Source organism: Dendrobates tinctorius, unplaced genomic scaffold, assembly GCF_039654945.1.
Source record: "Dendrobates tinctorius isolate UK_male_01 unplaced genomic scaffold, ASM3965494v1 ptg000022l, whole genome shotgun sequence".
In the NCBI taxonomy this organism is placed as follows: domain Eukaryota; kingdom Metazoa; phylum Chordata; class Amphibia; order Anura; family Dendrobatidae; genus Dendrobates; species Dendrobates tinctorius.
In genome coordinates this window covers 103,050,931-103,123,019 of record NW_027361690.1, presented here as the reverse complement: position 1 = coordinate 103,123,019, position 72,089 = coordinate 103,050,931, and the positions used below count along the sequence as shown (strand labels likewise).

Sequence of the window (72,089 nt, the reverse complement as noted above, 5' to 3'; positions counted from 1 at the left end):
CTGCACACAGCCCCACACCCCATAACAGTGCCGTATCCCACTGCACACAGCCCCACACCCCATAACAGTGCCGTATCCCACTGCACACAGCCCCATACCCTATACAGTACATGTTTCCCTACTTGGTTTTTAAATGCTGGACGTTTTCCTCTGCGGTGCGGCTGTGGGTGCGGAAGGCCTGTGCTGCAGGGAACGCTGTGCCAATCAGCAGGGAAACAGCGGTGACGTGGGGCTGGGGCGGCCAATTACAGCCCGAGCTGCTGGACCCATCAGTGCTCGAGCCGGGGGCCGGCGGTGACGTGGGGAACAGGGGCGGCCAATGAGCTGTTGAGCTGGGCGGATTGCGGGGTTAACACGGCGAGTTAACCCCATGAGCGCTGGACCCGCCCAGCTGCACCTGAGGACACCTCTGGAGCCTGGGGACCCAATGGGGGACAGCGGCGGCCCAAAGGTAAGGGCCTTACATTTCACAGCGGCCCCCAACCCTGCCTTACATTCAGGGGAGGCCTTACATTGAAGGACCCCCCCGTAACCCCCACCCTGTCTTACTTTCGGGGGGTCCTACGTTCGGGGAAACACGGTAACAGTTGCCTTGTCCATTCCATACTTAGTCATTTTTTCAATAAGCATTGTATGAGAGACTTTGTCAAATGCTTTGCTGAAGTCAAGATATACTATATCTACAGCATTTCCTTGATCCACCCAATCAGTGATACCGTCATAGAAGGAAATTAAGTTAGTCTGACATGACTTATTAGTTACAAACCCATGCTGACTCTGTTTAATCACTTCATTCTTATCCAGGTATTGACATACATGTTGTTTAATAATTTGTTCAAAGATCTTTCCTGGTATAGAAGTCAGACTCACCGGCCTATAGTTGCCTGGGTCCACCTTCTTCCCCTTTTTGAAGATAGGAACAACATTTGCTCTTCTCCAGTCTTCTGGCACTTCTCCTGTTCTCCAAGAATTTTCAAAGATTATGGAGAGGGGTTCAAAAATTTCTTCTGCTATCTCCTTCAGTACTCTGGGGTGTAATTCATCTGGACCTGGAGACTTGAATTCATTTAGGTTAGCTAAGTGTTTCCTCACTATCTTTCTGTTTATAGATATCCTGGATTCTTCTATTCCCTTAATAGGACAGTGAATAACAGTTGATGTTACATTTCCTTTCTGAGAGAAAACAAATGCAAAATAGGAATTTAAAAGTTCAGCCTTCTCAACATCCTGTCTTACCATTTCATCATTTTCATCCTGTAAAAATCCTATAGCATCTTTGACTTTTCTTTTACTTTTGACATATCCCCAAAATCCTTTATTATTGCTTTTGACATCTCTTGCAAGCCTCAATTCATTTTCAGCTTTAGATAATCTGATTTGTGCCCTGCAGGTTCTGAAGACAGCATTATATTCTTCTTTAGATATTCCTCCCTCTTTCCATTTTATAAACCTTTTTTTCTTCCTTTTTAGCATGTGCTTAAGTTCTGTGTTCATCCATCCTGGTTTCCTTAAATGCTTCCTATTCTTCCCTCTTTTCGGAATTGTTAACAACTGTGCTTTGAGAATTTCATTTTTCAAGATTTCCCATCCTTCCTGGATATTTCTGTCTTTAAGGATATCCAGCCATTGGATCCCTCCAATTCTCTTTCTGAATCCCTTAAAATCTGCCTTTCTGAAATCTAACCTTGACGTCTGAGTCTTCACAGGTCTTCCGCCTCTAGTTATCCAAAATTCTAAAATAGCATGGTCGCTACCTCCTAGGGACCCAGCCACTTTTACCTCCTCAACCATTTCCTCCCTGTTTATAAGGATTAGATCCAAGGTAGCAGTTCCCCTTGTTTTCTCCCTTACCTTTTGGAAGATAAAGTTGTCAGCAAGAGAGGATAAGAATTTCCTTCACCTGTTAGTTTTGCCTGAGAGAGATTCCCAACAAATGTCTGGATAGGTGAAATCTCCCATGACAACTATGTCAACTCTAGCAACTATTATTAGGAAGTAAATTAAGGTTGACAAGCTTCAGTTATAAGAATTGATGTTTTTGGCATTGAAATGGGCACTGTAGGTGTGTTAACTGTCTTCCACTGCCTGCTGACTTTGCATCCCCATTGACTTGCATTGGGTTTTGTGTTTCAGTCGGCCTCTGACTTTTCCCTATAGTCAGCCGATTTCGTTCGACCCGACTCGATCCGAAAAAAGGCAAAGTCGCTCATCTCTTCTAGTGACTAGATTAAGTCTTTGATGTCCCTCGATGTTTGAGTTTGAGAGTCCCTTTCCGGTTAGCATGCTGAAAGAATTGGTACGCCTTTGAGATGATCTTTCTTGGATAGCTGTTGGACACAAAACTTTCAGTCAAATTACGAGCCTGTAGTTTGAAATCATGTGAAGTGCTGCAATTTCTTTAAATACGTAAAAATTTCCCCTTTGGGACATCACTTAGTATATGCACTGGGTGGAAGCTAGAGTAGTGCAATAAACTATTTGTGGCTGTTGGCTTCCGGAACAAGGTCGTTGTTATTGATGATCATTCCAACGATATCTGGAGGTCCAAAAAATCTATGGGTGAATATGAAACTTTGGAGGTCTAAGTGATATTCTCTGGATTATATTTAAGGGTGGCAATGAATTGCTTGCAATTTTCAAGTGTGCCTGTCCAAAGCATCAGGATGTTGTCTTTGTACCGAAACCATTTAACAACATATTTTTGAAAAGCCTGCTGTACTCGGACTTCTGTCTCCTCCTATCACCCCAAAAAAAGATTAGCATACGATGGGGCGCACCTTCCGCCCAACCACAGTGCCCGAAATGTGTCTATAGACAGTATGATCAAAAACAAAAAAATATTATAAGGTAATCTATACATATGTATGACTAAACGGGCCATTCAGCTACACCATTATCCCTGATGAAGCCACATTCCTGAGTGGCGATACGCATGAGGTCTCCATATCCTTGTCTGTATATCTCCACAGGTTACCATTTAGCCTTAACATTTTTTTTGTTTGTGCAGATGTGTTTTTTTTGTCTTGTACAGACTTTACATACACATTTTTTATTGCTTTTTGCTCTTGTGCTAGCAGTGTGTGCTTTTGTATGTCATCATTAAATGGGGCTTAATAGCTGTTATCTATAGTGGTGTTTGGTGCTTATGATGCTGTGTATATTAATTGTATTGTACATGCACTTTACCTGATTTCTACTCTGTTTTATAAGATATACATTTATATCCTCTGGGCTTCCTATTTATATGCATGTATTAATTTTTTGGATATCCCATCTAGGCTATTTCAGCGACAGCACTTCGTTGCTCTTTTTTCCTTATTCTGGCACTTAGTACTGCAACTATAGTCTATCCCTCTTAGCAGCTCATTATTATTTGCACTATGATACATGTATACTCTTTCTTTGCATTTATTTGGTTACCTATTTAAACATCTTATAGACTCAAGGATTAGATCCAGCACTATAGTGTTGTAGTTCTATATATTATCTGTGCTTTATAATTGTTTTTAAGTGTTTTGTTTGGCTGGTTTGTTAAATTATTTTTATTATTCTTTGGTGATCCTTGCCTTTACATACTTCTTTCTCTTACTCACAAATTGCAAGGGAAATATCCTAAAAATTTTACGCGCTGGCAAACTCTTGAGTTTAGTGATACCAGGAGGTCCATTTGCTGCTCGTGCTATGAGTAGCTCATCTATTGAAAAAAATGTAAAAAACTGAGGCGTGAAATTTTCAATTCATATCCAGCAAGTTCTTACACTTTGTCATTATAGTGCAGACTATTGGCATAAGCCAACTATCATTTACCCGAGTCTTTTTGTAAATGAGAATCATTTGCATTGCATTTGCTATTTATCCTCTTATGGCAACTCTTAATTGGGAACTGATTGTTTATTACCATTCACAATGATTGTTTACTGGAAGCGAATAAATGCCTAATATATGACGCTAATGGAATATTGTATCTATTTATGTCTTATTTGTCGGGAACGATCTGACCTCACCGCATGCTCATTATCTCTAAAGGCCACGCGTCACAGAGCTATTCTCTGGGATGGATGAGCACAAAGACTTGCAGACAAATGTTATATTCAATACTGAAGGCATTATCGGTTATACTTCTTGTAGTAACTCTAAATTAAGATCAGCGGCTTTCACACTGTCCTCCCATGCCTTTTTCATTGCATTTCAGTATCTGTATTCACAATGATGGTAAAGTCGATCTCACAGGATCCGGATGTGTAGTGAGCAATGAATACTTACTAGAGAACCGATGTAGGAGCAGAAAACTGAAAGATCATGTTACAGCCACATTGCTGACAATGGCCAACAGACTGAGAGCAGGGATAGATTTAGTGCCCAATGTGGCCAGCAGGGGGCAAGGAGTGCCTAGGCAAACCCAAAGCCTATAAAGACAACATTTCTCAGCCTGATGACATCAACAAGACTTTAAAAGCGCAGGCTTTTAGAGGGGGGATGGTTACTTACTTTGCCAATGGTGCAGATTCTTTCTTGGATCCTACTTTTGCCTTCTGTTATCACCCTAATTTACTATAATCTGATTATTGATTTCTAGATTCTTGCCTGACCACATTCCTGTCAGCTACCGCTTTTCAAAGCCGGTCTTGAGATTTGTCATCTGGGATTTCACCTGCAGCTGTGTCCAACCCTTTTTGTAGAGTGGGTCTCTCTAGATGCTGCACCCTGAGCCAACCTGAATCAGCACATAGTAGCCTCTGGGTTGCCAACTGTCTTGAAATTCCAGGATTGTCTAAAAATAAGACACTTTTTTGTTCTGTCCATTAAAAAAAGTAACGCATACGTGATTTCTTATGAAGCTGAAGCCATTTTTACAGATTATTTTGACTGTAATTATCATCATTTTACAGTTTCAAGTGAATGTAGCTGATGTGTGATTACACTGGTCTACAAAAAGAATAAACATTTTCTGGCATGGAATTTAGGAACAGTTTTATACTAATTTGATCTTAGAATTTCTCTATCACATCACGTTTTTGTGCTATAGGTATGTTAGGGACGGCGGAATGCACTAAATAAATAAATAATAATAAGTGCGTTCGCCGCCCGGGGTCCACCGTGCAGTAGGTGTTACACCGCTGCTAGCTAATGGAAGACGCGCTATATGGCGGTATAACGCACGTGGGTTGAACGTCACCCGTTGTGCGCGGAGCGTACTCTGTTGAATCACAGAGACGCTTTAAACATAGACATGAATACCGAGCCTGTTGACCTCACAGGACTTGGCGGTGTGCACACACGGTAATCGGTCACAGGACTAGGCCCTAGACTCTGGGTCAAAGTCCGTCTAGACCTACCATGCGTGCGGCGTCGCTACCGCGAACGCCCCATCTGCTGCTGACTGCAGCGCGGCGACTAAACTAGCCGCAATACGACAATGCCTGGACAGGCGCACCATCGGACGCTAGCACTGTGAAGATGGAGACCACTGACTGGCGCTGACTCTAACACTAGTTCCCTGACCACATACATAATGTCAGAGGGAGGGGAATCATAATGAGTCTTTTGCAAGTCCATACATCCATCATCATACACACAGTTAGCATCTAGTGTCTATACTAGCGCATGGCCGAGTGGCCATGCGGGCCTTTTATAGCCGTAACATAGTAGCATAGTTAGTAAGGCCAAAAAAAGACATTAGTCATCAGATCAGCCTATAAAATTCGGTCAGAATAAATCCCCAGATCTAAGTCCTTCTAAAGAACCTAACAATAACTGTATGATACAATATTGTTACGCTCCAGGAAGACATCCAGGCCTCTCTTGAACCCTTTGACTAAGTTCGCCATCACCACCTCCTCAGGCAGGGAATTCCAGATTCTCACTGCCCTAACAGTAAAGAATCCTCTTCTATGTTGGTGGAAAAACCTTTTCTCCTCCAGACGCAGAGACTGCCCCCTTGTGACCATCACCTTCCTTGGTATAAATAGATCCTCGGAGAGTTATTTGTTTTGTCCCATTATATACTTATACATGGTTATTAGATAGCCCCTCAGTCATCTTTTTTCAAGACTAAATAATCCTAGTTTTGCTAATCTCTCTGGATATTGTAGTTCCCCTTCCCCTTTATTAATTTTGTTGCCCTCCTTTGTACCCGTTCTAGTTCCATTATATCCTTCCTGAGCACCGGTGCCCAAAACTGTACACAGAACTCCATGTGCGGTCTAACCAGAGATTTGTACAGAGGCAGTATAATGCTCTCATCATGTGTATCCAGACCTCTTTTAATGCACCCCATGATCCTGTTTGCCTTGGCAGCCGCTGCCTGGTACTGGCAGCTCCAGGTAAGTTTATCATTAACTAGGATCCCCAAGTCCTTCTCCATGTCAGATTTACCCAGTGGTTTCCCGTTCAGTGTGTAATGGTGATATTGATTCCTTCTTCTCATGTGTATAACCTTACATTTATCATTGTTAAACTGCATCTGCCACCTTTCGGTCCAAGTTCCCAACTTATCCAGATCCGTCTGTAGCAGAATACTATCTTCTCTTGTATTGACTGCTTTACATAGTTTTGTATCATCTGCAAATATCGATATTTTACTGTGCAAACCTTCTACCAGATCGTTAATAAATATGTTGAAGAGAATAGGTCCCAACACCGACCACTGTGGTACCCCACTGGTCACAGTGACCCAGTTAGAGAATATACCATTTATAACAACCCTCTGCTTTTTATCACTAAGCCAGTTACTTACCCATTTACACACATTTTCCCCCAGATCCAGCATTCTCATTTTGTGTACCAACTTCTTGTGTGGCACGGTATCAAACGCTTTGGAAAAATCAAGATATACCACATCTAATGACTCACCTTGGTCCAGTGTATAGCTTACCTCTTCATAAAAGCTGATTAGATTGGTTTGACAGGAGCGATTCCTCATAAACCCATGCTAATATGGCGTTAAACAGTTATTCTCATTGATATAATCTAGAATAACATCCCTCAGAAACCCTTCAAATATTTTACCAACAATAGAGGTTAGACTTACTGGCCTTTAATTTCCAGGTTCACTTTTAGAGCCCTTTTTGAATATTGGTACCACATTTGCTATGCGCCAGTCCTGTGGAACAGACCCTGTCACTATAGAGTCTCTAAATATAAGAAACTAGCTGAAGAGCCCAGCGCTGCCCGGGCAAAGTAACTAACTGTGGTTAGTTATAACAAATTATAATTATCCTCCATCCCATAGTCCCGTGCCCATATACCCATCATACATATCCACCATCCCATAGGCCCGTGCCCATATACCCATCATACATATCCTCCATCCCATAGTCGAGTGCCCATATACCCATCACACATCCTCCATCCCATAGTCCCATGCCCATATACCCATCATACATATATCCCATAGTCCCATGCCCATATACCCATCATACATATTCACCATCCCATAGTCGAGTGCCCATATACCCATCCCACATCCTTCATCTCATAGTCCCATGCCCATATACCCTTCATAGATATCCTCCATCCCATAGTCCAAATATTTTTTGTTACATCTGTGGAAACTTTACAGTGAAGACTCAGAGGCGCATCATTACTGACTCTGTTAAGAGGGTGTATTTTGCGTACTTCAAAGTAAAACTTGGGGACCAAGACAAGCATTGGGCTCCTAACAAAGTGTGCAAAACCTGTATTGAGAGCTTGAGATCATGGTCTCAAGGAAAGAATGCTAAACTTCAGTTTGGAGTTCCTATGGTTTGGAGAGAACCAAGTAATCATTTAGAAGACTGCTATTTCTGCCTTGTCGATGTAAAAGGTTTCAATAGGAAAAACAAGCAAAATTTGCAATACCCGAGTATCCCTTCAGCTATTCGACCAGTTGCCCATAGTGAAGACATACCTGATCCAAAATTTACTGAGCTTCCAGAAAACATTGACACAGATCAATCCTCCCATTGTTATATGATGAAGATTGTGACAAACCAATTCTGTTTACTCAGTCTGCTTTGAATGATCTGGTTAGAGATCTTTATCTACCAAAAGAGTCTGCTGAACTATTGGCTTCAAGACTACAAGAGAATCGAATGTTGAAAACCGGTACAAGTGTCTCATTTTATCGTAACAGGGAAGTAGAACTGCGTAAGTACTTCCATTCAGATGGCCAGCTTGTCTATTGTACTGATGTTGAAGAGCTACTTCTCTTTATGGGACTTCCAGCATATGATTCAAGGGATTGGAGGCTTTTTATTGATAGTTCCAAAAGAAGTTTAAAATGTGTTCTGTTACACAATGGAAATAAGTATGGCTCTGTACCAATAGGTCATTCTGTAAAACTTAAAGAATATAAAAACATCAAGATGGTTCTAGAGAGGATACAATATAATATTCATGGGTGGTTAATTTGTGTTGATTTGAAAATGGCTAACTTTCTTTTGGGTCTGCAAGGAGGGTACACAAAACACCCTTGTTTTCTGTGCTACTGGGACAGTAGAGCTACAGCAGAGCATTGGGTGAAAACTGAATGACCTCAGCGACAGAGTTTGGCATCTGACGATAAGAATGTCATCCATGATCCTCTAGTGGATATGAAGAACATTGTCTTTCCTTCCTTGCACATAAAACTTGGATTGATGAAGCAGTTCGTCAAAGCTCTCAATCACAGTGGAGAATGCTTTAACTGTATATGTTCAACTTTTCCTGGTCTTAATGAAGAGAAGAAAAAGGCTGAAATATTTGATGGACCTCAAATAAGAACACTTATGAGAGACCCAAATTTTATCACATCAATGAATGAGACAGAAGAAAGAGCTTGGAATGCATTTTGTAATGTGGTGCAGAATTTTCTAGGGAATAAGAAACAATGGTGGTTTCCGAAAGGAGCCACTCCGTGGCTGGGTCCTTCCCTGGAGGATGATCTAGCTAGTTCCGTGTTTGAGACTCTTAAATGAGGCTCCACGGACTTTATTTGTATATTCGTATTACCCAGGGAGCAATGCACCTAGGATTTCACTGATTGAGTGCCTTTGCCGGCTGCCGCAGTGTTTTCTTTGACTGGTCTCCCTGAGGTCAGTGATTGCTACATGATGTTGATCTACTAGGCATTGCTCCCACCTAGCCAGAATCCTACTCCACACTGATGAGAGGCAATACCCCGAAACAGCTGTCTGTGGATGGATACCTGGCCTTGGTATTTCCCTTGTCATATCTGTAAACTCGTAAAGAGCTGGATATTGACTTAAAGGGCCACTTAATATGGTGGTAATGGTGGTTTTCCGAAAGGAGCCACTCCTTGGCTGGGTCCTTCCCTGGAGGAAGATCTGTCTAGTTTCGTGTTTGAGACTCTTAAATGAGGCTCCACAGACTTTATTTGCTAGGGAATAAGAAAGCAGAAAACTATGAAGAGATTGTGGAAGAGCTATTAATGAGTCTGCGAAATCTTGGATGTAGAATGAGTATCAAGATTCACTATTTACACAGCCATTTGGACTTTTTTCCTGAGAACCTTGGGGATGTGAGCGAGGAACAAGGGAAGCGTTTTCATCAGGACATTAAAACAATGGAAGAACGGTATCAATGCCGGTGGGACTCACATATGATGGCTGACTATTGCTGGAGCTTGATGAGAACCAACCCAGAAGCTGTACATCACAGATCAGCCAAGAAAAGAAAGTTCAAATAACTGCCATTTGCCATTCATCTGTGTGCCATATATATTTGTGTTTGTATACTTTGTAGTTTAATTCTGTAAGTATATTTGATTTGCTGTACATAGACTTTGTAATCTTTGTTATTCCTTGATTAAAAATATACAAAATGTAGTACCGAAAATCATGTGCTTTTATCATAAAACATTCGATAGGAGTAATTTTCATCAAAAATTGAAAATATCTCGAAATCCTGATGTGATAGCCAAAATCGGAGTTCATATTCGTAATCAGCAGCCAAAATTGACTTAAAATATGTTTTAAAACCTTTTGCCAGAAAAATTGCGTTGACCAGTGTTATCTGTCCATGATTTACGTGATAAGCCGTCCAAAAAAAAAGTCAAGTTGGCTGACTAACCTACACAAAGACCTTTGACTTGTGTAGCGGTGCCTGAATGACACTGCCGGACAGGACTTAAATAGGGTACAGTAGACAAGGAGGCAGAAACAAAACATCAGCTTTATTGAAAGACAGGGGATTATATGCTGGAATATAAGGCTAACAGTTGTTGTAATGATAACAGCAATAAAACATGCATAGAGCGATAGCTGGGGCATGTCACACAAGCTATAGCAATGCAAAGTTCAATACAAGTACAAACAATTTTTACAAACTACTCTCTTCTAACATCCTACCTGGCTTTAAATAATCGGGTCATTGTTATGAATGAGTCACCGTAGGAGGCAAAAACAGAAATACTAGCTAAGTCCAGAAAACCAGAGAAGTTGGCAGCTATCGGATTGCAGACCCCTGAACCTATCAACAACAACTAGCAGTAGCCGTAGGGGGTTCCTACGGTGCCCTAGACCCCTCGATCACAGCCGGAGAACTAAATAGCCTAAAGACAGAAAGAGAAATCTAAACTGCCCCAGAGCAGACCCCAAAGCAACAGGCAGCCCCCAACATATAATGACGGTGAAGCAAGATGAAAAAACACTCACACAGACAGAAAGATAGGCTGAGCAAATGATGGGGCCCAAGCTAACTAAATAGGAAAGGATAGAAAAGCTGCTGTCTGCAATCTGCCAAAACCCCATCAAAACAAGAGCCAACAGACTGATAGGAAAAAAAAGCCCTGAAGACGCTAGGCTTCAAAAAGACTATATCAGTACTCAGGTATTTTCTGAAGACAGAGCAAAAATGAATTCAGCTCACCCCAGCAGGGAATGGCAGAAATCCAGAAAAACAAGGCAAAACAAAACCAAAACACAAATGCAAAAAGCAGAGCAGAAAACTTAGCTTTTGAGGAGCAGGAATCAGACTGGTCTCCTAGAATCCCTCAGAGAGATCACCAGCAAGGCAGAAGGGCGTCGGCTGCCTTGGGCGTCAGCAATTCCAGTCACCAGTCATCATCATCCTGCTCAGGTGCTTGGTAATCAGCCTCACTACCTTCCTTCACCAGAAGAGGGAGTTCATCAGACCTCAATGGTGAAGGGGAAAATGAACTCACAACAGGTCATGCTGCTACAGCGTCCTAGCTAAAGAAACCTGCTCTACACCCTAATACAGTTGAACACCAGTGTCACACTCACAGTTCTGTACAGCTTAGAACAGGGGTGAGGAATCTTTTTTCTGCCATGGTCCATTTGGATATTTATGCCATCCTTCGGGTGCCATACAAATTATGTGCTAACTCCACCCACAAAGTACATCCTGATGCTGGCACAGGTGTCACGACATAATCTCTCATTGCATGCGCCTCAGTGTTCTATAGAGAGCACTGTGTACACGTGCTCACAGAACAAGAAGAAATTAATGAACTGGCGGCCATCAAACAACAGAATTGTAGGCCCAATGAAACTGCCAGGTGGCTGGATGAAAGGTCTTCAAGGACCTAAACAGCCCACGGGCCTCAGGTTCCCCACCCCAGGCTTAGAAGAAAGTGCAGTAGATGCTGCTTGATCCTCATGTTGGGAGAACTACTCTGGCTGTGCGATGCAACTCTTTCCTTCTGATACGGTCCTGGTGATAGATCTTGCTGCAACTCTTCTCCCTTGAAGCCGTTAGTTCATTTACCGCCTTTCATTGTTAGGACACACTTATTGTCCTGCCTGTCTCTCACAGGCATGTGTCTCCCTCATCACTTCCTGAATTAACACTTTCTGCTTCTTGTTCAAAACCAACACACAGCAAGCTACAGGGAAAAAAGGATTAATGCAAGTGTACGCAAATCAAAGGGAACATTGTCTCATAAAGTCACAGTATAATTTAGTTCTTAGCGGGAGCTGACTTCTACATGCCTCCTCACTTAAAGGCAGCTATCCTCAGCTTGAAGGAGCTGTTTTTGTGGGGGTTTTCACTCCATAGTGACCTACTGGCATAGGTGATAATGCTTTCGTGCCTATCCTGTATCTGCAAAAGGACTGCCCCGAGTCTATAGAGACTGCCATCAGTGTATAAGATGAATGACCTATCGAAATCGGCATAAGTCAGTGTGAGGACTGATATCAGGGCTTTGTTCAGGGTCTAGAAGGCCTCCTATTGGTTCTGTCCTCAGGGTATGTTTTGCTTATTGGGTACCCCAGCTGTCTCTCTTGTCAGCTCAGAGGGCCTGCTATTTGTGCATACTCTTTGATGAACCGCTGATAGTACCTGGCCAATCCGAGGAAGGCTTTTAAATCCCGCAGGGTTCTGGGTGCTAGCCATTGCTATATCACATCTACTTTGTTTTGGGAAGGGAGGACTCTGTCCTGGGACCCAGGGACTTGGTCTCTTTCTTGAAAAGATAACACATCTTTGGCTTTATATTCAGGCCATGGGTCTGTAATCGCCCGAGTACCTGCCTGAGTCTGTTCAGGTGTTCCTGAATGATAGCGGAGTACACAATATTGTCCAGGTATATCATAGTAGCTTCAAAGTTCAAGTCGCCAAAGCATTTTTCCATCAGCCGCTAGAACATACCTGATGAATTGGATAGTCTGAATGGCATTCTGTTAGATTCAAACAGTCCTATGGGGAGTATGAAAGCTGTCTTTTCCTTGTCTTTTTCTGCCACCGATACTTGCCAGTGGCTGCTAGCTAGATCCAGAGAGGAGAAGTATTTAGCCTTCCCCAGGATCATCAAGGACTCTTTAATTTGGGGCAGGGGTATGAGGCTCGCACTGTGTACGTATTCAACCACCGATAGTCCGCACAAAAATCAATGGTTTCATCCTTTTTCTTAACAAGCACCACTGGGGCTGCCCATGGACTACTACTTTGCACCACTTCTGAATCCAATGTCTGTTTCAACAAGGTCTTCACCTCCTGGTACAGCTTAGGAGATATCTGTCGATATCTTTCTCGAATCAGAGAAGTGTCCCCCGTCGGTATCTCATGGGTGATGGCGTCTGTGCAGCTGAAGACGTTGGCGTGGCGGATAAATGCAGTCTAATTCTACCATAGCATTGCTTCAACTTCTTGTTTATGATCCAGATCGAGAGCCTTCACATACACCCCCATTTGGACCCATTCCATTACGGGGTCGGGGCCTCTTCCATTTCAGCTGTGACTGCCAGGGCCCTTACTGCAGAAGGGTCACTTCTTTCCGACTCAGCACTCCACTTTGATGTAGGTATGCACAAACCAGCTCCACTCCTGGGGTAAAGCAGACTTCTCCCTTTCCCACATTCACAGCTCTGATGGGTACTTGTCCATTATGGACCACTGCTAATGTATTAGCTACCAGGGCATTCTGGCAAACCTGTTCTGGTTTGATGACCACCTCCATACCTTCAAGGTTGCTGATAACTCCCACAGACTGGTGTACATCTTCTTTGAATGGCTTGGGATCCAGCAGGATGCCTTTTCTTTCCACATCTTGTCCACATAGCCGCACATTCATCCACCTGACCCCGTGATGCGGATCGGTTGCTGATTAGACGTTGTTACCCGAATCAATGTCTCCCACTCCGGCTTGGCCATTGCTTGAAAGTAACAGTTGAGGTATGACTTGGGCATGGTATGCGACCGGGTGTCACGAAAAGACCCAACAATCGGTCCGTCACTAAACAGTAAAACAAACATGGGAACACCGGGGACACAATTACAACAGTGGGCCCTGTGATAGGGAACGGGGAAAGGGACACCTCCTGCACTCTCCTGAGGATGTGCCCTGCTCTTACTAGCATCCCTATAGAGGTTCTTTCAACCTGTCGCCGAGCAGGATACCTTAGCCCTCGCTTGCCCTGTACCTATCCCTAAGTAAGGAATTGGCAAGTGAAGACACTGGTCCCATCACTGCACTATTGCAAGGTAAGGATAGACAGACAGCAAAAGGAACAGGGTAGCAAAAATACAACACTTAGCTTTCTCTGCTGCAATGCACCGCACAGCAGAGTAAGGCACCAGATGACAGCATTCAGCTGAAGCACCACTGCACCTGCAACCTCCTGTCTTCAACACGGTTGGTATCCAAAAGGACCTGTATAACCAACCGTCAGCTGATGCATCAGGTGACCTATTAAAAGAAGGAGGGAGTGGTCACCACTTGTATCAGCAAAATAACCAGCAATGTAATTACACCAGCAGCCACCGGGGGGGAAACTGATATTAACCCCCAATGACCTGAAACGAAAAAAGTTTTAATGTGAGAATCTAGATCTGCCACAGATCCAAAAATGGATTGTGACACTGGGAGTGTGATGGTCAACGTGTGGCTGGACACACCGCCTCCAGCAGGGCGAATTTAAATAATATAACGTGCAGCCGGATACCCTGCCTCCAGCAGGCGAATTTCAGAATTACACGTGAAACTGGATACACCGCCTCCAGCAGGGCAAATTTAAATAATAAGGGGAAACACCGGGGAAACCGATACAATGGAGGGCCCTGCGATAGGGAACAGGGATGTGGAGACCTCCTGTACTCCCCTGAGCCAGTCTCTACACTCCTAACAGTCCCTATACAGGCTCCGCACCTGTCGCCAAGCTGGAACCTATGAACCCTAGCTCGCCCTGCACCTAGCTCTTTCTAATGAAATGGACGGTGCAGAAACTAATCCCACCACTGCACTGAAACACACATAAGGGAAGTCACAAACAGGGATAACACCACTTAGCTTTGCTCTGTTGCTCTTGCTCCCAGCAACAGAGTCCACCACCAGAATGCAGCTTTCCTCCAGAATCGCTGCTACTTCACCAAGCTTTGTCAGAGCTGCAAGGAACTCTCTCTAGCTCCTTCCACACCAGACTTTACACCAGAGCTCTCCTGAGCTGCAAGGAACTCCTCTCTGTAGTTCCTTCCTCCACCAGACTTGGTTGGAAATGAGCAATATCACCAACCGTGATTGCAACACCTGACACTCTTTTATACCAGAGCCAGAGCAATCACACCTGCTTCATAATCACGTGCACTAAACTAAAGTAACCAGAGTGCAATGACCCTAACGGCCACTGGGGCAAAACTAGAACTGAAACCACCACAGTGCAATGACCCTAATGGCCACCAGGGGCAAAACTATCTTTAAGCACACAGCTTAAACAAAAAAAAAGGTTACTAGTGCAAAATCTGTCATAATCCAGCCTGGATCATGACAGGGAGTATGTATAGCACATACTTGTAGTGCCTGCTTCCAGCAATGGTGAACTCTCACAGCATGAAGTAGTTGCGATCTGAGAATTCAATAGTTTGCAGTAGCAATATAATAAAACCTAAGCTGCAAGTATAACAAGTAGAGTCTCACTCAGACAAGGGAACAGCCATTTTTCCGCCCTGTCTCTGTCATCTCAGAGCACCGCCTTTTGCCTAATTACAGAGGAGGCCATGAGTTCAAGTGAGCTCCTTCATGTAACAGGTCCGGGGTGGAAGCTCTCACTGTCCCCCCAGTAGCTATGCTATGCTACTGCCCCTAGCTGTAATCATGGCTTGTACAGGAAACATATGGTGTTTTGTGGATTCAAACACTCTACTAATTATTAAAATTACATTTGGAATCTTGGTTTTTATTACTTTTTCTTTGTGCTGATACTTGTTGTTAATCCCTGAGGCTGCTAATATGCTGTAATAAAATAGAAAACACTTTTTTGGTGGTGATAGTTTGAAAAGGAATAAAACACAAGTATTGTTATTTTTTTTCTTTTTAAGCTCGGTTCTCAAAACTTTTACTAAGAATCTGCCTTTCACATATATGCATTGTAAATTCTGAGGTTTCTAGAAGTGAAATAGACAATGGAAAAACCTTTTTGCAAAAGTGTCCTTTCAATGGCCAATATATAAGTTGACTGGTGGTCATTTACTAGCCCGTTCAAATGGGCCAACAACAAATGTATGGGTACGAAGAACATTCATTAATACAGCAATTGTTGGCAGCACTTCCCTCTTGCACTGTGTGACAACCACTGGCTGTTCCGTCACATGGCCATTTTCTCTCCATCCGAGAAAATCGGTCCATTGATACCTAATCGGACTATGATCAGAGTGCAATCTGATTTTTTCAAAGTTGGAAATATGTGAGTCCGTGAATATGTCATCCGAGTGCGATCTGATTTTTTCACTGACCCATAGACTTGATTGAGTGAGTGTCATCCGATTGACACCGATACGAGAAGTGTGCACAGCCCCATAGAATTGCATGGGGATAAGTGCAATCCATCAAAACCACGGCCACCACTCGTTCGATTAAAGCAGTCATCTCCACAAGCCCTTATAACAAAGGAAAACAAGAAAAGATGATCAAGATTTATTATTTTATCGGTAATATAGATTTAAATAAAAAATGTGACAACAGCTAATAGATTTTCTATAATGGGCTTTGTTGCATTGTCTGTATTTTTAATCACATGAATAGGATAGTATGAAGCACTAATCTGGTGAAAAAAAAATTCCAAAACATAATGGATCCCATTTAAAGCAATGAGGTTTGTGAAGTATATAGTATTTATTTGAAAATATATCCGGCATAGCTGTTATGTCTTTAATATATGGTGTTGTGACTTATAAATGTAAGCCATGACGCCAGTAGTAACAGAGGGCCATAAAAAAAACAACGCTTTTAATTGCTACTGCCGTAACTATGTGGAAGGACGACAGTTCTAGTACATTGTTATTTAGGAGGCTTTTTTATCATTTTGGTCTAGTCATCCTGCGGTACCATTAACTGGGACAGCAACATGTCTGACTCCTGTAAAACACTTGCTTTTCTCTGCAGTCAGACAGACTAGGTATAATGCACAGGAGAGGTGCTGTCCTTCTGGGCAATTCAGCCACATCTGACAGCTGCCTTACTGATTAATTGACAGTTTAAAAAGATTGATTCCACATGTCAGGGCTGTAACCCAGCCAGGACAATGCTGCTGTCAACTGAGCTGTAAAACAGACGCTTCCATTAGCAGCTCTGACAGTGGAACCACGAGAACTCAGGCACCTGCTATTATGGTGAGATCCTGAGTTCTGGATGTACTCTGATTAATCATCCTGAAAGCAAATACTTAAAACATCAAAGCTTTTCATGGTCAGAGTGGGTGCTTGGCAGGCCTCGCTTTCGGAGGAGTGCACCCACTGGGCATGATTAAAGTATCAGTGATGTATCTGCGAGAGGCACAGTAATCTCTTTTACAGAGACGTACATAAAAATCTAAACATTCAGTTAAGTCATACAATACAGAAGAATCTTTGGAAAATGGTGAGATAGATAGATAATAGATAGATATGAGAGATAGATAGATAATAGATAGATAGATAGATGATGGATGGATGGATGGATGGATGGATAGATAGATAACATACAGTATATACTCAAGTATAGGCCAAGATTTGCAGCACATTTTTCGTGCTGAAAATGCCCCCTCAGCTTATACACGAGCCATTGTCCAGAAAGGGGAGCAGCGGAGCAGCGGCAGGAGCCAGCGGCTGTGGCACAGCCCATAGGCATGGAGCTCATATTCATTACCTTAATGAGCCGTACCACATGACCGCTCAGCACAGGAGAGCTGCCACGTTGAGACAACGGAGATGCAGCAACGGCGCGAGGAGGGTGAGCAGGACGGGAGGAGGGTGAGCCATGCATACAACGATGGGACCAGGGAAGCCATGCATACAACAGGGGGAGCCACACATAGCAGGACAGGACGGGAGGAGCCACACATAGCAGGATAGGATAGTGGAGCCACACATAGCAGGACAAGACGGGGGAGCCACAAATTGCAGGACAGGACAGGGGAGCCACACAGAGCAGGACAGGACAGGGGGAGCCACACATAGCAGGACAGGACGGGAGAGCCACACAGAGCAGGACAGGACAGGGGGAGCCACAAATAGCAGGACAGGACAGGGGAGCCACACAGAGCAGGACAGGACAGAGGGAGCCACACAGAGCAGGACAGGACAGGGGAGCCACACAGAGCAGGACAGGACAGGGGGAGCCACACATAGCAGGACAGGACAGGGGGAGCCACACAGAGCAGGACAGGATAGGGGGAGCCACACAGAGCAGGACAGGATGGGGGAGCCACACAGAGCAGGACAGGACAGGGGGAGCCACACATAGCAGGACAGAACAGGGGGAGCCACACATAGCAGAACAGGATGGGGGGAGCCACACATAGCAAAACAGGACGGGGGGAGCAGCACGCTATATAAGCCAAGATATATGCAAAACAGGACGGGGGAGACACACATACCAGGACAGGACAGGGGGAGCCACACAGAGCAGGACAGGATAGGGGGAGCCACACAGAGCAGGACAGGACAGGGGAAGTCACACATACCAAGACAGGACGGGAGAGCCACACAGAGCAGGACAGGATAGGGGGAGCCACACAGAGCAGGACAGGACAGGGGAAGTCACACATAGCAGGACAGGATGGGAGGAGCCACACATAGCAGGATAGGATAGTGGAGCCACACATAGCAGGACAAGACGGGGGAGCCACAAATTGCAGGACAGGACAGGGGAGCCACACAGAGCAGGACAGGACAGGGGGAGCCACACATAGCAGGACAGGACGGGAGAGCCACACAGAGCAGGACAGGACAGGGGGAGCCACAAATAGCAGGACAGGACAGGGGAGCCACACAGAGCAGGACAGGACAGAGGGAGCCACACAGAGCAGGACAGGACAGGGGAGCCACACAGAGCAGGACAGGACAGGGGGAGCCACACATAGCAGGACAGGACAGGGGGAGCCACACAGAGCAGGACAGGATAGGGGGAGCCACACAGAGCAGGACAGGACAGGGGGAGCCACACATAGCAGGACAGGAAGGGGGAGCCACACAGAGCAGGACAGAACAGGGGGAGCCACACATAGCAGAACTGGACGGGGAGACACACATACCAGGACAGGACAGGGGGAGCCACACATAGCAAAACAGGACGGGGGAGACACACATACCAGGACAGGACAGGGGAGCCACAAAGAGCAGGACAGGACAGGGGAAGCCACACATACCAGGACAGGACGGGGGAGACACACATACCAGGACAGGATGGGGGAGCCACACATACCAGGACAGGACAGGGGGGAGACACACATAGCTGGACAGGACAGGGGGAGCAACATGCCAGGATGAGGGGACAATGCATACCTGGCTTATACTCGAGTCAATAAGCTTACCCAGTTTTCCGTGGCAAAATTAGGTGCCTTGGCTTATACTAGGGTCGGCATATACTCGAGTATATATGATAGATAAATAGATAAGATAGATAGATAGATAGACAGATAATAGAAGAAAACACAGCAGCACGCTATATAAGCCAAGATATATGCAAACACAGAAAAGAATGAATTAAACTGTGTTATTACTCGGTAAGATGAACTTACAAAAATGAAGGTTCTTAGTGCATAAATTGGCCAATTCATGTATGCCCATCAACCACGGCAAGGTGACATCATTTTTGTAAGTTCATCTTACTGAGTAATAACACAGTTTAGATTCAATGTTTTCAGTGTTTTCATATATCTTGGCTTATATAGAGTGCTGCTGTGTTTTCTTTTTCTATATAATGCAGATATCCCAGCTTGCACCTGTTCAGAACTTAAGAGGTGCTGGTCAGGTTTTTTCTCTATATTTTACTATTGGAGGTGTGACTGCCTCCAGCCTGACTCTGCACTCCTCCCATTGACCAGCAGGTGATTTTCATCAGTTCTACTTACCCATTTGAATTGTAGGCTCATAGCCTGGGAGAGACATGTTTGTCCATTTAACTGTAAGCTGATAGCTCAAGAGAGGTATATACAGTAGAGCAGGGACCCATCAGAGGGAGGTCACCTTCCCACGGTTGATGGGCATACATGAATTGGCCAATTTAGGCGCTAAGAGCCTTAATTTTTGTAAGTTCATCTTTCTGAGTAATAACACAGATTAGATTCAGTGTTTTCAGTGTTGGCTTATATAGAGTGCTGTTGTGTTTTCTTTTTCTATATAATTCAGCTATCGCAGCTTGCACCTGTTCAAACTTAGGAGGTGCTGGTCAGGTTTTTCTCTATAGATAGATAGATGTGTAAGCAGGTGACCGGATGCAATGCAAAGAGGAGCACAAGCCAAAACAGACAACAAAAGTATTGCTTCCAGTATGGTGGGAATTTGTAGAACTGGGAAAGCAGTTTAACAATAGAAACCAGCACAAGCACAAGAGGATTATACAATGCAAAACATATAATAAGCCTTACAGTTTAATCAGAGTAATTGGAGAAGTCTCTTAAACAATTATACTGGTGTCTCTTCATCAAGGGCGGTACACCCGTTTCTAGGAGAGATGCTACACTAGCTCCTCTTGACACAATGGCCCTAACAAAATCTATCAAGGAACACTGAGCCTCCTTCGCCCTCAGTCGACCCCCTCCACACCTGTTGTCCTTGCCCAGGCCGACCGCTGTGCCGTACGTTGCTGCCGGAAGTGACAGCTGATTTCACTGGTGTCTCCCTCCTGTCATTGCAGCCGTCCACCCCCGGTCAAAGTCTCCTATTGGATCTTCGGTGCTTGACTGCCAGCAGGTGTCTCCTGTGCCTAGGAGAAAGAGGGCTGGGCTCTGGCTTCAGACTGTCGTTGCCTGGCCTCTAGACCTTCACCGGCACAGATCAGGGATTCGGACCTTGACCAGCGCAGTCTGGACTCGGGATTTTGACTGGCATATAACTGGGTCTGAAGTCTTTACTGGCGTGGTCGGGTCTTTGGATCTCACTGGGCGTTGTCCAGCCTCCATCTGACAGTGGTCCATGCTCTCTCCTGAGGCCTGTCACTCTGGCTTCAGCGTCGTCTCTGGCCCATGTCTGTACCTCTGCTTTCCTTGGCACCAAATCCCTCTGCGGTTTGGCATCCAGGACCTTTATATACGAGAACTTCGTCATCCAAGGCACCTGACCGGGTGCGCATTTGAACTTGTTTCCCCTGCAAATCTTCTGGTGCCGCTTGATTCTGCATGGTCCCGTCCAACCAGTAGGTGGTAGCCTTTCTGCAATAATGATACATGACCCAGGGCATCTTCAGGGGTACCATCGCCTCATCTTAGAGATCTTATTACAGATAATATGATAAAGTCTAGTGTTCACATTGTCGAGAGGCGAGGTGCTGGTGGAACGGGCTGAAAAGCCCCTGGTACTGGGGAGTCAAGATTCACCGCACACTCATAAGTTCATAGTGCAAAATCAGTTTTTTATTGTATCCATTAACAAAATCAATATTAAAGGGACCAGAAACAATGGTAATACGAAATTGCACCACAGCAAGGCACGGGAGTGACGCTACTCACAGCCACCATACCAGCAGGTTATCAGCATTCCTGCAATCACCAGCAAGCATCCTCTCTGTGGATCTTGCTAGGAATACCTTCCTTCTCCTTATTATACCTATCTTTGTGATACAGCGACTTAATGATTAAGACTCAGGATGGGTCGAAACGTCTTAGCTTTAGTGACTTTTTTTCGTATTACCATTGTTTTTGCTTCCTTGAATATAGACTTTGTTAATGGACACAGTTTAAAAAAACTGATTTTGCACTATGAACTTATGAGTGTGCGGTGATTTTTGACTCTCCTCTTACATATAGATAGATAGATAGATAGATAGATAGATAGATAGATAGATAGATAGATTTAGACATAGCTAATTTATAGCTGAGTTGGTACATTCATGCATCTTATGCTTTGTACCATTCTGAGCTACCTTGTAATCTCCATTATACTGAAGTAGATAAATACTGTCATGTCAGTTCTACAATAATTTTCTAAATAAATCTAAACATTTACATGTACCATGCATTCCTATGGAATTTTAGTTGGAAAGGACTAAATGTGCAAATAAGAAATATATTTTAAAAGAACGCTAGCCTGACACTTGCCATTAATGTTGAAAAGACTGTGCAAGGCCTCATTCAGACCTCATTACGTTGCACGTACCTGTTTCATCCAATTCATTTCACGTATATAAAACATACCCATTATAATCTATGGTGCTAATCACATGTCCGTGTGTTTTCATAGACCATATCTATGTTCAAAACTCACAGAGACATGTCCATTTTTCTCCAGCATCACTGGTGAAAATGGCCAATTCAAGTCTATGGTCTGTGAAATACTTGCATAGCACACAGACTAATCCAAAACACTAATGCCATCAATACCATTTTTGTCACATACATGTTTAAACACGGATGTGTGAATGAAGCCTAAAAGAGATTGTGCAACTGCCAAACTCAATGCCTCAAATTGATATGTAACCAACAATACTTTTTACTATATATTGCTGTGGAACCATAAAGCTTATTCCCTTATTTAGAGACTTTTAAGATTACCCTCGTTAGAGTAAACATGTTGCAAAAAAGGCCATTTTCTTTTAAAGGACATCTGTCAGTAAGGTCAACCCCATTAACCTGTCTATAAGGATATTACAGTTGTGCTCAAAAGTTTACATACTCCAGCAGAATTGTTGCCTTCTTGGCCTTTTTCAGAGAATACAAATGATAACATCAAAACTTTTTCTCCACTCATGGTTAGTGGTTGGGTGAAACCATTTATTGTCAAACTATTGTGCTTTCTCTCTTTAAATCATAATGACAGCCCAAAACATACAAAAGACACTGACACCCCATTTCTTAATACTGTGTATTGCTCCCTCTAACATCAGTGACAGCTTGAAGTCTTTCATGGTAGTTGTGGATGAGGTTCTTTATTGTCTCAGATGGTAAAGCTGCTCACTCTTCTTTGCAAAAAGCCTTCAGTTCTTGTAAATTCCTGGGCTGTCTAGCATGAACTGCACATGTAACACCTGCACAGAGAACTGTCAGAGCATCTACCGGCATACTGGAGCTTACAGACACTAAGAAGAGTTTTGCAGCGGCTGTTAAACAGGGACCTACAGACATTAATCGTTTTTCCTCTGAGTGGCAGTGGACTACAATTCCCAGGGACCCTTGTTTCAGTCAGATGATAGAAGGAGAGAGAGAGGATTGGAGGAGGAGGGACTTGGGGGAGGGAGCTGTGCAGAAAGTGAAAGTAAATGTGGAGAGAAGGAGAAGTGTGGCAGCTTGCTGTGAGAAACAGAGCAGTGGGGATCTGCATTCCTCTACGGTGCAGAGTGTGGCGGCCCCTGCTGAGAGACCCGCGCTGCTGGAGAGAGCAAAGATCCGGAGAGTTCTGCCGGCACTCCCACTGCATAAAGGCCTAAATCCTGCTGCCCCCAGCTGGTGTCCAGAGAATCCTCCGACCGTTTGAGACACACAGTGAGTGCCCTTCTGAGACTTGTGGTTCTACCAGCGCTATTTACAGTGAGTACACTACAACACAGACTATTGACAGTAATATTCCACTAAGTGCACCCACGGTTCTACTTTGTGCGCCAACATCTGCGGCAACTGGGCCCCAACGTTTGGACTGAGTTAATACAAAAGAGGGGGAACCTGCTACGTTATATTTGCAGGGTCGGAGTAGAAGTAGACTGTGATGTGTATATGACTTTTATAGAGCAACGTTAATTGTATTGTATGTTATTCCTTTAAACCCTCCTCAATTCTGCTGCATAGCAATAAATCTGTTAAACGGTTTTACTCCTGTTCCCTGGGTGTGTGTACTGAGCTGTGGCAGGGGTTTCCCGAATCAGCCCCTGGCAGAAGATAACTGTCCTTCGCAGGCCCAGAGAGATAGCTCCAATCCAGATTTGGGTGGAAGCACAGTGCCATAGAGAGGTGAGACCCCCCATAACACCCAGTGTACCGTGGTAGCCCTAAAGGGGTGTTACATGCGCTTGAGATCTACCTAGATTGACTCAGTGATATTGAGGTCAGGAGATTGAGCTGGCCACTCCAGAACCTTCACTTCGTTCTGCTGTATCCCATGACAGGCCAATTTGGCCTTGTGTTTTGGATTGTTGTCATATTGGAACATCCAAGCATGTCCCATGCGCAGCTTCATGGCTGATGAGTGCAAATTTGCCTCCAGTATTTACTGATAACGGGCTGCAATCATCTTTCCTTCAACCTTTGACCAAGTTTCCTGTGCCTTTGTAGCTCACACATCCCCAAAACATCAGTGATCCACCTTCGTGCTTTACAGTAGGAATGGCGTTCTTTTCATCATAGGCCTTGTTGACCTCTTTCCAAATGTAACGTTTAGGGTTGTGGACAAAAAGTTCAATTTTAGTCTCATCACTCCAAATTACCTTGTTCCAGAAGTTTTGAGGCTTGTCTCAGGGCTGCTTTGTGTATTGTAGGCAAGATACTTTGTGGCATTTGTGCAGTAATGGCTTTCTTCTGGCGACTTGACCATACAGCCCATTTTTCTTCAAGTGCCTCCATATTGTGCATCGTGAAACAGCCACACCACTAGTTTTCAAAGAGTCCAGTATTTCAGCTGATGTTATTTGTGGGTTTTTCTTTGCATCCCGAACAATTTTCCTGGAAGTTGTGGACAAAATTTTTGCTGGTCTACCTGACCATGGTGTTGTTTTTTGTTTTTAAAAAGCTCCTGATTTTCCATTTGTTAATCACAGTTTGAATGCTGCTGACTGGCATTATCAATTCCTTAGATATCTTTTTGTATCCCTTTCCTGTTTTATACAGTTCAACTACCTTAACCCGTAGATCCATTGACAATTCTTTTGCTTTCCCCATGACTCACAATCCAGAAACGTCAGTGGCTGGATGAGAGATGCAAGAGTCTGTCTGGATCCTAGAAACTTACTCAATTTTTTAGCACACACGCTGATTACAAGCAAACAGGTCACAGGTGAGGATGTTACCTTTAGTATTCATTCAAACCCATTTCTGTCAACTTCTGTGCATGTTATCAGGACAAAATCACCAGGGTATGTAAACATTTGATCAGGGTCATTTGGATGCTTTGGGTTGTCATTATGATTTAAAAAGAGAAAACACAGTAGTTTGGCAATAAATGGCTTCACCCAATCACTAACCATGAGTGGAGAAAAAGTTTTGGTGTTATCATTCATATTCTCTGAAAAAAGGCCAAGAAAGCAAAAATTCTCCCGGGGTATGTAAACTTTTGAGCACAACTGTATAGGCATGAAGGTCATAGAAAGTTGATTTAAATGACACATTGATAGTTACAATCTGATGAAGATTTATCGAATAATCTACATTTTTTTTATATGCAAAGGAGCTGAAAATGAGCTTGTTTGTGTGTACTATTTTTGATTAATAGAGATAGTTTGTACTTTTTGACATAGCAGGTATTTAATATTCAGATATATCTTTAAGGCTTATCCATACTACTATTAGGATGTCTAAACTCTCTATGGTTCTCATGCATTCTCTATATTTTATATTATTTGTTGCCTTGTATGTATAATTATGAATAAAAGTCATTTATACCTTATTTTGGACTACATACTCCAATTCTTTTGTATGCAGCATTTCTACGGATGTCTGTATTGAGCCTGTACTCACACCAAGAACTTCATCAGATATTTTTAACTCGACTGCAGAGGCATGTATGAAGACTCCAGAAGTTTATTCTGTCTGAATTCTTGTATTATGCACAATAGAAACAGCAGCAAGTACAACAACTTCAACAGCAGCAACAACAGCAGTAGATTATAAGACAATTCTGAAACAGAGCTGTACAGAAATGAGCCTAGAAAGATGGCTGACAAACACTAACTAGGGAAGAAGTGAGGGGGTTACACACATCAGAGCTGGACCACTGGTGGAGAGAATGGACAGACTTGTACAATGGGCAAACCTGATTGTATCCCAGTGTGATAACAACACACTGATAATACATTAATGTATGATTTCCACTTGTGGGACATGGCAGGGGTGGATCCTACTGAGGTACCCATTAATGTCATGCACCAACCTGTATTAGGTGTAACATAGTGGGTCAAAATTACTAAGCCAAATATACCAATTTTTGATGTCTGCTGCACCTAAAAAGTCCCAAATCCTGACATGCAGAAAATTTGTACAAAAAATGTAAATCTTCTTGGCTTTCACCAAATGTAGCTGAACTTATTAGAAAAAAGCAGAAAATAGCATAAATTTATGCATGCCCTTAACCAACATAGACTTGAATTTATGACTTTTAATAAAAGGGACATAAATAACTCAATCTCCTCTATTAGGCCTGCATAAAGTACATGTGGGTCATTTTACTAGTTTTACCTAAATTGTTAATTTAATCCATCATATATTTTGTATAAAACCATTAGACCATTGTAAGTGGATGTTGGTGTAGTAGAATTTTTCCCTGCTTCCAGATGTGAAGATTTTTCTTTTCTAATGAGAATGCGACAATATATTTGGACAGGATACATGGTATTTTTTAACATATTATTTATACTGCCTTTACGAGCTGAGAGTCTCATTTAAATTCAATTAAATGTTATTTTCAGAAACATGGCTTTGATTTACATATGGTTGTGTAGTCCTCTTCAAGGAAACAGTCAAATACTAAATGTTCCAGAGAAAAAGTATCCAAGAGCAGAGGGTTTGTAAGATGAAAGGACAGCCTATCATATGATGTACGAGTATGGCCACATATTCTCATCACTAACTTTTGTCACCTATTCTGTAGGTATAATAGCTGAGACCCCACCCATTAGACCCCCATCGATCAATAGAATAATATTCCATCTGTAAGAAGTGAAGAGTTAAGAGGGAGAGGCACCAACAATGCGGTCACTGAACCAGGCTAACAGAATGACTACTGTAAATTTCTTCATCTCCATAGTTCACGATTATTAAACCAACTTCTATTAGTAATAATCAGTATTAAGAGGGATGTGAAATCGGAAAATCATCCATGGTTTAAATCAGATTTTAATGTTACAGGGATTTTTTTTTTTTACTTTTGCAATGCTTTGTTTTTTTCTCATATCACATCATATGTCTTAAAAAAAATACTAATCTTGCAATTTTCACACTGACTACTGGGCCGACTCTAGGCTAAAAGTTCTTGTTCTTTCAGGAAGTGTTTTCAGCAGGTTCATTATCATCACAGACAGAATTACAATGACGGGCACCACTTCTATACAAAGCTGATAACTGTCATGGGTTTCCCGCAACAGAAAGGTGTCAGAAGACAGCAGCATCTCATTTCTCCTACTTCTGCACTGTTTAGAAGCAGTGCACCATCATATTAAACGGTGTAGGTTTCTTTTAGCAGTGCAGGGGTTAATCTGCTCTGTTGAAAGCTCTTGGAAGCTTTCCTGCATTAAGGCTCTCAGTTGTTCACTGTTACCCACTCCCCTCTCCTTTATATTCTGGGCCCTGGCAAGCACTCAATGCCAGAGTAGCTTGTGATGTATGGTTAGGTGATGGTAGTTGGTGGTGGTTGTTTGAGAAGGCATTTAGTGGATTTATCCGAAACTGTTGCTAGGTTTTGAGTGGGTGCTAATTCCACTCTTTCACCTCCTTTGGTTTACCCCATCCTGCACTCCCCAGTGTTTACCTCTGTTGTTTGTGTGAGTATATTTGTATGACTGGTATTTTCCTTTATCCCTGTTTGTATTACCTTGTTAGTCTGGTTGGTGCATTACGGTACACTACTACTCCCCTTTTTCCTGGGTGGGGGGATGGGTACAGACTGAGGGTGGATTCAGGAGCTAAAACAAGGTACGTGGCCACGTAGTTTTCACCATCAGAAATAATCTGGGGAACAGGACAAGCTAGGGCACCCCTAGTGTTAGGGACAGGGAAGGAGCCCCTGGTCCCAGGACACCTGACTACAGAGTCGTGACAATAACACAGGATACACAAATCACAATAGGGTATGTCACAACTGACCCTGCTCCCCCTTCCTTCACAATGTACTGTGCACAGGCTCATTAGATGCTTTAGTACAAATGACCGTGTCTGAGCCAGTCTATGGCTGCTAATGTTCATGTGACTTTCCTGAAGCAACAAATAGTATGAGTCCAGTCTGGAATACCCTGAGAAGCTAGTGTAAAAGTTGCAACATTTTCATTTTTTTTCTTTTACAAAAATTGTGATAGACGAAAAATTTACAAAACAAAAAAAATTAACACAAGAACGTAATTTAAACAGTAGGTTATTTTATGATGACATATACCCTTTAATCCTTATAGCATGACTGCTCATTTACACTAAGTCTGTAGAAATTCATCTTCCACTACTCATTCCGAACAAGTTAAAATTTTTTGTCTTGTTTCATTTTCCAGGCTATTATATTCAGGAATTCTTCTGATGCCATTTAAGTTGCCATCCACTCTATTTTAATAAATGCTTTATCTCCATCAGCATTCTGCCAGTACTATAAGAGCTGGAACTTTCCTTTTCTTCCTTGTTAGTGTAATAAGGTGCAGGAGAGATAAATGTCACCATGGAACAGGCAGACCAACAGTAAAAGGGGAGGCTTATTTACAAGGGATAATACTGGTAAAACATACAGTATAACAGAGAATGAGATATAACAGATTATAACAACAGCGGAGAGACATATATGGGGTTCAATCAGTAGAAAAGGTATTCTCCCATGAGACAAACTTATCAGTCCCGGGGGTCTTGATTGGAGGGGATCACTCTTGTCCAACGATGGCACCAAGGCACAAGCGGTGCTTGATGTCCTCTGTCTCTGGGGTCCTTAATGAAGTCCAGCTGGAGTATGAGGGGTTAACGCTGGAGCCAAAAGGGTCTGAGGCTGACGATATGCCCCTTTTTCTCCAAGTCCTTCTCCCTGCTTTGGCAGAGGTGTTCTCTCACCAGCATCAGGGGCTCTACATTAACACATGAATCACAGCCCCTTGTCCGTGGCTCAGTCTCTCTATACAGGTCTCAGTTCAGCAACTGAATGCAGCCTGTCTGCAAGGAAGCATCTTGCCACTTATCACAATCTCTCTAAGGAGGTTCACAGGGAAGTCTCTAATCACAGCATACAGCCCTTGCTCTAGACACAGACTTCACATGGGGATCATGACACAATTTATCTGTCACTGCAGACTCCAACTGTTCGTAGTCACGGGCTGCGGTCTCTGCTTCTCTGCAGGTCTCAGTCTGTCCACGGGGTCAGAGCGCAGCTCCACTTTCTCCACAGTACACAGTCTCATGTACTAATGTTCTGCTGTCCCTATGCACGATACCCCAGACTTTCTCTGTGACCGGGAGCTCTGTCTCTTCTGCAGTCTCTATCAGTGTCCTTCCCCTTCAGCTCCCCAGGATGCACTGAGATAAAGCCCGGGCAGATTACCCGCTCTCTGCTCTCCTCTCCTGGCCCCCTGTGCTCAGCCCCTCCCCTATCCAATGGTTCTGTGCATGGAGCAGAGGAGGCAGGCCTCCCCCAGCTGCTCTTGTACTTCACCTCCTTACATTCCCCCACTATTTTAGCTTGCCATTCCATGGGCGAGGGGTCTTCGTGCTTCTCATTGCTCTGTTGAGGGTAGACAGATACCTGTAAACCTCACATCTGCTCCAGTCTTTCTTCTGCCAAATACTCCTGAACTAACTGATTTAGGAGTAGCTCATCGGTTAGGTTTGGATGTTCTTCCTCTACTTCATCGTCAGCCATAGAAGACAATTCCTCAGATGCCTTTTGTGTTATCGCATTAACTCTTCCGACAGCTTCTACTGTCTTTTTTTGCTTCTTCTTGGCTTTGCTGCTAACAGACGTTTCGCCTTTTACTTCACCATCAGCGGGAAATGTAGGGACTTCTTGCCTGGGCTTCTCAGTTTGGGGACTTAGTTCTGGCAATTCTTCTCCACAGCTCCCACCCTCTTTGACAGGAGTAATTTCGTCAAAACTAGAACCAGAGGGATCAGGGTCATTCAAGCATGAATCTTCAACATCCACGTCGGGCGCCACTTTTCAGGACTTTTCAGCCACACTCCCTGTTTCACACCGCTGTTCCATCTTGTTTGCCCAGTTGGAATCTTGTGAGCCGGCAGATGGCACAGGCCCCACCTCAGGGGACGACACCAGTGGCTCTTTCTCCTCATTGACAGAAACCGCAGGAATGGGTATTTCAGAAGCTCTTTTCTCCTTTTCTCCTTGGCCGGTAGTTTGTGGCGGGTCCGATAGTAACTCATCTCGATGGACCAGTCATGCAATAGTCTCTTCCTCCTCTATGGGTCGAACTTTACCGTCGTGGCCTCCAGACCCAGGTTGGGGTTCTTCCAACCCCGCCTCCACGTGCCGGGACAGTACAGACATATGTTCGTGGACAGTCGACATCCTCTCCACCTCTTCTTGGCGTCTGACACCAGAACACTGTCTTGCTCTGCGTGGGGCTCTCCTTTTCCCGCCATACCTTTCCTTACAGGGGCAACGCTTCCTCCAATTAACAGGACCCCCAGAGGGGTGAGCGGATCTCTGCCACCGCCGTTCTAGAGTAGGGCAATTTCTTGACAGGTGTCACACTTTTCCGTATGCCCAGCACTCACGGCTGCATCTATCTGGTGGGCGCTTTGGTCTGTATCGCCGACCTCGGTGGGAAGCGTCGCTCATCGGTAGTTGCTCCTCACTCCTGGACACATGATCACGCTCTTGAGCCATTGCTGAAGTCTTCTTCATGCTCCGCACTTCTCTACCTTTCTCTGTGTGCTTCCACATGTTACCTCGGCACATGCCGCTGGTCCCCAAGATAGCAGTAAGAGCTTCTCCCAGACTCTCAATCTCCTTCCAGATTCTTCTTATCTTCAGCTGGGAATCCTGGGTCCATGCCGTCTCTTCTTCATTCAAGCTAAGTACTCCACAGTTGCAGCATGTAGACGGTCTTCTTCGCTGAGCGGCACTAGTCTCACATTGGGGGGAAGTTTCTGTAGCAGGGGCCCTCTTATATTCGGCCATTTCCTCACGGATCCACTTAATCTCTTCTTTCAGGGCTTCCACCCATTGAGGGGCAGCTACCTCCCTGCTCCATACCTTCCCCACTGGTGCTAACACTCCCTGCTCCTGCTCACGCGTGCGCGCCTCACTCCCAACCTGAGAGAAAGTCATGTATGGTTTCTCCCGCACACGCTCTCGCAAGGCCTGCTTCATCAACTCGTCTCCCAAGCCCATCACCAGCTGGTCTCGCAGCACAACATTAATTGACCCTACGCCTACACCGTCCTTCTGGTTAATAGCTGTGTGAAGCTCTTGAAGGGCGTTCATAAACTGAGTCATGGTCTCTCCCTCTCTTTGTGCCTGGTAAAACAGTCGCATGCGCAGCTCCACTACGTCAGTGGGGTCCCCATGCGTCTCCTCAAGTATCCGTAATACTTTGTCCAGGTTATCTCTCTCCCAGGGGGACCTATGCTTGACAGAATCCCGTGCCTCCCCCTCCAGGGCCATCAATGCTATCTCTGCCTCCAGGGCTGGTGTCATGGGATGCATCCACATCATTTCCTGGATACGCTCCGTCCAACCCCACAACATCACATTGCTCCCATTAAACCTCGGCATCTTATTCAACGTGGCTCCCAGTGGTATGCTAGTCCCGGGGCCTTCCCTGACTGCTTGGTCTGCCTCGCCTGTGCCTGCGTGTGACATCTTGCCACCTATGCCAAGTGTAATAAGGTGCAGGAGAGATAAATGTCACCACGGAACAGGCAGACCAACAGTAAAAGGGAGGCTTATTTACAAGGGATAATACTGGTAAAACATACAGTATAACAGAGAATGAAATATAACAGATTATAACAACAGCAGAGAGACATATATGGGGTTCAATCAGTAGAAAAGGTATTCTCCTATGAGACAAACTTATCAGTCCCGGGGGTCTTGATTGGAGGGGATCACTCTTGTCCAACGATGGCACCAAGGCACAAGCGGTGCTTGATGTCCTCTGTCTCTGGGGTCCTTAATGAAGTCCAGCTGGAGTATGAGGGGTTAACGCTGGAGCCAAAAGGGTCTGAGGCTGACGATATGCCCCTTTTCCTCCAAGTCCTTCTCCCTGCTTTGGCAGAGGTGTTCTCTCACCATCATTAGGGGCTCTACATTAACACATGAATCACAGCCCCTTGTCCGTGGCTCAGTCTCTCTATACAGGTCTCAGCTCAGCAACTGAATGCAGCATGTCTGCAAGGAAGCGTCTTGTCACTATCACAGTCTATCTAAAGAGGTTCCCAGGGAAGTCTCTAATCACAGCATACAGCCCTCGATCTGGACACAGACTTCACATGGGGATCAGCACATAACTTATCTGTCACTGCAAACTCCAAATGTTCGTAGTCACGGGCTAGGGTCTCTGATTCTCTGCAGGTCTCAGTCTGTCCATGGGGTCAGGGCGCAGCTCCACTGACTCCACAGTACACAGTCTCACGTACTAACGTTCTGCTGTCCCTATGCACGATACCCCAGATTTTCTCTGTGACCGGGAGCTCTGTCTCTTCTGCAGTCTCTATCAGCGACCTTCCCCTTCAGCTCACCAGGCTGCACCGAGAGAAAGCCCGGGCAGATTTCCCGCTCTCTGCTCTCCTCTGCTGGCCCCCTGTGCTCAGCCCCTCCCCTATCCAATGGTCCTGTGCATGGAGCAGAGGAGGCAGCCCTCCCCCAGCTGCTCTTGTACTTCACCTCCTTACATTAGCAATGTGGCTGTCATTGTCCAATGGCTTGCCTCTTTCATAGTAAAAAACAACCTTCCTGTAAATCTTGCATGCAGTTTGACAGCAAAGGAGAGTGGAGAGACAAAGCCCCATCCCTACTTACTGTAATCCTGCCCTCACTTTTTTGTTGTTGGAGACGGATAACGTTAGAGAGCAGGGGGACACCTAGTGGCCATCACTTTGGAGTGTTCTCCTAGGGTGTAGCACATCATAATTTGCAAAATAATCAATTTCTACTGTATTTGCACAAAACAAAAAGTATGAGCCTCTAACTAGTTTTATAGGTCATCATCAAACTATTCCGAAGGCATAGTAATTGGGGTGGTCCATCCCTTCGCAAAATATTGTGACAAATGCAAGGACTGCACGTAGTGCTATCGATTTGTCTTGCCTGTTTTGCCCAGAGGGCTGTCTTTATTTTTGTGCTTAAACCTTGGTTTATGCTGTATCCAATAAACCAAGTGCATCCTTAAAGATGCAGTGTTCCCGTGACCACCTCTGTTTGCGGCCAAGTGAGCTGATCAACCACAATATGCATTATGTAGGTTAGGCTAGTTTCACACTTGCTTTTTTTTGCAGCGCGTTTTTCCCGCAAAAAAACGCATTAAAAAAACGCATACAAATGCATACAAACGCTGCGTTTTTTTCCAGCATTTTAATGCGCATGCAGGAAAAAAACGCAGCGTTTTTGCGCGTTTGTATGCGTTTTTTGTGCGTTTGCGTTTTTTTACAGATTTTGGAAAAACCCCACAAAAAAGAAAATACAACCATTCAACAACACACAAGACCAATGGGACTTCATTGTGGGTGTGGTATGTTAATATATATAGACCTTGTCTACAGTATTCTTCACATTTGCTTGATTCTTCTCGTGACCATGGATCTGCGCTGGAAGAGTTTTCACTTCAACTTGGATTTGGACATCGCGATGGCTCAGGCGTATGCAGTTGCTTGCCATGAACAAAGGAAGAGAGAGAGGCAGCGAAGACGGCGGCGTATGTGGATACATCCGATTGTTGAACTCCGGGAGAGCCGTGGGGCATACCACACCCTCTACAGCGAGCTACGTGCAAACCCGGAGAAATTTAATGATTATATCCGGATGTCCCACGAAAGTTTCATGGATTTGCTTGCTCGTGTCCAACAATCCATCCGGAGACAGGACACACAGCTCCGTCTTGCGATTCCTCCTGAAGAACGGCTACTGGTGACATTACGGTATGTTTTAAAAACAAAGGGGTGTGGTCTGATGTTTTTTTTTGGAAATTTAGTATTCAAAACCTTGGGTAATTAGTTTTCGTGAATGTACTAATATCTTATTTTATAGTTTTTAAAAATAATATACATAAATATTAATTTTACTTCTTTGTCTGTTCACAGATTCCTGGCGACTGGAGAAACCCTATCCTCACTACACTTCCAGTACCGTATTGGAATCTCTACCTTGTCTGGAATTGTTGCTGACACCTGCCGGGCTCTCTGGAATGTTCTTTGCCCAGAATTTATGCCCCTGCCCACCGCTGAAAAGTGGATGGAAATTGCTGACAAATTCTGGACAGTATGCAATTTTCCCAACTGTTTGGGAGCTGTTGATGGGAAACACATACGGATCATCAAACCCCAAAGAACGGGATCTGAGTACTATAATTACAAAAAGTACTTTTCAATAGTACTCATTGCAATTGCGGATGCCGGATGTATGTTTGTAGCAGTGGACATTGGAGCATTTGGCCGTGGTAATGACTCGCAGGCTTTTAAAAACTCAGACATGGGCCGGAGGTTGTATGGCAACCAATTTAATTTCCCTATGCCACGGCCTCTTCCTCACACCGAAGCTCCGCCACTGCCCTTTGTAATGGTTGGCGATGAGGCTTTTCAAATGTGCGGAAACTTACTGAAACCCTACTCCAGCCGGGACTTGGACCACACCAAAAAAATATTTAATTACAGGCTGACCAGGGCCAGAAGAACTGTCGAGTGTGCTTTTGGGATTCTTGTTTCCAGATGGCGAATTCTGGGCACGGCCATTAATCTTAAACTTGAAACAGTCGATGAGGTGGTGAAGGCCTGTGTGGTTCTACATAACTTTGTGATGGCTAAAGAGCACCCGACCTTTGAACTGGACGATGATGCTCCTAACCCATTGCCTGAATTCACTCAGCACACTCTCAGGTCATCCGTTGAAGTTGGCCAAATGAGGGACAAATTTGCGGCCTACTTTATTTCTGATGTAGGACGGGTGCACTGGCAAGATGAAATGGTGTAATGTTGTTGTTTATGGTAATAAAAATCCTTATTTGATACCATTACTGAGTGCACTATATTTTTTAAACTCCAATTAATTAAAAAACTTCCCATGTATAACTGAATTTTTTTATGTTCACACACCTGGGCAGGTAAATACACATATGAGTTAAAATTCAGCATTGCTAGTCTGCGTGAAATATATTGGAATGAGCAAAGCTGCAGGCCATGAATCATGAAACCATTTTTTTTTCAATCGAAAATTGTGCAACTAGTTTAAAACAAAGTATGTGATTTTCTCAAAACACAACCCTCAAAACCCAACCCCAATGAAAGTCCATGGGGAATACAAGTAAGTTACACTAGGCCTTGGAATGACTATACTAGGCCGTGGTATTTCAAATATGAGTATATTAGGCCTTGTGCCTACTAGTATATTCATATGTGAAATACCACGGCCTAGTATAGTCATAACAAGGCCACAAGGCCTACTCGATTTTGGCAAACTAGTATCTTGTTTCACAAAACTTGACAAGTTTCAACAGTTTGAAAATAGATTCTAGTTGGTAAAACTAGAGTTATTACACTAGGCCTTGTAATGACTATACTAGGCCGTGGTATTTCAAATATGAGTATAGTAGGCCTTGGGGCTAGTAGTATAGTAATATGTGAAATACCACGGCCTAGTATAGTCATACCAAGGCCTACTGTAATAACTCGATTTTTAACAACTAGCATCTTGTTTCACAAAAAACAAACTGGTGAAACTAGAAAGAAACTTATTTTTTAGACAAGTTTCAACAGTTTGTTTTTCATGAAACCAGATTCTATTTGGTAAAAATAGAGTTATTACACTAGGCCTTGGAATGAATATACTAGGCCGTGGTATTTCAAATATGAGTATAGTAGGCCTTGGTGCTAGTAGTATAGTAATATGTGAAATACCACGGCCTAGTATAGTCATACCAAGGCCTACTGTAATAACTTGATTTTTAACAACTAGCATCTTGTTTCACAAAAAACAAACTGGTGAAACTAGAAATAAACTTATTTTTTAGACAAGTTTCAACATTTTGTTTTTCATGAAACCAGATTATATTTGGTAAAACTAGAGTTATTACACTAGGCCTTGTAATGACTATACTAGGCCGTGGTATTTCAAATATGAGTATAGTAGGCCTTGGGGCTAGTAGTATAGTAATATGTGAAATACCACGGCCTAGTATAGTCATACCAAGGCCTACTGTAATAACTCGATTTTTAACAACTAGCATCTTGTTTCACAAAAAACAAACTGGTGAAACTAGAAAGAAACTTATTTTTTAGACAAGTTTCCACAGTTTGTTTTTCATGAAACCAGATTCTATTTGGTAAAACTAGAGTTATTGCACTAGGCCTTGGAATGACTATACTAGTCCATGTTATTTCACATATGACTATACTAGCCCTTGGGTTTGTTTTTAACATGTATTTACCCATCAGTGTGTGTGAGCGGCGCAAACAACATTAATGAAACTTATTAATGGTGAACCACAAATGTAAATTTATTTTTTATCACAAAAATAAAACTAAAAATTATTTTTTACGGCGTTTGGGGGCAGATGGTTTCAATTTGGGGGTGTGCAGGGAATATGCAACACTTGCAGTTGAAGACGGTGTTTGAGGGGAAGGGGCAACAAAACTTGTGGGGGAAGGTAGTCCAGTTAAGGGAATTAAAGTAGGAACACTTGTAGGAGAGGAAATCTGTTCAGGTACATTAGTTGTAATGGCATGTCGCCGTAGGCTTGTGTGCCTGGACCGACTTTGGCCCAATGCCCGCCTTGATTGATTTCGCCTTGAACTAGGGGCAAATATGGAATGCAGGTCCCCCGTCTGCTGGTATGGCTGCTGCTGCTGAGGTGGCGGCTGCTGCTGAGGTGGCGGCTGCTGCTGAGGTGGCTGCTGCTGCTGAGGTGGCGGCTGCTGCTGAGGTGGCTGCTGCTGCTGAGGTGGTTGCTGCTGCTGCTGAGGTGGCGGCTGCTGCTGAGGTGGCTGCTGCTGAGGTGGCTGCTGCTGCTGAGGTGGCTGCTGCTGCTCTTCGTTGTCAGTGCTCGTCCTTGCAGGAGGACTGGTGGCGGCAGTGATGGTCCAGGTTTGCAGAGTGGTGGTGGCAGGGCTACTACATGTTGTTGTAGCGGCAGGGCTGTTCCATGTTTGCCTAGTGGTGGCTGAGCTCCACGCATGCATGGGATTGGCGGTGGTGCTCCAGACAGGAGCAGCGCTTGCCATGGTGGTGTCGGTGAAGTGACCAGCTGCACTCAGACTTGTGGTGGTGTAACGGTGGGTGTCCTGGCTTTGAAGAGAGGTGTCCGTGCAGTGGTATGCAGCACAAGTCGGTAGTGAGGTGAAGCGAGTCAATGGTGGCACAGGTGGAAAGGACACCACTGACTGCTGACCGTACCGATTATGCTGCATAGCCTGCAAGAAAGCATTGTTGCAGGCCTGCAACACATTCAGCTGTTGATCAGGACTAAGGTGTTCCGCCATGCCCTTTTCAATCTTACTAAAAAAATGGTGTGCTGGTCTGTTGAGGTCGGCCTCCAGACGGTCAAGGCGCTGTTCTACAGAATTGAAGCGGTGTTCAAAGTGGTTAAAACCACGTTCCATCAGTGCAAAACCGCTTTCAACTCTGTCGGACAGTGACTTGAGGCTGGAATTAAATGTCTCGCTCAAATGCATAAACTCGGGCAAGACATTCCTGTCCAAGGCCCTCTGCCGCTGGCGGGTAGTGCCCGCATAACCAGTGGCAGAGACCTGGGACAGGGGAACACCTGATGGCCCAGCTTCCTGGTCACCAGCTGTGTGTGTGTGGGACCTGCAAGGTGCTTCCTGGCTGTCGGATGGCTGGGACGGGTCAGAGGACGTCCGAGGAAGGACGGCTCCAGGGCCAGGTTGCAGGGTGCTGCTCCAGGTGCTGTGGAAGAAAGGAAAATCATTACTACCATGCCTTTACAAGAAGCATCAGCTGTGGATTAGAAAAACACAGATTAATAAAAATAAAAACCCAAAATGTATAATACTTACGATCTTGTGGCAAGGACCGGTCTTAGGAACTGCAACGCGTGATAGTGACGGTATCTAGTTCTGGTCCTTGACGCAGATCCACTGCGAACCTGGCCCTCAGCACGAACATCACTGTTGAAGCGGTCCTTGATCGAACGCCAACGTGTTCGGACTTTGTCCACTGTTGATAAAAAAAAACAGTGCCGTCAAGGACAACAGTCACTGCGGCACAATGTAGCAATACAATACTCAAAGCAGTCACTGTAGACCCCGATGACACTGTTGGGTTTCCTGCTAGAATACGCCTAGCACGAAACCCAACAGTGCCGTCAAGGACAACAGTCACTGCGGCACAATGTAGCAATACAATACTCAAAGCAGTCACTGTAGACCACGATGACACTGTTGGGTTTCCTGCTAGAATACGCCTAGCACGAAACCCAACAGTGCCGTCAAGGACAACAGTCACTGCGGCACAATGTAGCAATACAATACTCAAAGCAGTCACTGTAGACCCCGATGACACTGTTGGGTTTCCTGCTCGAATACACCTAGCAAGAAACCCAACAGTGCCGTCAAGGACAACAGTCACTGCGGCACAATGTAGCAATACAATACTCAAAGCAGTCACTGTAGACCACGATGACACTGTTGGGTTTCCTGCTAGAATACGCCTAGCACGAAACCCAACAGTGCCGTCAAGGACAACAGTCACTGCGGCACAATGTAGCAATACAATACTCAAAGCAGTCACTGTAGACCCCGATGACACTGTTGGGTTTCCTGCTCGAATACACCTAGCAAGAAACCCAACAGTGCCGTCAAGGACAACAGTCACTGCGGCACAATGTAGCAATACAATACTCAAAGCAGTCACTGTAGACCCCGATTACACTGTTGGGTTTCCTGCTAGAATACGCCTAGCACGAAACCCAACAGTGCCGTCAAGGACAACAGTCACTGCAGCACAATGTAGCAATACAATACTCAAAGCAGTCACTGTAGACCCCGATGACACTGTTGGGTTTCCTGCTCGAATACACCTAGCACGAAACCCAACAGTGCCGTCAAGGACAACAGTCACTGCGGCACAATGTAGCAATACAATACTCAAAGCAGTCACTGTAGACCCCGATGACACTGTTGGGTTTCCTGCTAGAATACACCTAGCACGAAACCCAACAGTGCCGTCAAGGACAACAGTCACTGCGTCACAATGTAGCAATACAATACTCAAAGCAGTCACTGTAGACCACGATGACACTGTTGGGTTTCCTGCTAGAATACGCCTAGCACGAAACCCAACAGTGCCGTCAAGGACAACAGTCACTGCGGCACAATGTAGCAATACAATACTCAAAGCAGTCACTGTAGACCCCGATGACACTGTTGGGTTTCCTGCTAGAATACGCCTAGCACGAAACCCAACAGTGCCGTCAAGGACAACAGTCACTGCGGCACAATGTAGCAATACAATACTCAAAGCAGTCACTGTAGACCCCGATGACACTGTTGGGTTTCCTGCTAGAATACGCCTAGCACGAAACCCAACAGTGCCGTCAAGGACAACAGTCACTGCGGCACAATACAGAGCAGGGAAATACTCACTAAACGCCTTTTTGGCGGATGCTGTGGCGCTGTCCCAGCCATCCATCAACGCTGCGGCCACCTCATTCCATAGCCGCCGGGTCACCACATTGTCCTTGTACAGCCGGTCACGGCTGTCCCACAACGGCGAACGCTCCTGGACCAGGCTGATGAGCTGCTCATTATCCAGGTAGACGTCTTCATCCCGTTGTGGAACCTAGACAAAACACATTCATTAGAATAATCAAATTTAAATTGACTAAAAAGTTACAAAAAAAGAAACAAAAAAAAGAGTAAAAATAGAAGATAAAAAAAAAATAAAGAACATTACAAATCATTTGATACTTACATTCCGTATCACCACCGGGACTTGGCTTCACTGCTCCTGCTCTTCACCCTCACTATTCCCGTCCACAGATGATGATGACGATGTCTGAAAGTTGAAAAAAACGTAAGAGATTTGGAGAAGCAGCAGATATACTTACCAGATGCACGAAAATAATCACCTCACGGTCTGCTTGCGCCAATTCCTGCCGCGATGGGGAATACTCAGATTCTGAAGACATACTGCATGTAAAAATAATAAAAATCATTAGTACATACATAATTTAAAAGGACAGGCATATAATGTAATATACTCACATTCTTTGCTGATATAATGGGTTCTTGGTTGAATGTCTGCTCTTCAATCTGTCTAGTGTAGTAGTGGCAGAGTTTTGGCAGGCACCTCCTTTATATAGACTTTTTTTTTTTGACTTTAGAAGATTCTAACTAGGATAAAAAGTGGACACCACCCAAAAAACGCAGCGCTAAAAAATCGCATACCTGCGCATGCCAGTGCGCACGTATGCGCATCCATAGGCTATAATGGCCATTTTTAGCGCAAAACGTGCGCATACGTGCGCATGCGATTTTTTCAAGGGCCAAAAAATGCAACATGCAGCGTCTGGAAAATACCAACGCACACCCCAAAAAAACGCAGCGCATGAAAATCGCATACATGCGCTTACAAGCGCGCAGGTATGCGCACCCATGTTAAATATAGGGGAAAAATCGCATGCGCACGTATGCGTTTTTTTCCAGCGCTAAAAAACGCAAATGTGAAACCAGCCTCACACTTATAGCTTGAGAACTGTAATTTTGACAAGCAGACTGATTTGCACAGATCAGTTTGCTTCTAAAGTTACCTTCACTCGTAATGTGTCCAATATAAAGAGAGCCACATTCATCTTCATACTTAGTGCAGTCAGTAATATGTCGTACCTGTACAGTTACTTCCAGCATCCTGATGGTTAATCCTGGTTTCTTTGTTGGCTTGGACACTCCTATGTTCTAAACAAACATCTGTCTGGCACTTAATCATACCTAATTCTGCAGAAGAGAGGCCATATTTACTTTGTAATGACATCAATAGGCCATAAATATTGCAGCTCTTGTATACTTGCAGTTGAAGAGATGCCTCATCCTGACATTTAACTGTTTGCTAAGCTCCTTGTTCTGTTTGCTGACGGTTTTTCTCACTTATCAACTGTCATTGCTGGATTTTTCTTTCTTTGCTGTGAAATGAAGGAGGAAGGTATGCAGGCTGTCATGTGAAGACAGATGATACGGGAAGAAAGAGCACATCCTGCCAGCCCATGATGATATGCACTTGAGTTTCTAGAATAAGCCACGAGACCAGGAAATATGAAATCAGCACCTATTAGAGTATACTTAACCCTCCACAAACGCTACTTTTCTGTATAGGAGTCAGAATATTATTACCATCTTTATTCTCATCGCCAGGGCCATATTTGCCACTAGGCATCCGAGGGCACGTGCCTACGGCGGCAGGTTGTGGGGGTTGCCACCATGAAAGGAATATTATTACATTTTTTAATTTCCCCCTTCTTATTTCCGCTGGACTGGGTATGAAATCCTCCATATTTATTAGTCAGAGAAGTACTGATCAGCTCCCTGTCTGAAAGAGGAAGCTAAATGAAAGAAGTAAAGGATCTATGATGACATCAAGCCCATGTGACTTAGATGTGGAGCCATGCAATAGCTTGCAAGTGAAATGTATTCCTGGGCAGGAAACAGCACAAGAGAAGAGAAGAAGAGGCACTAGTGACAGGTAATTAGGGAACTGGAGTACATATGGGGGTGCAGGCTAAGTGAGGGTACAGATGGGGGTGCAGGCTGTATGTGGGGGTACATATGGGGGTGCAGAATATAGGTGCGGTACTTATGGGTGTGCAGGCTGTACAGTATGTGGAAGGTATATATGGGGGTGCAGGCTGTATGTGGGGGTAGATATGGGGTGCAAAATATATGTGGGGTGCTGGATGCATATGGAGTGCAGAATATATATGGGGAACATATGGGGTGCAGGTTATATGTGGAGAGACATATGGCGGGTGCAGGCTATATGTGGGGTACATATATGCGGTGCTAGAGAAATATGGGAGTACATATATGGGGGTACATGCTACATTTGGGGGGTACATATAGGGGGTGCAGGCTATATGTGAGGGTACATATGGAGGAGCAGGCTACGTATAAGGTGTACATATAGGGTTGCAGGCTCTATGTAGGATACATATAGGTGGGTGCAGGCTATATGTGAGGGTACATATGGGTGGGTGCAGGCTATATGTGAGGGTACATATGGGTGGGTACAGGCTACATGTGGGGCTATATATGGGGGTGCTGGCTATATGTGGGTGTGCATATGCAAGTGCAGGCTATATGTGGGGGTACATATTGGAGTGCAGGCTACATATGGGGTGCTGGCTATATGTGGAGGTTCATATGAGAGTGCAGGCTATATGTAGGGGTAGATATGAGGGTGCAGGCTATATGTGAGTGTACATATGGGGGTACAGGCTATGTGGGCAGCATGGTGGCCTTAGTGATTAGCACTATTGCTTTGAAGAGCTGGGGTGCTGGATTTAAATCCCACCAATGACAACATGTGAAAAGAGTTTGTAAGTTCTTCCCGTATTTGTGTCCAAAGCGGACAGTGTAGTTGTTAAGGAAGGATGGTTTGACAATTATTGTTCATAAGGAAGGACAGTGTGACGGCCATATTTCATGGGGAGGGATGGGGTGGCATTATAATATACAGTTAGGTCCACATATATTTAGACAGAGACAACATTTTTCTAATTTTGGTTCTAGACATTACCACAATGAATTTTAAACAAAACAATTCAGATGCAGTTGAAGTTCAGACTTTCAGCTTTCATTTGAGGGTTTCCACATTAAAATTGGATGAAGGGTTTAGTAGTTTCAGCTCCTTAACATGTGCCACCCTGTTTTTAAAGGGACCAAAAGTAATTGGACAGATTAAATAATTGTAAATAAAATGTTAATTTCTAGTACATTTTTTTTTTCACTTGATTCAATAGTCCCCTTAGGAGACATGAAGCTGCGATATTCCTTTTGCTTGTGCTAGACATAGCAGGACTTCAGCCCTGCTATGCGTAGCAGAAATCAGCATCTCCAATGAATGTAAGCCATGAGGGGTCTTCTGCAGACCTCCAGTTGTTATGCCAACCCATCTGTGCCACACGATCATGTGACAATGGCACCAATTGGTGGGGTTTGTGGCACACATCCAGTTTGCACACGTTAAATGCCGCTGACAGTGATTGACAGTGGCATTTAACATGAAACAGCTGTGGGTGGATTGCGATTCCACCCACGGCTGTTAGAGACACATGGCAGCTGATCACATCAGCTGTCATGTGCCAGGAAAGATGCGGACTCAGCGCCGGAGCCCACATCAAATGGAGGGATATGACCTATGACGTACCTGTAAGTCATAGGTCATGAAGGATTTATCAACATATGGAAAATGCAACAACATAACATGTATCAGCACATAATGGTATATGGGGCAGAAGAACTTATCCTCAAGGGCAAGCAATGCAGTGTTTGAGTTCAATAGATACTCTAAGGGTACATACACCACTCAGCCCATGCTCAAATATAAGCTAAGTGCTTCTGCCCCTTTGTTTGAGCAATTATTGGGATTCTCAAAACCTAGACCTCCACAAATAACTACTAAAAAGGCACTGGAGCAGATCAAATAATATTTAAAAGTTAAGGTATCCTACCTAATTTAAAAAGATTCCTATAACTAAAAATGGTTTCAAAAATCAAAGAAATTCATGTCGGTGGTGAACACAATATCGTTTACCTAGTAAATATGATACTACTTGTGATCGGCTTAGCTGTATGTCAAAAAGTAGCTCAGCCGAACATAGCGAGTAATTCCTTCTCACCGAAGCTTAAATGTTGTGAGAATGTCCAGAACCAAAATAGGTCACTCCCACACTGTTAGCCAAAATTTCCAAATTTCAGAGAGCATCGTAATAATGAATGAGCTTTTCACTGCAGGTTGAGAATGACAACTATGAATGGTGATGGAAAAGTGGGTTCAGCATAATAGCAGGATGCATGCATTTCCAAACATCTGGAAATTTTTATTGCAAAATATAGCATTTTCATGATGGCCACAACCTCCAAGTTACCCATTTGGAGGTGAAAACCTCAGCTCCAAAGAAGACTGACGTACTTCTTTCCTCTTGAGAATTCTCTATTGATAAGGTATCACTAAATTGTTTGTATAGTGCAAGCTAATTTTGTCCACTTGTATGTCCATGTGTAAAAACTCATCCCCAGATCAGGAGGGTATATGCTGATGTGGCGCCCCTGAGGCTCAGTCGCCACAGAGGTACTGCACCTCCTCCTGAGGTGCCATGCTCCACCATCCAGGTAAGGTGGAGACTCCCAACCACACTCCAACACCTGCATCCCACACAAAATAGTAGTGTAGCAAAGCACCCATTGGTGACTCCCTGCTTGGGACACGAAACGTGCTGGGAGGTGGGTGGAGTTAGTATATATTACAAAGAGCGGGAAGAGTTTAGGGATTCATTCTTTCAGGCATTCACTCATTCTGGATTCAGTGATTCAGTCACTGAGAGTGAGTGAGGATGCAGAAGGACAGAGAGTGAGATAGAGAAGATCCCCGGGAGAGGGATGGATGAAGGAAGTGCTGCAGCAGGCCACAGTGATCTGGATCTGCTGGCACAAGAAAGAGACATAGAAAGGAAACCTGATTTTTCCATAGAAAGAAAGGATTAGTACGGAACGTGAGGAGTAAGAGAGAACAGAGGACGTGGGTTAGAGGAGAACCCTTCCTAGAAGTTCTAAGCGCAAGGCCGGAGCCTGGTCCCCGAGGTTGTATGGATACTAATGATCCTGCAGCAGACACCGGTGGAGTCGAAGCTAACAATACTTTATTCCGACATCAGACTTGGGGGCACAACAGCATTAGAGAAGTGAGCCGGGACTAGGAAGCAAGGAGTCCCCGAAGCAGGCTACAGCTGTCTGCCATACAAGGAAAGTTCATAAGAACATTGGACAGGAGGAACTCCAGTGTAACTCAGTACTAGGAGTATTTCATTTAAATGAGCTATAAGAGGAGACGTTCTGAAAGGCACATGTTGGCGGAGTGTTGGAAAGGAGTATTCCATCTGGCCTGGAGGTTGACCTAGTCCCTGACCCGGAGGACACGGCACGGAGGCAGGCACCTGTTTGCACCACAGACTGTGAGTAAAGCTTTGGAACTACATGCCCTGGTGTCCTCCACTCATTCCTGCGCCAACACTCCCGGCACTGCTACATCTTGGTGCCCGACATTGCCTCACCTACGCCTTCCCTTGGCCTCTACCTCTACACTGCCCTGGGACTACAGCTCCACCTGTGGGGAGCTATAACATCTCTGCTGCACCATACCATCAGTCCCAGAGGATCTGCATGCAGCTTCGGCTTAACATCTCCTTTGCCGAACACCACAGGTGGCGTCACAAACTATTCATTTAATCAACTACATTCCACCATTCAATCTCCCTTTTACTTGGGCGCCCAGGGCCACGGACTGGGTCACCGCTGCTGTGACATTCCCATCTGAGAGACCGGCCCGGTACCGAGTACCCCACAGCCCTGGGAGGGTGACCCACTGACCAGGTCCAAAAATTTTAACTCAACTGTTGGGTCATATGTAAAATATGAAAAGCTGAAGGCTACAGTTCTCCTTTGTAGTGATTCACTATCCTAAAAATAGGAACGTGCTAAACAGCCTACTGATGTTGGTGTTTTGGCTTGGATCAGGTACTTAGTTTCTGCTTTTGGTTGTTGGCATAGGGCTGCAGCTGGTATGTGGCTTTATCACGGTTCAGGGGATTGCAAAACCCTTGAAGCAGAAGTTTTCACTCAGTCACTCATTGGAGACCACTTTCCAAGAGTTTTCCGTCTATGCTGGTTCACTCCTAAGTGAAGATCATGGATTTTGAAGAATTTTTAGGACTTTTCTCTGCTACAGACACCATTTGCCGGAAAAACAAGTTGTTTTTAAAGGAAGGTCATGTGAAGCACAATCAATGGCATCATACCTAAAGCACCACCAGTTTGGCAATTATACACTCAACAATGAACAATATGGCATCTGTATCTACTCTAGGAACATTTAGGGAATGTGTCGTAAGAAAATTAACTACAGTATGAATCAAGTTTTTATTATTATTATGGTTTGCTTATATCGCACCATCATATTCTAAAGCCCTTAACAGACTTTATCATCACTGTCCCCATTATGGCTCACAACCTACATTCCCTATCAGTATGTGGATTGTGGAGGAAACCAGAGAACCAGGAGGAAACCCACACAAACACAGGGAGAATATACAAAAATTACTATGTTAAATTTATTTATTTTTTATTTGGTAATATTATTTTATATTTTTCATATCATGATCTGCAACTTTCACATTGGCCAATGGGGATACTCAGTGTTCCCCAACTACAGTCCTCAAGAGCTGCCAACAGATCATGTTTTAAGGATTTTCTTTGTATAAATGTCACCTGGGCAATACTAACGAAGTACTAAAAACATGATCTGCTGGTGGCTCTTGAGGAATGGATTTGGGGAACACTGGTCCAGACTAAGGGTGTGTGCACACGTTGCGGATTATGATGCGGATTTCACAAAATCCGCCGGTAAATCCGCAGGTCAAAAGACCTGTGGTTTATCTGCGGATTAGCCTACGGTTTGACACCTGTACAATCGAGCAAGTGTGAAACCGCTGCGGATTCCACGCAAAGAAGTGACATGCTGCGGATTTGAAACCGCAGCAAATCCGCGCGGGAAAAATCTGCAGAATGTGCACTGCGGTTTTTGTTTTCCATTGAAAATAAAGGTACTGTACACCACAGCAAAAACTGCTGCGGATCCGCAGGGCCAAATCCGCTGCGGATCCGCAGCAGAATCCGCAACGTGTGCACAGACCTTAATTCTTTCTGTTACTTCAGGAAATCCACATGAACATTTGCATCAACAAACTGACTACTATTTTGTATAGAAGCATCTACTGAGCATTTCATAAAGTCATTGTGACCGAATGGGTAACAGAGGTAGATATGACATCACCTATTGTGATTGGTGAATAATGTGTTATTGTCACCTGTGTTTAGAGGGGTTATCTGTCATTGTGCCTGTGATGACTTCTGAAAAGTTTTCCATAAAGAATAAGAAATTTGAGTCTAAAATAGTCCAGGGGGCCGAAAATTGCAAGATTTCAGATTTTCTTATTTCACTTCAGAAAAATCATGCAATAAGTCATTTTTCATGATATATTCCCTTTAATCTGAATTTTTCAACTACGTCACTAAAGCTCATATCACGGGATAGAATCATATTAATAAAACATGGCACAACAAGCATTATGATAAAATATGATTCCTCACTTAGTAATAATCATTTATGAACAACCCAAAACAAGGGCATCTTCCAGACCCCATTCCCTTATATCAGCCAATGTGCAGCTCAGGTACAGTGTGAACGCTGACAAGTGTCTAGCACATAATGTAAAATAATTAGCACCTGTCTATCACTGCCAAGGCTATGCACACGATGATTCTCATTTCGTTGGCATAAATTTCAATCAAGATAATATTATTCAGTCTGGCTCTTCATCATAAATTATGGCAAATAGCGATGAATTTTTACTTACCTTTTTAGATGTGATTTATGAGCAGGTCTGTGTCCAGAACTGATCTTACAAAACTTGAAAGTTGATGGCAATCTACCGGAGAAAAATGCCGGACTGCCGTCGTAAAGTTTATGATTGCTAAATTCTATTTAAAAGTATTACTGATGCACATACGATGATAAACGGGAAAAATTAAGTCCTATGTTCAAGCAGATTTGCGAACTCAGGTTGCCCTGGATGCAGTGGTGTAACGCGCGGGTAGACACAGGACACAGACAGAAGAGGGTCCCTTTACAAGTACAGTACATGGGCCCTAATGATGCAAAATTCCACCTGTTGTGGATGTGGTAATGCCCCCCCTTACCTCTTGTACCCCAGAGCAAATTTTTAAAATACAGTAATTTTCTAAATTTTAATTCTTATACCCTTAAACCAGAGAGTTCTGTCACACAAAAAAATTCACAAATAAGTAACATTCCCCACATGTCTACTTTACATCTGCATCATTTTTTTAAACATATTTTTTGTGTTAGGAAGTTAGAAAGGTTAAAAGTTGATCAGCAATTTCTCATTTTTCCATCAAAATTTACAAAACCATTTTTTTTATGGACCACATCACATTGGAAGTGACTTTGGGGGGGCTATACAACAGAAAATACCCAAAAGTGACACCATTCTAAAACCTGCACTTTTAAACGTCCTCAAAAACCACATTCAAGAAGTGTATTAACCCTTTAGGTGCTTCACAGGAATTAATGAAATGTGGAAGGAAAAAATTAACATTTTACTTTTTTCATAAAAATTTTACTTTTACGCCAAACTTTTTATTTTTTCAACGCTAACAGGAGAAGATGCACCATACAGTTTGATGTGCAATTTATCTTGAGTACGCCGATACTCAATATCTGGATAAGAAAACTATTGCAGGGGTGTATGGCAGCACTTAGAAGGGAAGGAGTGCCATTTGACTTTTTGAACAAAAAATTTGCTGGAATTATTAGCGGATGCCATATTGTGCTTGGAGAGCCTCTGATATACCTAAACAGTGGAATTCCCAGACAAGTGACCCCATTTTGGAAACTAGACCCCTCAAGAAATGTAACTAGATGTGTGGTGAGCACCTTAAACCCCCATGTGCTTCACAAAAGTTTATAACATAGAGACATGAAAAATATCTAATTATTTCCCACAAAAATGATCTTTTAGCCCTACATTTTGCATTTTCACAAGGATAACAGGAGAAAATGCACCACAAAATTTGTTGTGCAATTTCTCCTGAGTACGCTGATACTTAATATGTGGAGGAAAACTACTGTTTGGGCGCATGGCAGGGCTCAGAAGGGAAGGAGCATCATTTAAGTTTTTGAATGTAATATTTCCTGGAATATTTAGCGGGTGTCTTGTCCCATTTGGAGAGCCCCTGATGTGCCTAAATAGTGGAAACCTCCCACAAGTGACCCTATTTTGGAAACTAGACCCCTCATTGAATGTATATAGATGTGTGGTAAGCACCTTGAAGCCCAGGTGCTTCACAGAAGTTTATAACATAGAGCCATGAAAATAAAAAAGCTAAAATTAATTTAACCCCCAATTGTTTATTTTTACAAGAGTAAAAAGAGAAAATGGAACCCAAGTTTTGTTGTGCAATTTCTCCTGAGTAGGCAAAAACTCTATATGTGGGGGAAAATTACTGTTTGCGCTCACGGAAGGAGTGACATTTTTTAACGCAGATTTTGCTTGAATGATCTGTTAAGTCAAGCTTGGAGAGCCCCTGATGCGCCTAAATGGTGGATGCCTCCCACAAGTGACTCCATTTTGGAAACTAGACCCTTCAAGAAATGTATATAGACAGTGGTGAGCACTTTAACCCAAAGAATCACGTAATTTTACAACGTTGATCTCTGAAAATGAAAAAAAAATATTTTCCCCACAAAAGTGATTTTAGCCCCATGTTTTTTTTCAATTTCCCAAGGATAGTAGGAGACTATGGACACAAAAATCTGTTGTGCAATTTCTTCTGAGTACAACGATATCCCATATGTCACATATTGGAATTCAGATTTTGCTGAATTGGTTTGAGGGTGCCATGTTACATTTGAGGAGCCCATGAGGTGCCAGAACAGCAAAAAAAACCCATAAGTTTAATTATTTTTACTCACTTATATAGCACCATTAATTTCACAGCGCTTTACATACATTATCAGCACTGTCCCCATTTGGGATCATAATCTACATTCCCTATCAGTATGTCTTTGGAATGTGGGAGGAAACCGGAGAACCTGGAGGAAACCCATGCAAATATGGGGAGAACATACAAACTCCTTGAAGATGTTGTCCTTCATGAGATTTGAACCCAGGACCCCAGCTCTGCAAGGCTGCAGTGCTAACCACTGAGCGTCCGTGCCTAAGTGACATCTAATGGTGCAGCGATCATAATGACACCACAGGAGTATCACAGAATTCTATACCATTGGGCAGTGAAGAAAAAATTACATTTTTACCACCAAAATTTGGTTTTAGCCCCAGATTTTACATTTTCAGACTAGGAAATGGGTAAAAATTATTATTATTATTTATATAGCAGCATTGATTCCATGTTGCTATACATGAGAAGGGGTTACATACAAATTACTAATGACAGACTGAGAGGGGAGAGGACCCTGCCCTTGTGGGCTTACATTCTATAGAATGGTGGGGAAGGAAACAGAAGGTTGGGGGGTATGGCACCAAAAAATGGCACCAAAATTCGTCATCCAATTTTTGCTGAATGTAGAAATACCCCATATGTGGCTATACAGTACTGCTTAGCAACACGGCGAGACTTGGGGGGTGAAGGCGCTATTTGCCTTCTGGAGCGCAGAATTTCCTAGAATAGTTTGTGGACTCAATATACAGAACCCCAAGTAATAAAAAGGCAGAATCCCCCTTAAGTGACCCCATTTCAAGTGCATGGGTATTTTCTCTCATCGGTACAGAAATGCCAAACATGTTGACGCAATATGTGGCTTAGACACACTGGGGCTGAGAAAGGAGCTGTGCATTTGGATTTAGGAGTGCAGAATTTGCTGGATTTCTTTCGGGTCGTGAATAGCCATTTCGCTTTTCCAGAGACTTTGTTCTACCAGTAACATGGAAATTCCCTATATTTCTGTTAACAGATGATGGACCTCAGTGGGGACTTTATTTTTTGATGGATAGAGTTGAAGCTTTTGTTATAAACATTTTACATAACATTTTGGATCACATTTATCCGCCGCTCTATGCTGAGCACTTACTTTTGGGTTTCCATATAAATCTCTGAGGGATCCATCTAATATATAAAGCTCAAAGTGTGTGTGCATGTATGTATGTGTGTGTATGTATGTGTGTGTGTATGTACAGTATGTATGTGTGTGTGTGTGTGCAAGTGTGTGTGTATGTATGTGTGTGTGTATGTATGTATGTGTGTGTGTATGTATGTATGTGTGTGTATGTATGTATGTGTGTGTGTATGTATGTATGTGTGTGTGCATGTGTGTGTGTATGTATGTATGTGTGTGTGTGCATGTGTGTGTGTATGTATGTATGTGTGTGTGTATGTATGTATGTGTGTGTGTGTGTGTGCATGTGTGTGTGTATGTATGTATGTGTGTGTATGTATGTATGCATGTGTGTGTGTGTGTGCATGTGTGTGTGTGTGTATGTATGTGTATGTGTGTGTGTATGTATGTGTGTATGTCCGGGATTGGCATCCGCACCGTCGCAGCTACAGCCACAAAATTTGGCACAGTCACACATCTGGACCTCGAGAGCTTCCTAAGCTATGTTGTGAGGCGAAATGTTAACCCCGCGCATTCCAATTCACCAAACAAATTTGCCCCATCTACATACTGGGGAAAAAGTGTGTGCGTGTCAAGCCCCGCCCCTCATTATGATGTCATAATGCCCCTATTTGCATACTGGGAAACAGTGTGTGCGTGTCAAGCCCCGCCCCTCATTATGATGTCATAATGCCCCTATTTGCATACTGGGAAACAGTGTGTGCGTATCAAGCCCCGCACCTCATTATGATGTCACAATGGTTGCCATGGCGACGCTGATGTCATCATAGGTTGCAAGCCCCGCCGCCGCTCATTATGATGTCATAATGGTTGACTATGGGATGGAGGATGTGTGATGGGTATATGGGCACTTGACTATGGGATGGAGGATATGTATGACGCGTATTTGGGCACGGGACTATGGGATGGCGGATATGTATATGGGCACGGGACTATGGGATGGAGGATATGTGATGGGTATATGGGCACTGGACTATGGGATGGAGGATATGTATGATGGGTATATGGGCACGGGACTATGAGATGGCGGATATGTATGATGGGTATATGGGCACGGGACTATGGGATGGAGGATATGTATGACGGGTATATGGGCACGGGACTATGAGATGGCGGATATGTATGATGGGTATATGGGCACGGGACTATGGGATGGAGGATGTGTGTGATGGGTATATGGGCACTCGACTATGGGATGGCGAATAAGTATGATGGGTATATGGGCATGGGACTATGGGATGGAGAATATGAATGATGGGTATATGGGCATGGGACTATGGGATGGAGAATATTTATGATGGGTATATGGGCATGGGACTATGGGATAGAGGATGTGTGATGGGTATATGGGCACTCGACTATGGGATGGAGGATATGTATGATGGGTATATGGGCATGGGACTATGGGATGGAGAATATGTATGATGGGTATATGGCACACTGACAAATAGAGAGAAAAGTATATGCACATAAATAGGGATCACCACACACTAATATAATCAAGAATCAAATTTTATTATAGTGAACACAACAAGCAAACACTTAGTTTAAAAACAATTAAAATGTCTGAACTCACAGACACACATAGACAAACAAAAACAATGGGTCATGTTAATAGACAGTTAAATACTGTGGGCCCCAGAATTAACCATTTAATCAAATAACAAATATCTACTGAATTTCAATATCTGGGATCTAACACCACAGGTTAACTATCCCAATCTTATTCATTGTCATAATATCATGGTGTTAATACAAATAATCCAGAATATCTACATATCAAGTCCTATAGGGAAACACTGTGATTGCATAAGGGATACACAGGCAAAATAAACGCCATGTGTATGCATCAAATTCTCAACATGTTACCACTAAATCAAATACAAGAAAATAGGGACAACATAGCCCCTTTCCCTAACATGATATCACATGATTTTGCACTTTGAATGTATCTGTGCCAAGATCTGGAGAGACATAGGGTCTCCTATGGATGTGTCATCGCATTTGAGCGATGTTTTCAGAGTAGCGAGTGCAAGCAATTGCACTAACTCCTGGCAGCACAGCCAGGTGCCTGTGCATCGAGAATTGATGCCTAGTAAGGGCACATCAGCGTAACCGAAATAGTACTTATTTAAAACAACGGAGGTGTGTTCATACACATAACAACTCATGTGCTTCACTTGAGTTGTTGGTTTGGTGTGTCAAAGTGGATAAAAATAGTTTTATAAAAGCTCATATGTGTCACTTTGATATGTAGCACTGTGATTGGACCTGTGCCAAGATACAGAGTGACATGGGGCTCTCTATACATGCGCTATTGCATTAGTGCGTTGCCTCTAGTGAGGCTATTGTGAGGTATTAAGCTCGGGCACCTGCGCAATGCAAAGATTTTAAACAATAGAGGTCTGTTCACACATATAACATCTCATGTGTCATGTTAAGGATAAAATTTTTTTTTTTTTTTTTTTTTCGGACATGTGCCATATTACCTTCGTATGTTAAGGTGGCTTATTTGTGCTATTTTGACATGTAGTGCTGTGACTGGATTTGTGACCATTAAACCCAGGCGACTGGGCAATGAGGGAACTGATGTTAAATAATAGAGGTGTATTCACACACAGAACAACTTATGTGCGATATTTGATTCATTGTTATTTTGATATGATGCGCTGCTATGTGCATCAGAGACATGGAACTTTTTATATATGCATTTCGCCAGGATGCAGAGTGACGTGGGACTTTCTAGATATGCGCTATAGCATCAATGCGTTGTCTCCAGTGAGACCTTTGTGATGTATAAAGTTTAGGCACCTGTGCAATGAGAGAACCAAAGATTTATTCAAAACAATATAGGTGTGTTCACACACATAACATCTTATGTGCCATGTTACCTTTGTATGTTATAGTGGTCTACATGTGCTACTTTGACATTATTTAGCCTAATAAGGATAAGAGAAAGGAAGAGGAAGGGAAGGGAAGGAAAAAAGGGAAAGGGGAAGGGAGAAAAAAAAAATATATATTTTTTTTTGGACAAGATAATAGAGGTGTGTTCACACACATAACATCTTTTGTGCCATAATACCTTTGTATGTCAAGGTGGCTTATATGTGCTATTTTGACATGTATTACTATGATTGGATTTGTGACCATTAAAGGAAAGAAAGGGGAAAAGGGAAAGAAGAAAAGAGAAAATGTTTTGGACACAACAATAGAGGTGTGTTCACACACATAACATCTCATGTGTCATATTACCTTTGCATGTCAAGGTGGCCTATATGTGCTATTTTGACATGTAGTGCTGTGACTGGATTTGTGACCATTAAACCCAGGCAACTGGGCAATGAGGGAACTGATGTTAATTAATAGAGGTGTGTTCACACACAGAACAACTTATGTGCGATATGTGATTCATCACTTTAAAGTTGATAAGATTAGTCTTATAAAAAGCTTATATGGGTTATGATGATATGTTGCACTGCTATTTGCGTCAGAGACATGGAACTCTCTCTATATGCGTTTTCGCATTAGTGCGCCATTTCTAGTGCGGCTATTTTAAGATATTAAGTCCAGGTGCCTGTGCATTGAAGGATGAAGGTGCTGGGTCTCTTGAGAGACTGTGACTGGATATATGACCATTAAATCCAGGCGACTGGGCAACGAGGGAACTGATGTTAAACAATAGAGGTGTGTTCACACACAGAACAACTTGTGTGCGATATTTGATTCATCATTCACGTTGAAACGTCCGCCGGTATACTCAGGCACCTGCGCAATGGCATAGTTAGAACGCTGTCTCACTAAGGCTACTTTCACACTTGCTTTGTTTTGCAGCGCGTTTTTCCAGCAAAAAACGCATTGAAAAAACGCATACAAACGCATACAAATGCTGCGTTTTTTTCAACCATTTTTATGAGCATGCATGAAAAAAACACAGCGTTTTTATGCGTTTATATGAGTTTTTAGTGCGTTTTTACCGCGTTTGCGTTTTTTCCAACATTAGGTGGCCCTCACACTAACCCAAACCATGACTTTACTAACCCTAACCCTGACCCTAACCCTAACCCTTAACCAAACCATACCCTAACCCTTAACCAAACCATACCCTAACCCTAACCCTAACCCTGACCCTAACCCTTAACCAAACCATACTAACCCTAACCCTAACCCTTAACCAAACCCTACTAACCCTAATCCAAACCCTAACCCTAAACCCTAGCTAACCCTAACCCTAAACCCCCTTAACTAACCCTAACTCTAACCCAAACCCCTAAATTCCATTGTCTAACTAATGGTTAACAAAAAAACGCATGCGCAAAAAAACGCATACATAAGCATGCCAATGCGCACATATGCGCACCCATAGACTTATAATGGGTGCCTTGCTGTAAAAAAAACGCATTACGCGCGCATGCGTTTTTTTGAGGCAAGTCAGACGCCCAAAAAATGCAACAGGATGCATTTTGTGCGCCTGAGCGCATACCGCAAAAAAACGCATGCGCGGAAAAACGCATGTGTATGCGCACATAAGCGCATCCCATGCAAAATATAGGAAAAAAAACGCATGTGTTTTTTAGCGTTAAAATACAGCGCAAAAAAACGCAAGTGTGAAACTAGCCTTAGCACATGACTGATTTGTTTCTTCCGCATCAAAAAGACGCTCAGCTGGTAAGAGTTACTATCAATTTGCTGTGTATTTATACTAGGGACTCTAACAGAGCACTACACTGACCTTGAGAAAGACACTTCATAGTGTTGATACGCGTGGGTTTGAGGGTCCCACACAATTTATCCATTGGTCTGCTTGTCCTCAGAAACCAGGTGATATCATGTTAGGGAAAGGGGCTATGTTTTCCCTATTTTCTTGTATTTGATTTAGTGGTAACATGTTGAGAATTTGATGCATACACATGGCGTTTATTTTGCCTGTGTATCCCTTATGCAATCACAGTGTTTCCCTATAGGACTTGATATGTAGATATTCTGGTATATTTGTATTAACACCATGATATTATGACAATGAATAAGATTGGGATTGTTAACTTGTGGTGTTAGATTCCAGATTTTGAAATTCAGTAGATATTTGTTATTTGATTAAATGGTTAATTCTGGGGCCCACAGTATTTAACTATTAACATGATTCATTGTTTTTGTTTGTCTATGTGTGTCTGTGAGTTCAGACATTTTAATTGTTTTTAACCTATGTGTTTGCATGTTGTGTTCACTATAATAAAATTTGATTCTTGATTATATTAGTGTATGGTGATCCCTATTTGTATGCATATACTTTTCTCTTTATTTGTCACTGTGCTAATTTATTTATATGCACTAGGTGATCCCATCTGAGTATATATTGTGGATGGTGCCCGTTTATCCCTTTTAGTCGGGTATATGGGCATGGGACTATGGGATGGGGATGTGTGATGGGTACAGTGGGGAAAAAAAGTATTTAGTCAGTCAGCAATAGTGCAAGTTCCACCACTTAAAAAGATGAGAGGCGTCTGTAATTTACATCATAGGTAGACCTCAACTATGGGAGACAAACTGAGAAAAAAAAATCCAGAAAATCACATTGTCTGTTTTTTTTTCATTTTATTTGCATATTATGGTGGAAAATAAGTATTTGGTCAGAAACAAGCAATCAAGATTTCTGGCTCTCACAGACCTGTAACTTCTTCTTTAAGAGTCTCCTGTTTCCTCCACTCATTACCTGTAGTAATGGCACCTGTTTAAACTTGTTATCAGTATAAAAAGACACCTGTGCACACCCTCAAACAGTCTGACTCCAAACTCCACTATGGTGAAGACCAAAGAGCTGTCAAAGGACACCAGAAACAAAATTGTAGCCCTGCACCAGGCTGGGAAGACTGAATCTGCAATAGCCAACCAGCTTGGAGTGAAGAAATCAACTGTGGGAGCAATAATCAGAAAATGGAAGACATACAAGACCACTGATAATCTCCCTCGATCTGGTGCTCCACGCAAAATCCCACCCCGTGGGGTCAGAATGATCACAAGAACGGTGAGCAAAAAATCCCAGAACCACGTGGGGGGACCTAGTGAATGAACTGCAGAGAGCTGGGACCAATGTAACAAGGCCTACCATAAGTAACACACTACGCCACCATGGACTCAGATCCTGCAGTGCCAGACGTGTCCCACTGCTTAAGCCTGTACATGTCCGGGCCCGTCTGAAGTTTGCTAGAGAGCATTTGGATGATCCAGAGGAGTTTTGGGAGAATGTCCTATGGTCTGATGAAACCAAACTGGAACTGTTTGGTAGAAACACAACTTGTCGTGTTTGGAGGAAAAAGAATACTGAGTTGCATCCATCAAACACCATACCTACTGTAAAGCATGGTGGTGGAAACATCATGCTTTGGGGCTGTTTCTCTGCAAAGGGGCCAGGACGACTGATCCGGGTACATGAAAGAATGAATGGGGCCATGTATCGTGAGCTTTTGAGTGCAAACCTCCTTCCATCAGCAAGGGCATTGAAGATGAAACGTGGCTGGGTCTTTCAACATGACAATGATCCAAAGCACACCGCCAGGGCAACGAAGGAGTGGCTTCGTAAGAAGCATTTCAAGGTCCTGGAGTGGCCTAGCCAGTCTCCAGATCTCAACCCTATAGAAAACCTTTGGAGGGAGTTGAAAGTCCGTGTTGCCAAGCGAAAAGCCAAAAACATCACTGCTCTAGAGGAGATCTGCATGGAGGAATGGGCCAACATACCAACAACAGTGTGTGGCAACCTTGTGAAGACTTACAGAAAACGTTTGACCTCTGTCATTGCCAACAAAGGATATATCACAAAGTATTGAGATGAAATTTTGTTTCTGACCAAATACTTATTTTCCACCATAATATGCAAATAAAATGAAAAAAAAAAAACAGACAATGTGATTTTCTGGATTTTTTTTTTCAATTTGTCTCCCATAGTTGAGGTCTACCTATGATGTAAATTACAGACGCCTCTCATCTTTTTAAGTGGTGGAACTTGCACTATTGCTGACTGACTAAATACTTTTTTCCCCACTGTATATGGGCACGGGCCTATGGGATCGTGGATATGTATGATGGGTATATGGGCACGGGACTATGGGATGGAGGATATGTATGATGGGTATATGGGCACTCAACTATGGGATGGAGGATAATTATAATTTGCTATAACTAACCACAGTTAGTTACTATGCCCGGGCAGCGCCGGGCTCTTCAGCTAGTTTACTATATTGAGGCAGCAGAGTTACTATGGACTCCATCTGGTCTCTGTTCAGTAGTGTACTTTTCAGAGGCGCACAAAACTATGGTCACCCACGCTTTTATGCACACCTAAAAAGACAGACACCGACGGATCTGTTTGGCTGCTGTCACACACTAAGGCTTTATTCACACATCAGTATTTTTGATCAGTATTTCATCAGTATTTGTATGGCAAAAAACACAGAATAGGTGTCAATCTTTCAATAATAGATTTTCTCTGTAAGGCCGGGGTCACACTGGCGAGGAATACGGACGAGTGAGAGGCGTTAGGCCGGGGTCACACTAACCGACGCAAAATACGGTACATAGTTTATAGGCATAATACGGATGAATGACCCCTAAATAGTGCTCCGTATGTCATCCGTAAGCAAGGTGTGGTTGCGTATTTTGTGCTTGTCAGCATCCGTATGTAATCCTTATGGCGATATTTTCTCGCCGCCTTGCAAAATGGACATATAATGGAGCCCTATGACAGGGTTTCTAACAGAAACGAAATAATAGATATAGACACAAAGAAAGCACTATCCCGTCCCTGGGAGTTAAGTCCCAGGGCACATGGAAGGGATAGTACGTCATATGGCAGAAAGGGGTTAAAAACAAAGTATATATTTTACATTTTGCTTACTTGCCATACTTGTCCAATTTAGCAATACTGTTTGATGTTTTTGCATGTTATTTTTCTGCACCTGAACTTAACTAGCAATGTAGCCTTTTTTATTACAATTTTTTTTTTGTCAAGGGTATAGTCCAGCTAGTCCTATTCAGCAATTTTATGCACCACAATACAGTGAGCTGTTTTCGCATCTTACTTTCTGTACATGTATCTACCAACCAACGTAGCATTGATAGTAAGATTTTTTTTTTTCAAGGAGGGGTAAAATACTGTATAAAATAATGATAAAAAATATGCCTACTTATGTTTTGCTTCTGGCATACATGTTTTACTACTTCATTTTAACAACTGTACACCCCACAAAAATAATGGTGCCACATCTTCATTTCCATGCACATACCACCCAATCTAGCAGTGCCTGGAAGTAGAAACACCAAACGCAGGTCACAATTGCCTTCCTTTGACTCAGGTAAGTTTATTAGTGGGAAGGAAGTTGAGGGTGTAAAGTAATATATGGCATATATCTCATCTCAATCAAAAATTGATATTATCTTTGTCAGCTACTCCGAAACACCAACTGTTCGAATGAGTGTTCTGAAAAGAACCTGATCACAGTTGACTGAGAAGGATAATTTTTGGACCTTTTTTTATTAGAAAAAAAATATGAAAAGTCTGTCAGGGTGCTACATTATTAAATGAGCTTTTGATTACTACACTTCATTATTACTAAGGCTGTATTTGTGTTAAAAAGCCTGAAATGGTATGGAAACAGTCTCCAGAACGGAGAGGATTTTTAACAGAAGAGTTTAACACATATCTTTTCATTGGCTTGCTAGCCAAATAATGTAGTTTATCATCATCTATTTTTCACTCTAAACACACAGAACAACTGGACAACCGTATTAATATCTTTCTGCAGTTAGAAAACGTTGTATTTTTATATAGTGAACTGATGTTTAGAAATATACAGACTTGACATTTGTCTCCATCAAATGGAACAGAATGCTCTTCTACGTAAAGACAGTGATGGACGTCACTACAATTTTTGTGTAGCGATGATATGGCATATTGTATTTGTAGAGCTTAGGATAGTAACAATTATGGACATAAACATGCTATATCTATAATTAGGATTACCCTAGTATATACATCTGAACTAGTAGATATCAGAAAAAAGAATAATCAGTGGCCTATTCAGGATTTCATCTACAAAGGGGATCAGGTTTTGTGTTATCTACTGGCATTCTGAGGCCTGTTGGTATGGGGAACTCATGGCAAACTCTACTAGGATTGACAAAGTCAAAGGTGCTGGTCAAGAAAAGAGACAACCCAAAGGCTCAAATATGCATGCAGCTGTTCCTATCTATATAAGCCAAGCAATAAATACTAGTGAGATTCTGTCCTCTTAATTATATTATATATTAGCTGAAGAGCCCGGCGCTGCCCGGGCATAGTAACTAACTACGGTTAGCTATAACAAATTATAATGATTATATCTATATATAAAGCTGAGTGTAGAGCCCCGCCCATGCCGCATAGCCACATCCACTATAATATCCCACATCATCCCAGCCAGAGCCACCGGACTACTACCCCTAATATCCCACATCATCCCATCTGATAGAGCCACTGGACTACTACCCCTAATATCCCACATTGTCCCGTCAGCCAGAGCCATCGGACTACTTCCCCTAATATTCCACATCATCCCGTCAGAGCCACCGGACTACTACCCCTAATATCCCACATCATCCCGTCAGTCAGGGACACCAGACAACTACCACTAATATCCCACATCATCCCGTCACAGACACCGGACTACTCCCCCTATTATCCCACATCATCCCATCAGCCAGAGCCACCGGACTACTATCACTAATATCCCACATCATCACATCAGCCAGAGCCACCGGACTACTACCACTAATATCCCACATCACCCCGTCAGCCAGAGCCACTGGACTACTAACACTAATGTGGTGCCCCTGAGGCTTCAGTCGCCACAGAAGTGCTGCAACTTCTCCTAAGGTGTAGTGCCCCACCATCCAGGTAGGCTGGGAACTCCTTTCCGCATTCCAACACCTGCACACCACACACAGGATAGTTCAGGATAGGTCATAGGGTGCCTTTTGTGGTCCCTGGCTTCGTAACACGAGATGTGCTGGGAGGCGGGTGGAGTTAGATATAAAAGAGTGGGAAGAATGAGAGTTAGTAGTTAGTTGGTTAGAGGAGAGAGAAGAGAGAAGATGGGTGTCTGAGGGACGTGCTGCAGCAGGTCCCAGTGATCTGGGCTGCTGGCACGAGAGACCAGAGAAAGAGACTGATAAGATTGATAGAATAGAAGGACAATGGGAAGCTGGTTGAAGGAAGATAGAGAACCCTTCCAGTCCAGAGAGCGCAAAGGCCGGGGCCCGTTCCCTGAGGTTGATTGGATCTTTATGTCCGGCAACAGACACTGGAGGAGTAGTGAGCCGCTAACGCCTTGCTCCCACCATAGACTTGAGACACAACAGCAACTGAATAGAGAGCCGGGACGCAGTGAGGAGTCCCTGAAGCAGGCTACAGCTGTCTGTCATACAAGTAAAGACTAGGAACACCTAGAGAGAGGCATTCCAGGGTAACTAAGTACTGGAGTGTTTCGCACCTAAAGGCGCATTGGAGGAGTCGTTCACTAAGGTACATGTTGGCGGAGTGTGGAAGGGAGAATCCTATCCTGCCTGGAGGTTGGCTGGAGCCCTGACCTGGAGAACACGGTATGGAGGCAGGCAGTTGAGTGAACTGCAAACAGTGAGTAAAGCTTTGGAACCGCATACTCGGGTGTCCTCCAGTTATTCACGCACCACTACACCTGGGTACCAGCCTCTATACCATTCTGCGCCTCTCCGCATCCATTGCACCTACACTGCCCTGGGACTACAGCTCCACCTGTAGGGAGCTATACCATCTCTGCTGCACCACACCATCAGTCCCAGCGGATCTGTATGCAGCGTTGGCTTACCATCTTACTTGCCAAACACCACGGGTGGCGTCACGAACTATTCTAATAAACTTTAACACCATTAACATCACCTCCATTGATATTGGGTGCCCAGGGCCACGGACCGGGTCACCGCTGCAGTGACACATTCCCGCCGTGACACCGGCCCGGTACCGAGTACCCCGCTGCCCTAGGTGTGCGAGGGCGACCCACTAATATCCCACATCATCCCATCAGCCAGAGCCACCAGACTACTACCCCTAATATCCCACATCATCCCATCAGCCTGGGGTCAGAACCAGAGCACTGAGTGGGACGGTCCTAACTTCCATACAGGGGATCCCTTTAAGAGAGGCCTGGGGTCAGAACCAGAGCACTGAGTGGATTTGTCCTGACTTGCATTCCAATGATTCCTTTAATAGAAGCCTGGGGTGAGAATCAGAGTGATGAGGGATTTACTCTAACTTCCATACCAGAGATCCCTTTAAGAGAGGCCTGTGGTCAGTACCAAAGCACAGAGTGAATTTGCCCTCACTTCCATGCTGGGGATCCCTTTACGAGAGACTAGGATCAGGATCAGAACCAGAGCGCTGGATGGATTTGCCCTAACTTCCATACCAATGAACCCTTTAAGAGACCCTGGGGTCAGAACCACAGAGCTGAGTGGACCGGTCCTAACTTCCATACCAGGGATCCCTTTAAGAGAGGCCTGGGGTCAAAACCAAAGCACTGGATGGATTTGACCTGACTTCCATACCGGAGATCCCTTTAAGAAAGGCCAGGGGTCAGTACCAAAGCGCAGAGTGGATTTGCTCTAACTTCCATACCAATGATTCCTTTAAGAGACCATGGGGTCAGAACCACAGAGCTGAGTGGAACGGTCCTAACTTCCATACCAGGGATCCCTTTAAAAGAGGCCTGGGGTCAAAACCAAAGCCCTGGAAGGATTTGTTCTGACTTCCATACCAATGATCCCTTTAAGAGGGAAGATGTGCCTACAGGATGGAGGATGTGTGATGGGGATATGGGCAGGGAGGGGGGGGATTCATTTCTGTCATGTGACAGGCAACAACTGGCAGCCTTTCAAAACAGAGAGGATTTTTAATAGAAGGTACACCACTTTGCAAAGTTACTTGCTTTTACAAGTACTTAGCAATTTTACCCATTTAAATGAGCTCTCCCATCAGAATTGTTATCTTCTTAGTATATTGCAGTTATCATATTATATAGCATTGTGTACTTACAATTGCTCATTTTGCCTTTCTACCCAGCTAATTCTTCCTCTTTTCCCTTAGTGACATCACGTGATTTAAAACTGACTAGCTGAATGCTTCTAAGCTCTGTGTAGAAACAGGAAGTCTCTTTTCCCTGTATTAGTCGTCACAAAAGTCCCTGGCTGGGGGGAGCAGGGAGCAGCTTGGCCAGGATTTGAAGAGTGGAATGATTTATGCAGGGACAAGAGACTTCCTGGTTCTACATAGAGCAAAGAAAAGCGAAGTATTAGTTGGGTAGAAAGGCAAAATGAGCAATTGTAAGTACACAGTGCTATATAATATGATGACTGCAATATATTAAGAATATAAAAACATTGGGAGGAGGATGAGTGCTTCTAAAAGATTAGATAAATCTCTTTAACCACTAGACAATCCATTATTGCATTTTTCTTTTTGGTATCATAGGCTTAATCTGCACGCCCTGCAACACCAATAAACTGCAAGGGTTAAACTGAGAGGGATGGATGAGATTAATGTGTGCGCTATAGGAAAAACACTGCAGTAGACCAGGCACCACATTAATGCCTGATGAAGTGCATTAACCAACATGAGTGTGATACGCTTTTAACATTTTTTTTTTCGATAGTGTGAGTGACTGGACGAGTTGGCAGCTAAGAGAAGAGGTTGAAGCTTTTGTGTAACAAGCTATTAAAACTGTTGAGTGCCTAGGTACTCTGTCAAGATTTAAAGTCTGAAGCAACCTCATATCACCCCTGAGGAGGGAGCTGGCAGGGTGCCCATTTTATGCATTAACCAGAACAAGGTCCTATTCCATTGACTCCAATTGTACCCATTTAGTAGGTATAATGCTCTGCTGTGCTGGGTTTCAGCGTTCAGCACTTAGCTAAGAACTAATTCTTTGAGTGTATGTTTCAGGAAAGGGCAAACAAATTATCGCTTTTTCCCTTCCCTGGCTGCCGATCCAAGGCAACTGTCAGCCACAATACTGTACACCATTTTATATTAACATTTTCATTATGTTCATAGGTGTTTATTGACTTATGACTTTTATTTAAAGGGGATCTCCATAAATAAATATAATCATAGCCAGAAGTATTAGTACCAGTGGGTTGGGTTATTATAATTTCTAATTCCTAAGAAAAGATTGTTTAGCTTATCATGCAAAAACTAAAGCATACAGTATGATCACTCTTGTAATTCCTTTTAATTGCTCCAATATATATTAAATAAAAATGTTAAGCTTTGATAAGAGACAAAATATAGTAGTTTGTAAAAGTTTTAGGCAGGTGTGGAGAAAATGCTGCAAATTACAATGCTTTCAAAATAGAAGTTGTAATGCTTGTTTTATTATTATTATTATTCATTTTTATAGCGTCATTTATTCCATGGTGTTTTACATGTGTAAAAGGGGCATACATAGAAAAGTACAATAAACATGATCAATACAAGACACACACAAGTACAAAAGGAGAGAGAACCCTGCTCGCGAGGGCTCACAGTGTATAGGAGATGGGTGAGGATACACTAGGAGAGGGTAGAGCTGGTCATGTGGTGGTGCAGTAGACTGAGGATCACTGTAGGTTGTAGGCTTGTCGGAAGTGGTAGGTTTTCAGGTTCCTTTTGAAGGTTTCAGTGGTACGCGAAAGTCTGGTGTGTTGGAGTAGAAAGTTCCCGAGCGGTTGTGGGAAGAAGAGATAAGAGGGGAGTAGACATGGAGATCTTGAGAGGATCGAAGGTTGCGTGTAGGTAAATACTGGGAGAACATGTCACAGATGTATGGAGGAGACAGGTTGTGGATGGCTTTGGATGTCATAGTTAGGGTTTTGAACTGGAGCCTCTGGACAATAGGAAGCCAGTGAAGGGCTTGGCAGAGAGGAGAGGCTGGGGAATAACAGGGAGACAGATGGATTAGTCAGGCAGCAGATTTTAAGATAGATTGGAGTGGTGCAATAATGCTAGAAGGGAGGCCAGAGAGTTTCAGTTTCAGGTTTGGGAAATATTTTTGAGTTGGAGTCGGCAGGAGGAGGCAATGGCTTGGATATGTGGCTTGAATGAGAGGGCAGATTCGAGGATCACCCCGAGGCACCGAGCATTTGGTACTGGGGAAAGTGAGCAGCCATTGATGTTGATGGATAGGACTGGTGGAGGGGTAGAGTGAAATGGGGGAAAGTTGATGAATTCTGTTTTGTTCATGTTCAGTTCATGTTTTATTTTATAAAATGTAAAGTGAACTAATAAATTTGAACTCTAAATCAAATATTTAGTTTGCCAACGCTTTGCCCTCAAAACAGCCTCAATTCTTCTAGGCACACTTACACACAGGTTTCAAGGAAGTCAGCAGAGAGGTTGTTCTAACATCTTGGAGAACTAACCACAGATCTTCTATGGATGTCGCCTGGGCAAAGTCTTCAGTCTCTTCATGTAATCTCAGACAGAATAATGTTGAGATCAGGGCTCTTTTGGGGCCATATCGTCACTTCCAAGACTTTTTGTTCTTCTTACTCTGACGATAGTTCTTAATGATGTTGGCTGAATGGATGGGGTCGTTGTTCTGCTGTATAATACATTTGAAGCCTCCTTGATGATATTGCATGCTAGATAAGTATCAGCCTGTACTTTTCAGCATTAAGGATACCAAGAAACTGAAACTTTGTGGACCGTAGATGCTGACTAAGGAACTTAGTGCAGCAGATGAAAGACACATCATGCTTACTTCACTTCGAAACTGGAAGCTGTTCACCAGTGCCATCATCTCAGAACTAGCAGCAACCAGTTGGCGTCAACTACCCATCAACTGGCCACAAGAGGTCTTCGTAGAAGAATTTGTAGTGCTAGAGGCAATTCCTTTGACATGAAAACAAGCACTAGAAATCAGTGTCGGACTGGGGTGCCAAGGGCCGACCAATAACCAACTCTAGGGCTCCACTTTTCAACTATATGCAAATGTGACTTTGTCTTCAATCACAAATTTATATAACAAAGAATTGGATAGATTGTTAAATGAATAAGATACCGCCTTTATCTATGTGAGCAGGTTACGGGATGCAGTGACAGGCAGGAGACAGTCTCTCTGTTCCCGCACTCGCTGTTGCCCCCTGCTGCTAAGTGCAAAGGTTGGTCCAGTTCTCTAAGCTTTCCCCCGAACAACAGGGGAGACAGCCCCGGCAGTTCCGGACCTGGCACAAAACAGGTACCCCTGGTTCGATCCCTCTTCTTACACTCCCCCTCTCCTTTTGATCGCCATTCCACGGGCGAGAGTTGTTGCAGTAACCGTTGACATTTTCCCATCTCCTGGATGATTCGCTGCCAGATAAATTAGTCTTGATTGTATTGGTTGGGGAGTATTCCAGCTGTTGTCTGTTCGGTGAAGCGTAAGTCAGGTTGGGTAGTAGAGTCAGGTTGAGTGGGCGAGTACGGGGACATGCACAGGTCCAGTGGAGCAGCCATTTCGGGAGCTTCAGGCTCCTGTTCCTCTGCTGGGCCGATATCTGGCGGGTCAGGAAATTCTTCTTAATCATAATCAACAGCTGCAGGGGGAAGTGTTTCAGGAACAATTTGTGTCGCTATTTGGTCAGAGTGTCATGACAGGTAAGGAAGTAGCATGTTCCAATGAACTACACGAGTAGGAGCGTCTTCTTCTCCTTCAGGTTGGACTTCATAGACGGGACCTTCAGAGCTGATCCTGCATTTCACCTGATACAGGGTTCTTTCCCATCGGTATTCCAACTTGCCTCGGGGGCGTTTGTCTTGGACCAGCGCACGGTCTCCGGCCTTGAGAGCTGTCCCGCGCAGGGGGGTCACTTCAGGATGTTTCAAGCTCATGAAACTTGGTCTGCACAAGCCGATGTAAAGTTTGCAAATGGTGGCGATGTTCACAGACCCAGGTAGACACCCCCATCTGCAGGTAGTCCTCCTCTGGGTCCAACTCCAGCTCAGTGATCTCTCATCCTTTTTGGCAGAACAGCAGGGTGTATGGCATATATCCAGTTGTGCTGTGCAGCCGACTGTTCTACACACAGACTAATTCAGCCACAAACTTGGGCCAGCGGACTTTTCTGTCTTCCTCTAATGTTCTCAGCATTTGAATCAGCATCCGATTGAAACGCTCTGTTCTGCCCTCTGATATAGGGCAGTCTGTTTGTGTTATGTGCTCTGAATAAAGCAATATGTTTGTATTATGTGCTGGGTTAATTATAGCACCATCTAGTGGTGGCTGAATATATAGCATTATATAGTCTGTGCCTTTAGCAGAAGCAATGCACTATGGGATTGAAGCAGTGCTTGTGGGAAGGAAGCAATGTATTATGGGATGAAGAAGGGCCATTTTGCTTCTGTGTATATCATAGGATGCATGTGTTTACCTGTCCTCCATCTTAATTCTCCAACTTGAATTCGTTATCCGGTTAATGCATATCTGGTAAGCTTAATCTTTCTTAAAATCCCCTCCAGACGAGAGCAAACCTCAGGATGTCGGTAAATATTGTCCTCTACACAAGAAACCACATCCTCTACTAAAATGCAGAGCCGTCAGGGAGAAGTCTTTAGAGGATCGCAAAGGTTTCCTCAAGGAGAACAACATCTGCTTCAAATGTTGTGCCGCAACCTCTCACTTCGCCAGGAACTGTGAAGCTAGCGTGAAATGTGCAGAATGCAGCAGCTCGGATCACAATACAGCCTTGCACTCTGGATCACCTCCATGAGTGTTGTCGCAGAGGAGCACGATGGAAAGCATAAGGACACTGACGAAGACACCCCGGATGTCAACTCTAAATGTACTGAGATCTGTAGAGGACTCACAGGAGGAAGGTCCTGTTCAAAAATCTGTTTTGTCCGAGTTTATCCTGCAGGCCGCAAGGACAAAACCTTCAAAATTTATGCAATCCTAGATGGCCAAAGTAACAGGTCTCTAGCCAGGTTCATCTTCTTTGGCAACTTCAGCATTGTAGGCCCTGGTTCTCCCTACACCCTGAGAACATGTTCAGGTACCATTGAGACGGCAGGGAGAAAAGCAAACGGATACAAAGTGGAGTCCATAGATGGCCAGACCTGCCTATCACTACCGACCATCCTGGAGTTCAATCAGATTCCTGACAACAGGTCAGAAATATCTTCACGGGAGGTGGCGACATGTCACCCCCATCTAAAGCGTATAGCCCACCTGATACCTGAACTAGATCCAGGAACTATAATAGCTCTACTTCTGGGAAGAGATATACTACAAGTCCACAAGGCTAGAGAATGTATAAACGGCTCCAGGAACGCTCCGTACGCACAGAGGCACAACCTTGGATGGGTCATCATAGGAGACGTCTGCCTAGGAGGAGCACACAAGCTGGCCTTAGTTGACAGCATGCTTACCAATACTCTTGAAAATGGACGTCTGTCTCTCTTCCAGCCATGTAAGAGTAGCTTCCTGGTTAAAGAGTTGCCACACAATGCTCCTCTACCTTGTCCATTAGCTGATTCTTCTTGTGAAGACCACTTATGTGACGGCGACCAAGATCACATAGGGTGCACAGTTTTCCATGGAACAAAAGAGGACAACAAGGTAGCAATGTCCATAGAAGACAGACTGTTTTTGGACATCATGGATCAAAAGATGGTAAGAGATGAGTCAGAGTTGGATGGCCCCTCTACCATTTAAACCCCAGATGCAACGCTTACCCACCAATCAGAAGTCTTGTAAGGGATGGCACCATTGCAAACTCGCATTTACCGCTCCAAACCTGGAAAATGCCAAAAACACAATAATTCGTACCGTACAACACGAGTGTTACGCCAAAGAAATAGACAACCTCAACAAAGGTCAACCCATTTCTATAGACAGCGTCTTGAAAAAGCTTGACCCAATAATTGACCAAAACGAGCTGATATGAATTGAAGGTCATCTTCAGGAAGCCAAGGTGGAATTCGTGGAAAAACACGCTGTAATAATTCCTGGCCATCATTATGTGACTACTCTGCTCGTACAGCACCATCATGTTTTGGTGAAACATCAGGGCCGATTGTTTACCGAAGGGAAACTACGAACTGCTGGACTATGGATAGTCGGAGCAAAGAGATGTGTGAGTAAACTCATCTTCAACTGTGTGACTTGTCGCAAACTCCGCGGTGCGACTCAAAGCCCAAAGATGGCCAATCTCCCATCAGACAGACTTTGAATGGATCCTCCCTTTACCAACGTTGGACTGGATGTATTTGGGCCGTGGTCTGTAGTTGACGGCATACTAGAAGAGTCCAAGCCAACGCAAAACACTGGGCAGTTATGTTTACCTGCATGTCCATCAGAGCGGTCCACATCGAAGTGATTGAATCCATGGACACATCAAGTTTCATAAATGCACTCCGATGTTTCATTGCCATCAGAGGCACCGAGAAACACATTCGCTCTGACAGAGGCACAAATTTCGTAGGAGCAGTGAAAGAACTCCAAATTCCTTCCAACCTAGACATTACCAGTGTGGAAAGTTACCTGAGTGAACAGGGATGTACCTGGAACTTCAATTTACCACACTCTTCTCACATGGGAGGTGCTTGGGAGAGGATGATAGGAATAGCACGCAGAATCTTAGACTCTATTTTCTAGCAAGAAGGTAGCACAAGACTCACACACGAAGGTTTGACTACATTCTTGGCAGTAGTTTCGGCCATCATAAATGCCAGACCATTGACTGCACTCTCCAGTGATAAAGAAGATCCAACCATTCTCACTCCCGCCATGTTACTCACTCAGAAAACTGACACTCCTAGCGCTCCACTGGGAGAATTCAGCAACAAGGACCTCTACAGACGTCAATGGAGACAAGTTCATAGTCTCTCCAATACTTTCTGGGACAGATGGAGAAAGCAATACCTCTCCACCTTACAGCCTACGAAGAAGTGGCAGATTGACAAGCCGAACATCAAACTCGGTGATATTGTGCTCATGAAGGAGAGTCAGTCACATCGAAATGAGTGGCCTCTGGGCCTCATCACCAAGGTGTTCCCAAGCAAAGATGAGAAGGTGCGCAAGGTCGAGGTCAAAGTGTGGAAGGCTGGGGAGAGTAAACTATTCCTCAGACCAGTTGCAGAGCTAATTCTATTGCTTTCACCTAAAGAGCCTGTAAGTGGCATCAGTTGATGCCAAGCGGGGAGTGTTTTTCCCTCTGATATAGGGCATTCTGTTTGTGTTATGTGCTCTGAATAAAGCAATATGTTTGTATTATGTGCTGGGTTAATTATAGCACTATCTAGTGGTGGCTGAATTTATAGCAGTGTCTTTGATAGCATTATATAGTCTGTGCCTTTAACAGAATTAATGCACTATGGGATTGAAGCAGTGTTTGTGGGAAGGAAGGAATGTATTCTGGGATGAAGAAGGGCCATTTTTCTTCTGTGTATATCATAGGATTCACATATTTACCTGTCCTCCAACTTAATTGTCCAACTTGAATTCGTTATCCGGATAACGTATATCTGGTAAGCTTTATCTTTCTTACAATGCAGTGTGTGCAGAGAGTTTATTAGCTGCATAGTAGTCAGTGCTCAGTAGACGTAATTGGACACCTGTGTCTTCTTTCTATGTAAATTGCATCACACTAAATGCTTCCTGTATCTGTGTTAACTGTGTGATCATCTGCCCAATACTTATGTATGTCATTGTATTCTTTACAGTTTTACCGTATGTTCTATACTCTTCACAAATAAACAAGTTAGACTACAGAGAACAGTCTGCTTATTTTGGGAAGACAGAGCTGTGGTTTATGCTGTATGCTGGATTGCACATCGTGTCAGCGTGCCTGAAAGCAGAATACACTCACAGGCCGCATTCCCTTGAGGATGGTATGGCATTGTTCTGGATTTCTCGATCTGGTACAGGCGATGCAGTTCTTTCATAATCCATCCTTGAAAACAGGCGCCTTGGTCAGAGTAAATCCTCTTTGGACAGCGATACACTCAGATGAAGTCTCTGCAAATGGCCTGTGCCACCGTCTGATCCCAAGTTGGAGTCACCACAGCAAATTTGGTGAAGTGGTTGGTCATCGCCAGGCAGTGTTCGTAGCCAAGATGAGCAGGGCCTATAGACAAGTAGTTGATCATCAGCACCTCCAGAGGGGCAGAGGTTACAATAGTTTGCGTAGGGGCCCTCTGCTCTGGAGGCTTCGCTAACTCACAGCTCCTCCATTGCTGACAAACTTCATCTACTGATGTTTTCAGCCGAGGATGATAGTCAGTCTTTGCAGCCACCGGAACATCTTTTCTTGGCCAAAGTGGGCCCCTCTCCCCTGGGCTTTTGTAGCCACCTCATGGAGCAATTTTTTGGGGAGCACCACTTGCCAGGTGACTTCCCATTACCGTGTAAACTGCACCTTCTGATACAGCAAACCATCTTTCAGTTGAAGCCTCTCCCACTGTTGAAGGATCTGTAAGGTTCCTGGGGACAAGGCATCTCTCTCTCTTTGGTTGGGAAGTTGCTTCAAAGCCACCCATTGTCTCATCTGGGCAAGTTCCTTATCTTCCTGTTGAAGCCGTACCCAGTCATCACGGGGCCGTTCGAGTGTGTGTTGTCTGGTAGCCCCCCTGATCTGTCCCTGTGTTGCAGCCAGCCTCCTGATGAAATTACGAAACTCAGGGATCTCTTCAGCCTCCAGTTATTTGTCCCATTTAGGTCTAGGTTGCTCATGAGTCACTCGGCATAAAGTATCGGCATGGGTGTTTTCGGCTCTCCTCTGATAGGCAATCTTGTACTGGTACTTGGTCATGCGGGTCACCTATCTCTGCTCCAGGGCTATTAGCTTCACACTTTCCAGATGAGCTAGAGGGTTGTTGTCAGTGCGTACTAAGACTTCGGACCCCAACCTGTACTCAGCGAACTTCTCAGTCAGGGCCCACACCAACTCCAGCAGTTCTATCTTGAAAGAGCTGTAGTTATTCGTGTTACATTCAGAGTCATGGAGAGACCTACTCGCATAGGCAATCACCCACTCTTTTCTGTCCTGCATTTGTGACAATACAGCTCCCTGTCCATGTAGACTTCCATCGGTGTGGAGGATGAAGGGTTGCATAGGCCAGTATGGGTGCTTCAGTCTGAGCCATCTTCAGGGCTTGGAAAGCTTCTTCCTGACTATCTCCCCACTGTATGGTCCGATTCTTCACAAAAGACGGCACTCCTTTCAACAAATCTAAC

General features: G+C 43.8%; 1 protein-coding gene across 1 annotated transcript; it reads left to right on the top strand.

Annotated features, from left to right (window-relative positions):
• Window positions 1-33,382: 33,382 nt before the first annotated feature.
• Window positions 33,383-65,778, top strand: LOC141084439 (uncharacterized). The gene is made up of 3 exons (XM_073569163.1): window positions 33,383-33,824; window positions 33,987-34,458; window positions 65,587-65,778. The coding sequence occupies exons 1-3, from the start codon at window positions 33,397-33,399 to the stop codon at window positions 65,776-65,778; spliced, it is 1,092 nt and encodes a 363-aa protein (XP_073425264.1). The 5' UTR covers window positions 33,383-33,396.
• The last annotated feature ends 6,311 nt before the right edge of the window (window positions 65,779-72,089 follow it).

What these genes read in the sequence shown, in the direction of transcription:
- LOC141084439 (XM_073569163.1), top strand. Translation starts at nt 33,397, where the DNA reads ATGGGACTTCATTGTGGGTGTGGTATGTTAATATATATAGACCTTGTC. An exon ending in CGGCTACTGGTGACATTACG is followed by an intron (nt 33,825 to 33,986) that starts GTATGTTTTAAA and finishes GTCTGTTCACAG; the next exon opens with ATTCCTGGCGACTGGAGAAA. An exon ending in AAGCTCCGCCACTGCCCTTT is followed by an intron (nt 34,459 to 65,586) that starts GTAATGGTTGGC and finishes TGTGGACCGTAG; the next exon opens with ATGCTGACTAAGGAACTTAG.